Genomic DNA, 72,089 nt, shown 5'->3' on the forward strand with positions numbered 1-72,089 from the left:
AGCAAGATGCTTTTAAAGAAAGCAGAGCAGGCTAGTCTGTCTTGGGTTCCCTGCCCACTCCCCCCCAGTCAGGTGACAGCTCGTGTGCTTTGAACAAAAGAAGTGATTTCACACTTTGACTTCTGAGTGAAGATGGCGACAAATAAGACTGCTTGCCCTTGAGTGCTGTGGTCTGTTGTAGTTTAATTTGTTTTTCTCTTGAACAGTTTTAAATGTTTAAAGTCAGTTGGATCAGCAATTAATGCTAATTGTTTCATGTAGGCAAGGCGCATACAGTGGTACCTTGGGTTACAAACACCTTGGGTTACAAACACTTCGGGTTACAGACTCTGCTAACCCGGAAGTAGTACCTCGGGTTAAGAACTTTACCTCAGGATGAGAACAGAAATTGTGTGGCGGCAGGAGGCCCCTTTAGCTAAAGTGGTACCTCAGGTTAAGAATGGTTTCAGGTTAAGAATGGACCTCTGGAACGAATTAAGTTCATAACCAGAGGTACCACCGTATCTGTTTTATCTGTTTTAGTTCTATGTGGGCTTAAAAGCCATATATTTTCACTGGAGGACAGGAGCTGGAAGAGAAGCTCTTTTGGCTCAGCGTTTTTAACTGATAAGGAACACTTAGAAGACCATATCGACCAAAGGATACTCAGCACATTTAACAGTTCTTAACATGGTTATTACAAGAGCACAGACCTGCAGTACTTCAGAACTCCATTGCCAAATTTAGTCCAAAAATCTATGCTGGACTATTGTGACTCGGCAAGGGAGGCAGAGGTAAAAGCAATGACAAACCTAGACAGCATCTTAAAAAGCAGAGACATCACCTTGCCAACAAAGGTCCATATAGTTAAAGCTATGGTTTTCCCAGTAGTGATGTATGGAAGTGAGAGCTGGACCATAAAGAAGGCTGATCGCCGAAGAATTGATGCTTTTGAATTATGGTGCTGGAGGAGACTCTTGAGAGTCCCATGGATTGCAAGAAGATCAAACCTATCCATTCTTAAGGAAATCAGCCCTGAGTGCTCACTGGAAGGACAGATCGTGAAGCTGAGGCTCCAATACTTTGGCCACCTCATGAGAAGAGAAGACTCCCTGGAAAAGACCCTGATGTTGGAGGGCACAAGGAGAAGGGGACGACAGAGGACGAGATGGTTGGATAGTGTTCTCAAAGCTACCAGCATGAGTTTGCCCAAACTGCGGGAGGCAGTGGAAGACAGGATTGCCTGGCGTGCTCTGGTCCATGGGGTCACAAAGAGTCGGACACGGCTAAATGACTAAACAACAACATGGACAAGCCTGGTCCTTTACATTGTGAGAGTGCAAGTAATGGGGCTGGAAAAGCCTTAACCCAAGTGAGAGGTTTTGCTACATATTCCTCTAATGAAAGCTTAGCTAACTGGCCAATTCATCTGGACATGTTAGGCACTGATAGATATGCTCCAAGGCAATCTCACCTTCTTCCATATAATGAAACCTCAGCTAGGTGTAATAGCAATCTTGGTGTGATAGACTCAGCCACAACACAGACTGAAACTTACTCACTATGGGAACTTTTACGCGACCAATGTCTCCTGTCTAGACAAACAGCAAAGGGAATCTTTAGCAGAATTAACACACTGGAAAAGGAAGTTTTGGATTTGAATGCCATAACTGGTACACTGGTCAGGATAGTGGAGACAGAAATTCTGACTGTAGCCCCACAGATAAGACCTATCAGCAAAGAAACTGAGGTTAGTGATGGTTTGAAGGTACATCAATACAGGGATGGTTCTGAGTACACTAAGCCCCTATCCAGCTATCAGACAATTAAATGGCATATATCAAGATTGGAAGTTGAACTCAGAAACCTGCTTTTACACCAATATGAATGCTCAAGCGATGGAGGAGTCATTTTCCATTCTCAACTTAACCTTTTCTGATCCAAGCCTGCTGATAGTGGATGAGTATGCTGATAACCCACTTGCTATGTTCTAATTCCACTGTTGCGGGCAGTATACTTCTGAATACAACTTGCTGGAAACTGCAGCAGGAGAGAGTACCTCAGATCCTCAGATCCTGCTTGTGGGCTTCTGATTGGCATCTGGTTGGCCACTGTGAAAACAGAATGCTGGACTGGACGGACCACTGGGTTGGTCCAACAAGTTATTCTTATATTCTTAAAAAGGTAAAGGTAAAGGACCCCTGAGAGTTAAGTCCAGTTGCAGATGACTCTGGGGTTTGCGCGCTCATCTTGCTTTACTGGCCGAGAGAGCCGGCGTTTGTCCGCAGACAGTTTTTCTGGGTCATGTGGCCAGCATGACTAAGCCGCTTCTGGCGCAACAGAACACTGAAACCAGAGCAGTGCACGGAAATGTCGTTTACCTTCCTGCTGGAGCGGTACCTATTTTTCTACTTGCACTTTTTGGTGTGCTTTCAAACTGCTAGGTTGGCAGATTTCAGGCACCGTTACCACTTCTAAAAAATAAGAGAACCCAAAACATTATACTGCTTTTACTCTCTGCTGCTGGAATTTTTATGTTGTTATATATATATTTTTTGCTTTTTTATGTCTTACAGTTGTATTTTAAATATTTTTATTAGTACCCCAAACCTGCTATATTAATATAGCAAACAATGAAACAACTGCTCAAAGCATACACACAAACATAAAAGCAAGCCCATCACACAACACACACATACATTATAACTTTCCTTCAAAAACCATTCTCTCTTAATACTTGCTACACTACAGTAATATGTGAATCCATATTATTCTAATTTTGAGTTCAAGTGCTCCTGCTTCACCACCAGCCCATAGGAACTTTCCCAGGCTCCATGGGAAATTATTTTCTGCTATGACCATTTCTGTAGCCAAACAATTATTGGACAGACCCCCAGTCTGCTATTCAGAGGGAGCAAAACAGGAATAAGCTGCCTATCCATTTTTAATAAAACCACTTAATCTGCATATGAATATGGCATTAACCTAATTGTTCTTTCTGTCCTTTGATGATTAGGAATAATGAAGAAAGGTTATTCTTATTCCTAATCAGCCAGCATTTCTGTACTAACTGTAATGATGTGAAATACTTGTGGGCTAAAGTGCCATTAAACTTCAGCAGTGAGCAAACTTCTGAACCCAGTTCCTTCACTATATACCATGAACATCAAATGTTTTTATGAGTTGTTCTAGCACTTTCTATCATGCTTAAGATAGAATCCTTCTCTAGAAGATTCCTCTATAAACTGAATTATTTTTAATTCATCTTACAAATGTGTGGTTCTGAGGAACAAATCTCTTCTAATCTGATTTGCTTTTATGTCAGCATCTGCTATCACAGAACATAATACTCACAGGAGGCCATTATTGGCTCCAAACAACTTTTAGACAAGTTGAAAGGGGATGCTGAAGATGTGCGGTAGAAATGTCGAGCCAGCAAACTATTCTAATCATAAATTACTCAGTCAAGTTTCCCATATTTGGGGAACTTGCAGGGGTCACTGCACCCAGAGTGCAACGGATGAGCCTCACCCTGGGAAAACTCCACTGTAATAAGTAGTGTGAAGTTTTAGGGGTGCTGCTAACCCAGGTTTGGTTTTCTTTTGGAAGTCACCGGAGATAAAATATTTACATTTACAGTGTTTACAAATGTACAAGTTGAGCAGAGTTGGAGAGATGCAGCTTAAACATTCAGAACAGATAGGCTTGAAGTCCACTGGTCCTACACAAGATCTCTATGGAGACTGCCAGAAACCTGTGATCCATACAGATATTAAACTCAGCTCTCTGTCCCTTCACTTCTTTCCAACTCAAACTGCCGTCTGTCCTGTATAGACAGGAACCTGGATTACTGTGCCCTTTGCTGGGAAGGAGTGCCCTGCCTTGATTCGTCAAGGGCCTGGCATTGTTTCTCTGGAGATGCTGGAAGTGGCTGGTGCAGTGCTAGAGTCAGGAGCCTCCATAGGCTCTTCAGATGTTGTGTCAGGGGGTCTTCATTGGAGGAGAAGTTGTCGTGGCTCAGACCTGAGTCAGGCATGACAAAGAGGAAGACCTGCCCCCTTCTCTTCTCAGTTTTTCCTACTCAGAACATTCCTAAAATGATCCTACTTCAAGAAGTAGCTGGCGAAACATTTCATTTCCATGGCAACATATTGATTGTAGTTAATCTAACAAAAGGATGTGCCCTGCTAGATCTGGCCCATGAACCATGTCCTGTACCACTCCAGAGACTCACAACAATGTATGATGACTTCATACAGAAAGCTATGGCTTGGTATGCCTTCTCTATCTCACCGTAGAACTGGAGCACATGGATTGGCACAATGGATGAAGAAGGGGATGTAAGTAATTTTTGGCACAGTGCTTCTGTGTGGCTATGGAAGGATCTCTTTTTTTGTCACCTAACATGGCAGAGAGTCTTCTGAATGATTTCTTGAGCTGGTGTGAATCAGCATCGCTCAGCTGATTTCAGTGAAGTGACACAAATAGATACCATCTTGGGATATGGCCCTCTTTGTTTTGAACAGCAGATATCTGTAAGTGACTCCTTTGACATTTTGGTTGCTGCAAGGCATACATAAAGCAGAACAAGAGCAAGTTTATAGGTTGTCACATGACTCTCCTGCTGTTTTAAGAAATATGTAGGACACACATACTCCAAGGAGGTGTTATCCTCAATTTAAAGTTGGCAAGTTACTGGTCTTCCCTTTGTGATACTTTCATTCTTAGACAGTTCTTCACTGAGTTCTATACTTGGTTTATTCATGATCTCTCATCATTGATAGACCTGAAAACATTCCACCTCTCTTTCAGTCCTGAAGCTGAAAACATCAGGTGGAATTGAAAGAAGAGACAAGAACAAAAGAGATGGAAACTGCAGCCGCTGAAGCAACTGAACACTTGACAGGTGTGGTAGCTGCAGGTGAATGGTTGTGACTACCTGTCTATGCAATTGACCTATATGTGTTCAGTTAGGTTAAGGCGATTAATAAGACAAATTTGAAGGTTGGATCAGGGGAGAAGGCTAAATAAATCCAGTGTGAGAAGGACACAAAGCAACAAACTTAACTTAACTTAACTTTTCTAGTCTTAAACTCATTCCCCACATTTCCACATTTGACGGCAATTGTTTTCTTTTAATAAGCGTTACGAATTTATTCTAATGTACACATTTTTGCATGCAGTTTTGCCCTACACAATATAGTTTGGAATGTTATGTTCACTAATATATGCATTTCTGTGCACACGTTACCATATAATATGCCTTTTTTTGTATGGATTACTTGACAGGGGAGCGGCATTGAAAAATTCAGAGAACTATGAATTTTGAAGGACTGCTGTGTTTTGGTTTGTGCACTGTTTCCAAAGTGTGAATTGCATAGGCTCAAAGGCAAACTAAACTGAATTCTACCTCCATCACTATCCACATCCCACAAGAGACTGTTTACTCACCTCACTCAGTTCCTGTTTGCACTGGCTCAGTCTCTCCTTCAGACCCGTGTTTCATTGGATAACCACTCTCCCACTGATTCTGAACAGAGGAGAGGTGCAAAGAGGTAGCATGGCAGTGGCTGAAGCAGGTCTTTCCCCCATTGGTGGTGTGGCCAATGTGGTGTGTGCGTGTAATTTCCTTTTCAGCTGTTTTGGATGTGACAGCCATTTTGTGCTATGCCATGCCCCCATTGTTTTTTACAGGCTGTCAACAATGCAAACCCCCACACTGCACTTCCACTCAAAGCAGGAGGTCAGCAGCAGCAGAGTGATGGTGGCATCCCTCTGCAGGCAGTGGTTGGCAGAAGCCTGCTGGGGGCTGGCAGGGCTGTGTGGAGGGCAGAATGGCTGTGGCAAAGGGGATTTGGGCTCCTTGGCTGATTAAGCACCTTGTCCATATTCAAAATTGACACATCCAGCTCAGGCTCTTTCATATATACAAGCTGATGCCCAGTTAGAGAGAAAGTACTTAGAACTGATGTATGGTTGCAACATATTGGCATTTGGCTGGGCAGTGGAGCCTGTGCTAGGGGCTGGATCTGTCTGTCTTAATAATGTGTGGCATTTAAAGAGGCACACTGCCATAGACAGGGATCTCATCTCAGTGCGGAAGGCATGCTCTTCCCATGCAGATGCAAACCTAAGTGCGACCTGGGTAAATGCAACATGAAGGAATGAGAAAGCATCATGCTCATCAGGATTTTGTAGGCAGTCGCTAACTTTGTTATTATTAGCTTTTTGAAAGGAGGACAGGCCACCAGACTTGAGGGGAGAGGACTAACAGCTAATCTCTTCACTCAACTTCCTCTCCCATATGCTGTGAGTGCTGTTTTTGTATTATTTCAGTCTTTATAGTCTTTGATCTGCATACATAGTTCACCATACCAGTTACATAAATCTGAATTTCCTTTTTCTCTGCCAATTCCCAGGGGCAATGGTTACAAGAAGAAGACAAGAGTGAAGTCAACTGGGAGGATTTGATGTGTTTTCTCTCTCTCGAGCTCCAGGAAGTTTTCTTCTTCCTGTGGAAGACACTTAAGTGGGAGTAAGGATTCTTTACCACAACACAATTAATATGGGAGATCCTCTGACCCATGATCAGATCTCCCAACATTTTTGTGTGAGGATGGGCAATTTAAACTGGGCCTGCGGTGCTTGGATATAAATTTTAACACTCTGCCTCCAGTGTCTTGTCCCCAGTTTAAATCACACTCAAAGCTGCTATTAACCATGGTGGCGGAGAAAGACAGGGACTTGTATGATAGCTGTCTCTTGGAGAGAGGAATGATCTAAATAATAAAAAACAGTATGGAGAAAGACCAGGCAGGGTTACCTCTTCTTCCCCCAATACCATGGTACCAAACCAAATTCTCCCTACTGTACCTGCTTTTAACCAAAGACATTAGGATATGCAATTACATCAACATCTCAGCTTGTCTCCTAGGCTTAGGAATGGCCACAGCCTGCATCTCACACTCTCCTCTGCATACAATACTGGGACAGGGTCACATCACATCTGCACAAAGAGAGGATATATTTAGATCATGAGTGTAAAAATTTGAAACAATGCAGTTTTCAGAAAGCAGAATGGGAACAAGAGGACTAAAACAGACAGCATCATTATTTTCAGATATACCACTGTGTCAAATCAATCCAATGGTTGGTGATATATGACTAATAGGATTTCCAGAAGAAGAAACATAAAATAGGGGATGTCTGTCTTTGATAACAACTCAGGCATAGGAAGGAAATGAGTGGCCTCAAAACATTAAACACTGAACAAATGATTGTGGAAAGCAGCACAGGAGGTCTAATGCAAGATCTGGGGAAGGAAGAATAGTCTGGATTGTGTATGACCTCCTAATATGGCTTTAATTCCCAGAGAAAATGGTTAAATAAAAATGTTTGTGTCATTGTTCCAAATTCATTACTGAAGTTTGATCTGTTTCCCCTTTTCTTCCTTCCTTAATTGGTTAATGCATGCATGACTCTTGGAAATTAAGTTCTACAATTAAGGCCACATTTTTGGTTGACAATCTAGGTGTAACTCTTTCCTGCCTAGGCAAAATAAATATTTATGACCTTCCCCATTACATTTTCCTCAGTCTGATGGCTTCTTTGAAAGTGATAAGTTTCTGATAATGCGATGAGAGGGAATGTTTCTGGCACTTCTTAGTAATGACATCAATCATCATACCCTCTGAGGTTGTTGAAAAGACTATGGGAAAATGAATGGTACGGGGTACAAAGGTTTGAAATTTGGATCAGTGATTGTTTGGCCCAACTGACCGATGGCTTTATCTGTGCTGGGAGAAAACTCGGTTTCTGCACTGAGGGCCAGCATGAGGGAAGATCACATGCACCTGTATTTCACATGCTACAACGCTTCCAGAAGTGAGCTGGCAGTATGGCACAATAAAAATGGGTTGAATTATGGTCTGGATATGTGGTGAAGAGAACCGTGAGCCCCTGTTGAAACTGAAAAACCATCTGCTCACCAAGGCAGGTATGTCAACTGAATGCCTAAGATGTACCAACAGATCTTTGCCTACCCCCTAGTATGATCTAGCTTCAGCTACCCTGAGGATACAACTCTGGGGTGGGGGCAGGCAGGAAGCTTGAATGGGGAAGGGAAAATTGTCAAATCTTGTGTGGAATCCCACCAGATTCTGAGTGATCCTCTGTTTCAGCATCCCCAGTGCCCCACCCTATATTGTTTACATCCCACCCCCCAACCCATTGTATAAGTTCAGGATAGCCTCCCTAGAGGCTAGAAATTTTGTGGAGGTGAGGAGGTAATGAAAGGCAGGACCAGTCCAATATACTTTGCAGCCTGAGGTGGAGCAGCAAATGTGACTCCCTTGTTCCACCCACTCCAGCCAAAATGCACAGTGCCTAAGGCTGGTCCAATTACTTTAGAACCTGACGCAGAGCAGCAGCCCTGGGAGATGCCATCCTTGGTGATGGGCCCCAGCACATATCATCTTCAGCCATGGATGTGATACGAGGCCTGACGATTTATCCTCACATACTACCCCCTCCCATTGTGGCAGGACCATAGGATTACCTTTCCTGTTAGTTGTGATGCTTTCAATTGGTTTGTTAATGGGTTAAAATCTCTATACTGTCTTGTTACAGATGATAAGTTTAATTTTGCCAAATAATACAGGCAAATCAATTACAATTTGGAAAATCATCTTCAACGTGTAGCCTGAAACAAACTCTCCACATTGTTTACAACATCAGCTGCATGGAACACGTTTATGAAGCAGCACTGATTAAGATTCAATTAAAATTCACATTCAAAATCTGCAAATAATAATGTGATCCACTGAATTAATTGACTGTTTGCAGCCCTGAAGGTTATAAAAAGCTAGGGCAGACTGTCAACTAGATCAATTGATTCATTAACGACAAAGATTTAGCCAACAAATTAACCCACTTTGGCCTGCTTAGGATTTACTGCTCTTTAATGTATGCTCCCTTGGCCAATAAAGCGCGATGAGCGCTGCAACCCCAGAGTCGTCCGTGGCTGGACCTAACAGTCAGGGGTCCCTTTACCCTTTACCTTTAATATATGGATATACAGTGGTACCTCGGGTTACATATGCTTCAGGTTACAAATGCTTCAAGTTACAGACTCCACTAACCCAGAAATAGTGCTTCAGGTTAAGAACTTTGCTTCAGGATGAGAACAGAAATCGTGCTGTGGCGGCGCGGCAGCAGCAGGAGGCCCCCATTAGCTAAAGTGGTGCTTCAGGTTAAGAACAGTTTCAGGTTAAGTACGGACCTCTGGAACGAATTAAGTACTTAACCCGAGGTACCTCTGTAGACTTGATTTTGATCGTTGTTTTCATTCTTTTTGAGTCATCTGGGCAATAAAGTTTTTGGCTTTCTTTTTTTGTTTTGTTACTTGTGCCTAATTAGAGTTTATGTTTCTCTCTGCAGAGCCAAATCTTTTAAAACCACTTCTTATGGTTTCTGTCCATATTTTAAGAAAACTTGTTGATTCCATGAGACTCAGTTTTTTAAATGTATGAGACAGGACACATTTATTTCTATCATCGGTTTCCCTGGCTATCCCCAAAACCTATAATACCCTAATATGTAAAGCCTGCTATGACCAGATAGTTGTTCATAGTGAAATCTTATATATGACTGAAACCTCTCAGTTTTCAAGGGATGTTCCAGAACATCACTTCCATAGAACATAATTGATCTCTCCAATTTCTAGTTTGAATCTTAGCACATCAACATAAATGTAAACTGAATCCATCCTCAGTCACTACTATGCCATGTAACTTAGGAGTTGCACTGGCATAGGGGATTTAGTGACAATCACAATTCTGTCTTGTTCAATTAGTGTAAACTGAGGACAGAATTGCATTATTTCTTGGCTGCAATTCTGCTTCTTATTATCACTAAAAATGTCTTAAACACCCCCCAGTACATTCTTTTTAATCAGTTGCTCTCTAGAGCTTTCTCATCATGCTTCTGCAAACCAAGACTGGATGATACACATCTCTATTATGATGCTCATTGATCTAATAAATTAAAGGTTGCAAAGATTTTTGAATAATGGATAAAATTGTTCTAAGAGACAAAGCCTGTATTCTCCTTGCCTTTCACTAAGAAGAGAATAATTTTATTTCAAAGCCACAGTCTATTCTCATGTGCCATCTGAATGTCCTTGATAATGACATGAAAGATGTTGAAGGCACACTGAATCATCTGCTGTTAGGCATGCCTGTCTAACGATGATAGCAGGTTGGTGCTTTATACAAGAAACTGAAGCATACAACTGCTCTTGCAAAGCAGCAGCAGCAAAAGAGGAAACTTGATGTGCAATCCTGCAGCTGCTGTTTCAGATTTCATGAGTTCCTGGTAGCCCATCTCTGGAATCGATGCCCAATAGGAAAGTCTATGAGAAGAACAAGCAAAATTCCCCCTTTCCCTTTCCCTTTCCTTTCCTTTTATACGCCATTCTTACATATGAGTACCACTCATAACATACTTTCCTTAACTATACATACAATAATGCATTTCCAAAAGTGTTTAAAGCAAGCTTCACTGGAGAATTATCCTGCCCCTGTGAGAGATTCCCCACAGTCTGTTTAAAATTAGACCCTTACTTTGTGGCTGTAGCTTTCTCCAGAACTGAGTAGATTCACACCCACTACACAGAAAAAAAAGTGAAAATAATGACACAATTTATCTACTGAATTTGTTGCCCATCTTACCTGTCATTTACAAAAGAATTCTGTCACCTTTTCATCTGGGCATAAAAGAATGATTCCTGAACAATGTCCTTTTTGAATGTGCACTGATATTGTGGTCCAAGCAGCACTGTAATAATATTTCAAAAGATTTGTGTGACCATTGCTTCAAGTTCAGCATAATGTATTTCAGCTTTATGTGAGGTGTTCCACATTTGTACGAACCTTTCAACTAGTGCAAAGCTGCAGATTAGAGATTCCCTTTGCTTTGCAAACATGATCTTGTATCTTATGATAAAATAATGACATGTAACAGGAGCTCTGCAGACTTACTGCATATCCTTTGTGGCTATTGTAATAGTCCTATAATATGATCTCCATTATGTGGAAATACGAATTAACATTGTTTGCCCAGCATAATCCCATACTGTAATCATACTTTTAGAATATTAAAATGGATCTCCTTGTACTCCGAGTTGTAACTTTCTATATATCTAAAGAGATGAATGGGATTTAGCTAGGCTGCTCCCATCAATGTCAATGGAGTCATCTAGCTAAATAACACTGTGTAATTTGAGAGGGGGGGGGGGAGAAGCTGATATTGTTCAGTCAACAAATCTCATTGTTCAGGGGTAAAGTATTATGGTTACTGTTATAGCCTTAGGATGATCTCCCTCTTAGACTAGATAAAAGGTTGGAAACATCTAGTTTTTAAAATTGTCTATATTATTGAGCATACAGAAAAGCTATTTTTCATAGTGCTTTGGAATTATTTATTTTGTAATTTATGCCTCCAGCAACAATACACTGACAGTTATATTTTGCTCATTCTGCTTTGCTACACAATGTATATAGTTGCTTTTGTGTGCTTAACACCACCGGCGCAGGGAGAGGGGCCGGGGCCGGAAGGGGGTCAGCGATCGACGGCAATCTACCAAAACCTTGCAGGGATCGACCAGTAGATCATGATCGACATGTTGAGCATCCCTGCTATACATCCACACGAGTGTATGTCTGACTTTGCTCAATTGGACTTACTTCCAAGTAAGTGTTTATAGGACTGTAGTTTAAAGAGTTTCCATTTGACTAGCCCAGAAAATGACTACTCCTGCATAGAGAGAAACAGAAACAAGACTGAAAAAACGCAATAATGCAATATTCATATTCAGTATAAGAAACTAGGACACGCAAATTAAGGAAGAGATTAAGCCTCTTATTCAGTGACTAAGTGCATGAAGCTGTGTCTTTGCATTAGCCAGGAAACCACTGTGTGAGCACATATTGCCTTCCATCTTAATGGGGGGGGGGCGAGAAGAATGGGGCCTTCTACCTTCCGGTCTGACTTGACTGGGACCTGATTTCTACTGTTGTCAAGATGGACGGGTCATCTTTCCAAGGGATGATTATCAACTGAGGGCATGTCCACCTGGGAGTTTCTTTATATGTGGCACAAGAGGAGGTGGGGTGGGGGGACAAGCAACCCCCAGGCAACTAATTGCCTGCCCCCTGTAGGACTTTTTGTGAATTATTTTACATTGTAACCCCAACACTTTCCATCAGAGATCCTACTGTGAACCTGGAGTCCATTGTGGTTTTCTGATCATCTGACCCATGCAGTGATAGATCAGACAAGTTCAAAATAGTTGGAAGTTTCATTAATCTAGAGCTACAACAGACCAAAGAATCAGAAATACAGTACAAAGGAAACATAAAAATACACAACAATTATGAACGCATATAAAGGCCATTTTTGCCAGCTTACTCATCCCATCTTGCTGAGTTTTGTCCTTCTCATCTATCCTTTCTCCTGTGCCTGCTTAGGTTCTCTCTCATTAGTCCCTTCATCCCAGGTCTTCTCCCCTCCCCACCCCTGCACTTATGCAATTCCTTCTTCCTCTAGTACCTCCTGTCTATCTCCACCCAACCATAGTCTTTTATTTCCTTTTTCTGCCACCATTCAAATTGGGGTGTCTCCTTCTGACTAGCACCCTAAAAATTTTAGTCTTCCCCTTGGTAATAAGCTTGTTCCATTCTTTGCCTTGCTGTTCCAGACAGCTAAGCAAATTTGGTTCCCTAAAATTATTACCTGTCTTGACCCTGGGTTCTTCATTGTTAGACATTTGTTCATGTTCATCAACTTTCTATTTAAAAATCTTGCCCAAGCATTCTCTGTGTGCTAAGCGATTGCTTATTCTGCTGCTTGTAGCAATGAATCGTGTGATAAAGCTTCATGATTCCACATTCCCATAATTTTGAGTCCCCTTGATTTTTTCTATACTCAGAAAGCAATTTGTTGGCTATATAAATATGTATAAATATCCACATGCTGTTCTGGTCTTACACCCTCACCAGCCTCCACTAGATTCTTTCCCTTTTAATTTAAAAGTCTAATACATGGGACAAAACTTGCACTTACAGAAATGAACTTTGCCCCCTCCCTTGTTACCCACTGAGCTTCCTGTGGCCACCCCTGGCACCTTTGTATGCAGGGAAAAAAAATGTGTGAAGCACATTGAGAGAAAAAAAGGTACGAGGTGTAGAATGACTGCTTGGGGAAATAATTCACCACACAGAAAATGGGAAAAATGAATTATACTGTATAACATTAGCTAGTGAAGAAAAAGGTAAAGGTAAAGGAGCCCTGGACGGTTAAGTCCAGTCGAATCTGACTACAGTGGTACCTCGGGTTAAGAACTTAATTTGTTCCGGAGGTCCATTCTTAACCGGAAGCTGTTCTTAACCTGAGGCGTGCTTTCGCTAATGGGGCCTCTCACTGCCGCTGCGCCACTGGCACGCGATTTCCGTTCTTATCCCGGGGCAAAGTTCTTAACCTGGAGCAAGCACTTCCTGGTTAGCGGAGTTTGTAACCTGAAGCGTCTGTAACCCGAGGTACCACTGTATGGGGTTGCAGCGCTCATCTCAGTTTCAGGCTGAGGAAGCGGGCGTTTGTCTCCCAGACAGCTTTCCGGATTATGTGGCCAGCATGACTAAACCGCTTCTGGCGCAATGTGACACTGTTCAGAAACCAGATCGCACGGAAACACCGTTTACCTTCCCGCCGCAGCAGTACCTATTTATCTACTTGCACTGGTGTGCTTTTGAACTGCTAGGTTGGCAGAAGCTTGGACAACACCAAAGTCACTTAGTTCTAAGGGCTGGTTCCTATGGTGTAGTAGTTTAGTAGTAACAGCAGCAGCAGCAGCAGTAGTAGCAATTTATTTGTGTAAGAGTACACTGGTACAACTGAAATGACTAAATGTGCATTTTAAATGATAACATGTATGTGTATTGCATCAGGTAGGCATGACCAGCTGCACCTTACTGCTCCATGTATGCATGAGGCAGAATATAAGAAGCTGCAGTATACCAATGCAGACTATTAGTCCACTTGCTCAGTGCAGTCTACCCTGACTGTCTTCAACTCTCCAGGGTTTCAGAAAGTAATCTGCCAGAGATTGAACCTTGGACCTTTTGCACGCAAAGCATGCAGTCTATCACTGAGCTATTGCCCTTCCCTCACATGTTCTTAGCCAAATATTATTATTATTTATTGAATTTATATACTGCCCTATACCTGGAGGTCTCAGGGCAGTTCTCAGAACAAAAATATGATAGTGTACACAACTGAATTAATGCATACACTTTGATTCTATATATTAAATAGCACAGACAGCTCGACTGCACAGCTAATGTTCAGCAGCAAGTGGTTAAAACCTTAATTTTAATTTTTGTACTGGCCATTTACATAGGGAGTGCCAACATTTACATCCCTACGAACAGAGGAAAGGAATGAATGTATCCAGTTAATAACTTTCCTTCATTAGTGATTTTAAAGTAGAGATTTATGACCATCGATCCTGCAGATTTCTTACTTTGAGAGGGGTGGCCAACATGGTCTCTGAGGTCTCAGATTTAACCGTGATTGTATTATTCAAACCCAATTTCAGTGGCTGATACGTCTTTGAAGATTTGGAATTCCAGTAAGGTCTAGTGACTAAGTTTAGCAGCTATAGGATAAGAGGAGAGATCCATTTATGTTTCTGTAACTGGTTATGGAACAGGAACGAGAGGAGGAAAGAGCAGACATTCTTCCAATGGAGGGATGCTGAAAGTGGTATTGGGGGATTGGTACTGGAGGCTGTGCTTTTTAATTAGTTTATAAATGCTCTAGATTTTTTAAATAAAAAAACTTTTATTTCAGTTTTGAAATATGAATAAAAAAACCTAGAACAACAATACAGAGCAGTCATAAATGATTTACTGTTAGGGGTGAGTGGCGAGATAGCCAGATTTGGTGATGATAGCAAATTGTTCAGAACAAAAAGTGCAAGGAGATCCAGCTAAATTGGCTGAATGGGAATTAAAATGGCAAATGTAATTTGATGTATGCGAGTGTAAAGTGATGCACGCTCGGTCAAAATATCTTAATTTCACATATATGCTAGTAAGTCTCATTCTCAGGAATAAGATTGTGGGGCCATAGTGGATAGCTCAAAGAAGATGCTGACCCATGTGTTGTTGTTGATGATGACATCCCAAGAGACAATGACATCTGCCTCAGGGCGTGAACTCAAACTGCTGTGTTTGCAGCCCTCAAGTGAACTTCCTGGGGCAGTGTGTGTGGAGGTCCTTGGCTGCCCAGATAACAAGACTTCTCTCTCGGCCTCACTGATGTGGTCCAAAGGAAAGCAGAATGATACATTTGGCACCAGCTTGGCTGAAGGAGTTGCTGGAGGGAAATGTACAAGGCACCACCCAACCATCTTAGGGACTCCACTCCAGATTTGTGTAGGGTTTACTCCTTAGCTTTTTCTTCTCTCAAAGATGTCCCGCAAGGCAGAGGAGGTTTAGGATCAGAGTTTTCCTTCTCCTAAGCTGTGAAAAAAGCAGATTCTATGTTAGCAGGGATCATTAAGAAAGGGAATTAAAATAGAACTGTCAACATCATACAAATCTATGGTGTGACCACACTCTGAATACTGTGTACAGTTCTGGTTGCCGTATCTCAAAATGGGTATTGTAGCTCTGGAAAAGTTTCAGAAAAGGACGACCAAAATGATCCAGGGACTGGAGCAACTCCTCTATGAGGAAAGGTTACATTTCTGGAGGTCATATGATAGAGGTGTACAAGGTTATGCATCGTGTGGAAAAGGAGAAATCTTTCTCCCGCTCTCATACTAGAACCTGGGACCATCAAATGAAGCCGAATGTTGGAAGATTCAGGCTAGGCAAAAGGAAGTACTTCACACAACATCTGGTTAAACCATGGCACTCACTCCCACTAGTCACTTTGGTTACCTTCTATTTCCACTGTTGGAAGCACTATGCCTCTGAATCCCAGTTGCTAGAAATGTCAAGTGTGGAGAATGCTATTGCAGTAAGCTCCTGCTTGTGTGCTTCCAACAGGTATCTGGCTGGTCGCTGTGAGAACAGTATGCTGGACTATGTGGGCCTTTGGTCTGAACTAGAGGGTCTCTTCTTATGTAAATGAATAAATGTATCTGGGATAGCAGCATGCAGACAGGACCAGCCCCACTGCACAAACAACACCAGACATTGCTTTTTGGGGGGACAATGACAAAGGGAATGGATAAGCATTTGCCAGGTGAAGGCAAGCAGTACAAGGAGAACCAGGTCACCTCTGCACCACATGGCTTCGCCCAAAGTGTAGTTTGTCAAGGGTGCTGGGAATTATAGCTCTGCAGGGGGTGGAATGCCACCCCCAGATCTGTTTGGGGGAAGCCATGTACTTTAAATGCATGGTGTGGATGTGAGCCCAGAGTGCTTTGAGCAAGGGGTCCAGAAAGCGCGGCTCCTTGTGGCCCTGGAAGTGAGCCCCTCGCATCACTGCAGAAGACGCGCCCTGCACCGGGAGGAGCCGCATCTCTCACCAAGCTTGCACAGTGGCCGGCGGGATCCTGAGCAGCACAGGGTTCCCCGCTGCAACAACAACCCCGGGGCAGCAAACTGGCAGGCGTCAACAACACAGCCAAACGCACGCCCGAGCCCCTGCTCCTCACGTTACGAGAAAGCCATTATTCCCTATGTTCCAGCACTAAACCTTGACGTTATTTCAGAGCCCAGGCGTGTGTGCGCGCGTGTGTTTTTTTGGGGAAATGCTCCTGAGGAGGCCGATGCGCGGGAACCTGCCTCTTGAAAGTAAGCCTCGTAGCGCTGACGGGGAGTTACTCCAAGGTTAAGCGCGCGATGCAGCGGCTTTGCAGCCGCGGGGAGGGCGAGGCGCTCTTGCAAACTTCCCCCCGCGCGTAACGTGTTGCTCGCTGGCAGCGTCCAGCAGCCGAGTGCGCGCTGTCTCTCTCTCTCGCTGTTGTTGTTGCTGCTGCTGCAGCAGCAGCTCTGGGCTCTCACAGGTGGGGGAAGCGGGGAGACCCCTCCCTCGTTCCAGAAGCGTCCGCTCCCCTCGCTCTCCTTCTCGGCGCTCTGGCGGGAGGGCGACGGCGTGGGCGGCGACGGCGCGGAGCGAGTGACTGAGGAGGGCGAGAGGCGGCGTCCGGGCTGGGGGCGGATATTTTGAGCCGCGTCGGGCGGGCACCTCAGAGCGACGGCGGCGGCGGCGGCGGGTGCAGCCAGGAGGGTCACTCTGGCGCTCTGCCTGAGGTGTCGCTTGGTCGGCCGGGGAGGCAGCCTCCCCTCGGCTCTGCCGCCACCTCCATGGACGAGCACCTGAGCCTGCTGCGCTCGCCGGCCGCCCTGTCCTCCGGCAGGCACCCGAGGGGCGGCAGCAGCGGCGGCGGCGGCGCTGGCGTCGTCGTCGCGGGCGTCGTCGCCGTGGGCAGCAGCCACCACAACTTGGGCTACAGTGAGCAGTTCTTCCCCGAAGGCGCGCTCTCGGGGACCGGGGAAGGGCAGGAAGACGACGAGGAGGGCGTCGAGGAGGACGTGGGCGACGGGGAGCTGGAGGGGGGCATGACCGTGGTGGGGGGAGAGGACCCTCTGCTCGAGGAGACCCAGCACCCCCATGCCCTGCTGGGAGGAGAGCGCTACGACCACCCCTCGATGGCCCACACCCTGCCTCCCCCTGGCCATCACCAGGTGGGCAGTGGGGGGGACGCTGGGGAGCACGAGTGTTGCGAGCGGGTGGTGATCAACATCTCTGGTCTGCGCTTCGAGACCCAGCTCAAGACGCTCGCCCAGTTCCCCGAGACCCTGCTGGGGGACCCCCGCAAGAGGATGCGCTACTTTGACCCCCTCCGCAATGAGTATTTCTTTGACCGCAACCGACCCAGCTTCGATGCCATCCTATACTACTACCAGTCCGGAGGCCGCATCCGGCGCCCTGTCAACGTCCCCATTGACATCTTCTCGGAAGAAATCCGCTTCTACCAGTTGGGAGAGGAGGCCATGGAGAAATTCCGAGAAGATGAAGGTTTCATCCGTGAAGAGCAGAGACCTCTGCCCGAGAAGGAGTTCCAGCGCCAGGTGTGGCTCCTCTTTGAGTACCCGGAGAGCTCTGGACCAGCTCGGGGCATTGCGATTGTCTCAGTCTTAGTTATCCTCATCTCCATTGTCATTTTCTGCCTGGAAACCTTGCCTGAGTTCAGAGATGACCGTGACTATGACAGCACCACAGGGACATTTGGGACCAGTGGTGGACCTTTCGTGGCAGATATCTTCCCAAATTCCTCTTCTCCAGCAACCTCCATGGTGTCCTCTTTCACTGATCCTTTTTTTGTGGTGGAGACTCTGTGCATTATCTGGTTCTCCTTTGAGCTGCTTGTCCGTTTCTTTGCTTGTCCCAGCAAACCCACCTTCTCCAAGAACATTATGAACATAATTGACATTGTGGCTATTATTCCTTATTTCATCACCTTGGGCACTGAGCTGGCCGAGAGGCAGGGCAATGGTCAACAAGCGATGTCTCTGGCCATTCTCAGGGTCATCCGGTTAGTCAGAGTCTTCCGTATATTCAAGCTCTCTCGGCACTCCAAGGGGTTGCAGATCTTGGGGCAGACCCTCAAGGCCAGCATGAGGGAGCTGGGCTTGCTCATTTTCTTCCTCTTCATTGGAGTTATCCTCTTTTCCAGTGCCGTCTACTTTGCAGAGGCTGATGATCCCACGTCCAGCTTCAGCAGTATCCCTGATGCCTTTTGGTGGGCTGTAGTGACCATGACTACAGTGGGTTATGGTGACATGCACCCAGTCACTATTGGGGGCAAAATAGTAGGGTCTCTCTGTGCCATAGCTGGGGTGCTGACCATTGCCTTGCCTGTGCCCGTGATAGTCTCCAACTTTAACTACTTTTATCACCGAGAAACGGAAGGTGAAGAACAAGCCCAGTATATGCATGTAGGAAGCTGCCAGCATCTTTCCTCCACTGAGGAGCTGAGGAAAGCTCGGAGCAATTCGACTCTCAGCAAGTCAGAGTACATGGTGATAGAAGAGGGAGGCATCAGCAACAGTGCATTCAAACAGGCTGCCTTCAAAACAGGCAACTGTACAGCCACAAACAATCCAAACTGTGTGAATATTAAAAAGATCTTTACGGATGTTTAAAAGACACCTTTCAAGGATATATAAAAATATTACAGAAGGTCTCCGTAATCAGTATTGTGAGGAACATGCACCATCGTCATTCTTTGTGCTCTTGTTTAATACATGTACTTTTCTGATCCTTCTTTCTGAAGATGGGCATTTTTAGAAGGTAAAAAAACCAAACAACAAAGCAGATGTTAAGAAAGCAGATAGATAAGAGGATACAAAGAAGTCTGGGCTGCTTCTTCTAGAAACAGGTTTTTGTTCTGCGCTGTTTGTTGCTGGGCTTTGGGGTTTTGCTGGGAAATTTAGCAAAGAGCAGCTCATTTGTTGATTTTCCTTTCTTTGAATGTGTGCACTTGTTGGAATGAAAGTTACGAAGTGAAAGAAACCCGGATGCAAGTGTGTTGCAGTGAGTAGAAAATATAGGCACTGAAATTTCACAAAGCATCTCTGCCATCACACTGCAAAATGATGCTCACATCATCTAATGTGTGTCATACGAGGGTACAGTTTTGCTTTTGTTAATGCCAGGTTAAAGCCCTGTGTGCAGTCTGAATCTGCCCTAGGCATACGTATAATTGTTTCGATATAGCGAGGGGAAAGTCTTCATTGTAAGTCTGGATTTCTTTGATCCACAGAACTACAGAATTGCTTTCTTGAATTCAAAATTCTACCTGCACAGTATAGTGGAAAATACTTCTTCCTACATCACAAGGTTGAACAATTGTCTTACTGGATCATATCCTGAGTGTTTGGCTTTCTGCATGTCATGAAGTTTTAGGCTTCTGGTAAGTCACTGATGGGCTTTTCACAGTGACTGTAGCCTCAGTTGAAACCCATCCAAACCTTAGAAACAAAGGGGGCATTTCCATCCATTCCAATGCATTTAAGATAAGCGGTTGCATCTATCACAAGAAGATTAAAGTGGCAAACACGCCTTGCAGCGGAAGTTACTAATTTGGACCTGAGTGATGCAGTTTCCATAGCAACTTTGGTTTCCTGGGAAACTCCCAAAGGTTGTCATGGCATCCATTCCCTCCCTCCCCCAGTCCTTTGCTGTTTCCATAGTAACCCTTCCAGATGGTTCGAACTTCTGTGGTTCCGCAGAAAAGCCGCTGCTCTGATCACACACACACACACACCATTAATCCCAGAGAGATTTAGGTGTGGAAACTAGGCATTATTCTATATGCACCATTTTTAGATGTGCAGAATTCTAAAAGTTCTGGAACCTATAGAAGAAGGGAAAAAAGGATGATATGGAATAGTTTTTGTTGTTCTGCACATCCTAAAAGAATCATAACATCTGTTCCATATATAAGCAAGCTTCAAACCCTCCCTTACAATTTGGTGCCTGATAATTGAAAATGGAAATTAAGTCTATATATGCTACCTACAAAGCTGCATAGAAGATTTATAAAGATGACACCATCTCTGCATCTTTTGATGAAATGATACATTAAATCATGGCGCATGACCTAGTTTTATGCAAAACACCCCTCATGACACAAATGGCAGCTCCACTTTCAAAGCACATATGGGACTGAAGAACAAGACCAAAAGCATTTATTACAGAAGGATGAAAATCTGGGGAAATAGATGCAGATGAACCCAAAAGTGTTGGGCTGAGAAATATTCAAATCATCTGGGGAATGTATACTCGTATACACACAACTGGGGCTGTGGAATATCAGACAGACACAGGTGAGCTGTTTGCTGCTGCAAGAAGTGTTATTCTTGCTTATGGTGTCTAAAATATACCATCTTTGAATAATCAGACATTTCTAACCCCTTAGTTTTAAGATCAAGTCTCATTTTACTTCCTATTATTTTATTTTTAAAATGCTTAATTTCTGAAAGAGTTTTGTTTCCTGCATTTTTAGAATTGCAGTAAAGCTACCTGCTCCAAAGCATTTCTATTGATTTCAATCCAAGTGACTTCCAGAGTAAATATCAGGATATATCTATATAGCTATTGGAATTCAGTATGTGTTGCAATATTAGCCACTAGTGCATTGCTTTCTGTAACTTGATTCCACTTCTCAAAATGAATCTATAGCGCTGCAAGTTAGTTAACCATGCCAGCTGTGAGGTCCTGATTCAGTGACTTTCAAGCCACCTTAAACCTTGGTAAAGCAAAATGTGTGGTAGATAATGCCTAAAGACACCAGATATTCAGCCAATTTAATTTTCTTTAAATTGTTTTCAGCAAATATAGTAGCAATTGAATGGGGATACTTCTATTTGTGGTATGTGTGTACATTTTATGAGATTCAGAGCTCTACTAGCATACAATTTTATGCTTATTGTATGAAACTATGATCTGTGTGTGGCGATCTTACTTGATCCCATTCAACATTCCCGTCTACTTTTATTTTCAGCCACTAAATTCAGCACACTATGATAAATTTATTGGCCAAGCCCACAGTTATTTGTGGCACTATATGGAGCTGCAATTGAGCCTTGTAATTTTCACCAGCTGAGAACTGGGCTAATTAGCGTCGGGTGTAGAGCTGTGCCAGCGAAATCGGTCATAATAGTGTTGTCTGTGTGAATTTCAGCTTACAAGTTTGTCTGGAGAGAAAGGATAAGAGGGAAGGGGGAGCACTATAGGAATATTGCTTTCTTCTTTTGCTTATTGGTTGAAATGGTTAAATCCTAATTTTGATGTGTGTGGAATATTATCACAATGCAAGAACTCTTTGGCCAGGATCCAGAGAGTCACTTTGGGTGCATCCTAGGGCTTAGGCATGCCTAATGAGACTGTGAGATTTTCTCTGAGCAGCATTCTCTCTCTCTCTCCCTGCCCCATATCGTTCCCTCTATTTCAGATGTTTAGGCGTGAGTGCCATTGCTTTATGTAGCCAAAATGGCACCATCCATGAAAACACAGGAGCTATTACGGCACTTAGGGGAACCCAAAGGTTTACAAAAGTAAAGTGGGTGATATCCAGTCCAATCATTCCATTAGTGCAAGGATTTGTGCTTGTGCAACAGAACTTCCCACCCCTCCCAGATCTCTGGGGCAGGGCTGAAGGAACCTCTGGAACACATCTGGGGATGGAGATGGGGGAATGTTCTGTTGCACGAGCAGAATCCTATGTTGGATACAACCCAAATTTTGTTTTTGAGAAAAAGCTGTAAAGGTGGTGGTGATGGTGGGGAGAATATCCAAAACAGTCCAAGGACTAAAAGTGTGCAGTGTCCATAGATTGTTGACTGTCAGCAGGCAGGCATAGGCAAACTCGGCCCTCCAGATGTTTTGGGACTACAACTCCCATTATCCCTAGCTAACAGGACCAGTGGTCAGGGATGATGGGAATTGTAGTCCCAAATCATCTAGAGGGCCGAGTTTGCCTATACCTGGTCAGTAGGGATGAGGTGAGGGAGAAATGGAAAATCATGGAGGAAGGTAGGGCTGGAACAGTGAACAGGCGCTCTCCATGGTGCAACATTCCATTGCAAGTCCCATGCGCCCCAAACTACTTTGGAAATTTCTCCTTGGTTCCAAAAGAGGCCACGCAGCATGGGGAGATATGATTGGCAGAACTAATTGCATTGTTCTTTGGATCTAGGCCATTAAGATGAATAGGAACTCCCAGCTCTAGGAATAAATGATGTGCATTATTCTCATTTTATGTTCAGGGTTTTTACTTCACCTACAAGGTGAGAATGAGGACTTTGAGAAGATGACATTGCTTCAGTTTTTTTTACTTGCACCCAGAACATATGAATCCATGTACAGTGGTACCTTGGGTTAAGTACTTAATTCGTTCTGGAGGTCCGTACTTAACCAGAAACTGTTCTTAACCTGAAGCACCACTTTAGCTAATGGGGCCTCCTGCTGCTGCGCCGCCGGAGCACGATTTCTCTTCTCATCCTGAAGCAAAGTTCTTAACCTGAAGCACTATTTCTGGGTTAGCGGAGTCTGTAACCTGAAGCGTATGTAACCTGAAGCGTATGTAACCCGAGGTACCACTGTATTCCATAGGAAAGATCTATTACACAGAAGCCATACATATTGTAAGCATAGAGAAGGCGCTTACTTCAAAAGGAGATCCGTTGCATGTTTGCATTTTGTTTTGTTTTTTAAAAAAACTGTTCGTGATTATTCAGGGTGAGAAATTCCAAGCTATTGTTTCTGGTGGACATCAAAAAGTCAGCCCAATGGTGACAGAGTATCACTGTCAATGATGGCCCTATTCCCAAATGAAAGGAGGGATCTTTTTAAAATAGTGCCACCTAAGTGGCTGTTTCTTCCTCTTTAGTAGCATACCTGCAAAGTACTGTATTACAAAGACCAATACTTTCAAGCCAGTTGGTCTGTTATTTTCCTGTTTGTTTAATGTTTATTTTACTATTAAATATATACCCTGGATTCTCAGCACAGAGGGTAACACAGTAGTGGCAAAGGCAAAAAGATACTGAAACTGGGGCCCCATTTTTATAGCCAAAAACTCCTTTCCTAGGTTACTGTTTCCCTGGGAAGAGGGCCAGGGGGCAATTTTGATTAGGAAAATTTTGATTAGGAAAATATTCCATCCTTCCCTGTGCTCCTGCAAAGAAATTTGCAGCTCCCCACTCCACATGGCTGCATTTCAGTAAGAACAAAAATCAGATCGAATCATGGTCCTCCCACATAATGCACAGTTTGGCCTTTTGCCCCAGCCACTGAACACAGATCTCATGTATGAAAACTATAGCATGGATCTCCATCACTGTCTAGCAAACTAGGGACCAACAGGTGGGGACATATCACTGTGTTTTAATAGTTTTTGTTGTAAGTCAATCCAGGGGCTCCTTTGGGGGCCAAAAAGCAGTAAATAAATGATCTAATGAATGGCACGAAATGAGCACTGTTCACAAACAACGCACACCCCAAAGTCAAGGATAACAAAGAAGATAGGAAGGACTGATGAGCAACACTTGTCTTCTCAGAATTCCTCTGCCTTGGGACTCCAGATGCAAACTTCAACTCTAAGCCTGCAACCAGAGCTGCAAGGAAAAAGCACCCCACAAGAGGTAGGCAAGGTCAGGGGATTGTTGGGGGTCACCAGGGAGGGGGTCATTATGTCTCATCATATGATGCCTACACTTCTCCAACCCTCCCAATAAAAGTGATGGCCACCCATGGCCTCAAGAGTGTCTCCCATCAATCCCTGCAGTACTGGGAAACTTCTAACTTTACAAGCTTCCCCTCACAGCAGACAGCTGTGGGACACAGGATAAATATGCACAGTGTAGAAAGGGGACTTCTGTTTATTCCAAATGTTGGTGAGCTTCCACAAAGCACCAATGAATGCAATGGATAACAGCCACCTTTGCTAGTGAATGCTAGGCACTTATCTCTGTCTATTGCTACAGCTGGCAAAACATTCATGATGCATTTTTTCCACTCCAGTACAGCCAGAGCATACGGAACAAAAGAAGCTGCAAACTGCAGACAAACATTCCAGTCCCTACAATGGACAGGTGAGTGTTCTTGCAATGACTGCATGGTCTTCCCCTACAGGAGAAGCTTCCAAACATAGAGTGGGAGATTGGCCTGCCAGTGGGAGAGTAGGAAACTGAGGTGAGGCATGCAGGGTGAAATAGCACCTAGTGATAGCATCCTTTGTTGCTTCTGCTCACTCACCTACCCATAATGGCACTTAGTCACTGGACCTATCAGTTGCTGCTGATCCCCGTTATTCATTACCATCCCATACTTGTCTCCCTGTAGGCAACAAGGCAGCCATTCCATATTCTGAGAGGCAAGGATGATTCCCATCCCTAGTATCATGCAGACCACAAATGGCACCTGCAGCAAGCAGCAGCAATAACTAGTTGAAGGCAGATATGCCTTTGTTGGGCTACAGCTTTTCCATCAGGTGTGATAGCCCATAATGTAAACAGGGGTAGCCAGCATGAATAGTGATAAGGAAACCTGCATCTATTACTCTTTTTTCTCTTGCAGTTTTCAAGCATACAGAAATCCTGCAAGAACGCAAAGACAACAGCCTTGATTCTTCTGTGTTGCTGTCAGAACTTATACCTGCCACTGATATGGTTTAATAAAAGCTGGGATGTTGTGAAGCTGTGTTTCAGCTTTGTCTGTTTTCTCATGACGGTTGGCAGGTAGGGAACCATCACCCTCCAATTTTTGCTCTGCTCAGTTGTCTCCCAAGAGAGGCACACAAACTAGGCAAGAGAACAGTGAGTTCCTTGCAACAACAACACAGTAGGACTGTGGATCAGCATCTTGCTTATAGCTTTGAAATAGAAGTACTAGTGATGGCGAATGGGTTGCCTCCTCTACCTGACTTTCTCTGTGATGAAAAACCTACCAACTGGGTTGCATGGAGAGAGCGAATGCAGGGGTGGCAGTGGGTCAAACTGATCACAAGGTCGCATGGGACACTAACTGACACATGCAGCAGTTGTCAAAATGAATATATTTCTGAATGGGATGAAGTAGGCCTGGCAAAATTAGAAGTGTTCTGGAGTATGAATGAAACTGAGAGAAAAATGATTGGTCTGTGCAAATGACATTAACTGGATATCTCATTGCTCTGTCTTGGTTTGTCTATGGTTCTTCCCAACCATTTCTCCTGGGATTCTGTAGCTAGTAGTGACTCTGAAGGCTTTGGCATGCTGCATCTGTGCTTTTCCATTGGGTTATGGATGCACATAGTGCTCCTTCGGTCCACATGACTAGGAGCCTTCCTGTACATTGGGGTGCTTGAGAGGAGTAAGTGGCATGTCATAGGAGACTTCAAAGGACCCTTCATAAGTTATTCTGTGCACACCTTTGCATGGTGGTCAAAGTGTAGCTATGGGTTCTGGTCTTGTTGTTTTCCCCTGTCTGCTGGCTAGACACATAAAATGTAGGCTGTGCCTGGTAAAGATCATATTCACATCTCTCTGGATTTTGGTTTGAGATCTCATTTTGTTTCCCCCTCTGTTTTGCTCCTTCCCAATGAGCTGCTAAGCAGCTCACAATACTTTCTGCCATGGGTCTACTATTGTAGCATTCATTTTCCTTTGTGCATGTGCCTCTCCCCACTTTCCCCTGAAAAATGCTGTCTCTCCTCACATTCACAGCAATGCAAACACACTTTGTCTTGAATGGAGGCATTTATCCTCTCCATTGAGACTGAAACCTTCCTCCTGAGATCTCCTCTGGCTTCTTCATGCAGGTCTCCTATGCAGAGTGCCATGACAGCTTACGCAGGAGGAGTCACTGTGGTCTGCTTTTTATGTCTGATACTGAGCAGTGCAAAAGCTGTGTGCATACTGGTTTAGGTGACATAATGAGGTCATTTGCTCATTTATTCATTTATTGAAGATACGTGCTGCCCTTCAGTTTACGAAACCTGGCCTAATTTCAGGAGGCACTTAAAGGACTCTGAAGATGATAATGACAGTTAGGCTTCTCTCTCTTTGTTCCCTACAAATGTTGTACCTCCACAACTCTTGTGACCCCTGACTATTAGGCATGCTGGCTGGGACTGATGGAAGTTGTTAGGTATCAAGGATATGTGGAAGGTACCATGTTGGGGAAGGCTACACAGTTGTCCTTGTTGATGCTTTCTATCAATGCAAGGAACTATGCAACTTTCCATTAGCTCAGATTAAGGGTTCTGACAGAACTTTCAAAAGATGCTCATGTGTTATAGTCCCCAGATGGATGGAGTCTCTAGATTTGGTGTATGTGTCTGATGTAGTGCATATATGGTGCTACCAAGAGGCAATTGATATTGGAAACTGGTGAAGAAAAGGAATGGGTGGTGGTTCTTAGGGTGTGTTTGGGCTAGCCTGTTTAGAATTTTTTTATAGAAAACTTGCAATTTGAGTGGTACCTGAAAAACAATAGAAAGCCATTGTAGGTGCTGAGACATTGACACAACCCAATGTTGCATTTTATGCTAGTATATCCTGCTCTAGCTGAATTTTTCATAGTCATAAGGGGCAGCCCATCATAGATAACGTTACAGAGCCTTTGTTTGAGGTTACAGAAGCATGGCTAATTGTTGATGAGTGCCAAGTCAACATCTCATAGAAAGGTTCACAACCTTCTTGCCAGGTGAAATTGCTGGAAAGCTTGATGCATTTGATTGATGCAATGCTGTCTTAACAACCTTACAAACAAATCAGAATGAATGTTTAGGGTCATCTGGAAGCAACCCAAGTCTTCACATGATGGTGCCAAGTGGCTTTACATATGTGTATGAGCAGGAAGGGTCAAGATCAGTCTTGTGTCCCCAGAGGGAAGTGATAAGGGAAATCCCCATAATCACCTGCTGGCACCTTGTTGAGAAGAACAAGTAGAACCAGTCAAGGATGGTCTCACTATATCAGGTGTGGGAAGTCTGTGTTCCTTCACATATTGTTAGACTACTACAACCATCATTCCTGATATTGGCTATGCTGGCTGGTGCTGATGGGAGTTGGAGTCCAACAACATCAGGAGGGCCACAGATTCCCTACCCCTGCACCAGATATTGTAGTTGCCCAGTATCCTGTGTTGAATAATATGAATATAGCAGAAAAATATCACAGGATGAATAGAGTGCTACTGTTACCTGTATCAAACAGTAGATAAAGATTGCTTGCTGAGCAAGGCTGCAAATGCCCTAGTCCAAGCTAAACAATCCAGAAATCTGCTAGTATCCAGAAAAAGATGAAGTTGAAAACTAATTGTTCACTTGACATTATTCTGCAAAAGGGGAAGGTTAAAAATGAGGCAGTAACTGGCTGGGGAAATTTGCATTTTGGTTTCGTTTATTGAGTAGGAGCCAGACAACTACAGGCCACCTGGCGTCCTTCCCTCCCTGAAAGGTGTATTAATATCCCCAGGCAGTTTCTGCTAGGCAGGATGGGCATAGACCCAGGTCACAGGTGGTAACCTACATACTTTTAAATTCCCTGCACATCTCTGGGTGAAGCCAACTGATACCAATCCAAATCCAATTTGGATACATAATATGTAAATTCCATTCAGAATTACCTACCCTGAATATGCTTATCTATACCATTAAGGCTATCAAGTTGGTCACTCCCCACCCTCGCCAGTGTTCAGACTCTGTAGTTAAATCTACATATATTCATAGTAAAGGCTTCATAGATTGGAAGCCAATGCACTCAGACGTGACTAGGTTATTACATATGAAAAGAGATAATGAAGTGTAGCATAACTCGTTTCTCTCTGTGTCTAGTTGTAAGATTTCTGCTAATGACTCCTTTGGGGATCAGTATGAGGCCCTCTTTAGACGTCTGCAGATTCTTCCTCTTGCTCTTTTGACCTTTGGTATTTTTCTCTCTGCAGATATTTAATAAAAAATGGTAGATCTGCAAGGTCTGTATGACTAGATAATCAAATAAATTGTGACCTGCTTGTTTTCATTGGGATCATATGAGGACAACGTCAGTGCAGATTCATCCCTTGAGTCATCTTGCTCACCTTTCGCCATACATCCTGCTGGCAGCTTCACACATCTCCAGCTTGTTGCCAGTGCTATTAAATTGAAATTGCAAAAAAGAGGTTAAAACAGGTACCTTAAGCATGGCTCCTGTTTGGCAGGCTGCACACGGTGGTGAAAATACGTTTAGATTTCAGAATTGGATGAGAAGTGAATGCAAATCAGTCCCTCTTCCAAAGCGTTGTGCTGCCAGCAACCCTAAAATATTTCCATCTGGTGCTCCACCTTTTCTTTCATGGTGCAATGAAGTGGCGGTCTTGAGAGATGAATATGCATCCTGATTTTGCCTCAGGCAAAAGTTAAAACATTTCCATTTCAAGTATAAACCCCCAGCTGGCTAATACTGTTGCTTTTCTCTGTCTGTAATCCTGTGCACATGTATTTGGGAGTTGGCCCCTGCGACTTCAGTGGGTCTTACTTCTGAGTAAATGTGCACAGACTTGGTCTGCACAAAGTGTTATACTGATAGCAAAAGGGGAAACAGTGCAATGGATTGTGGCTCTTTAAAAAAACACCCCTTATGTGACTATTTGGTTAGACTTCTGTGAGCTTAATGCTGCTTTGCCACTAATTTTACCAGTCCTACTGTGATGGACATTTATGCACAATCCTTGGATTTTGGGTTCCAGTAAGCCCCGTAGTAACACAGTGCCAAACATTCATGCATGAAAATACCCCTCTAGTCTTTGTCATTTCATCTTTGTTTTATGAATCGAGATACATGCTCAAGTAAATGTAACTTGTCTTGTAACAGACTGAACTGTGGAAAGCTTTTGTGTTCAGCTTGCCAGTCGATATAACTATGCTTCTTACCCATAAGAGCAAAATGCATAAAGTCCTACAAGATCTGCCCCCTTCTTTGCTGACCTGTTTCTACCTGCCCTGGGTGGGATCCTGACTGAACCCTGCTGTAAAAGGAGGTCAAGAGATAGGAGATCTGGATCCTTGTGGGACACTGAAGGGGCCAGAGACTAACTTAACCATGAGTCCCACAAGGCTCCAGATCTCCTATCTCTTGACCTCCTTTTTCAATTTGTATTTATTAAGGACCACATTGCTTACAGGGCAGTGGAGGATGCAGCAAAACACAATGTTAGAACCAGTGTGAACTGGCTTGGAGACCTAAATTTGCACTATACATTTGCTTATGCGAATTTCATACAGATACATACATTTACATGTCCTGACTCTTAACTATCTAGCAAAACTCATGTCTAAACTATCTTGAAATTAAAACATACCCAGTATTGACATAGCTCTCTGAGGGTTCCTCCATATTTCCTATTTATTGAGCATTCATCCTGATTTACTTTCACAAAGCTTGTGTGAAGGTTAGATTATCTGGTCATTCTGTTTGTTTGCATGGTAGTTACATGACAAAGAGCATTCATCCTGATTTGTTTAAGGGGTGTTTATATGTCTTCCCGTTGGCCATTCATTCCACATTTTTCAATGTATTTCCAGTCAGTTTCCTAAGTCTGAAAAGTTTGTTTCTTTGTTAAAGTGGACTTTCTGTGCTAGGTGCATCTGTAAACTTGTGATTACTTGTGGGTGCATTCGGGAACATGTCTGTCCCATGTAGCTAGGGAGGACCATTTCCAGACTATCAACGTTTTTGGGTGGGATTCAGTCATATCCCAGCCTGCACAATTAAAGTAGATTTGGAGCTCTTGTGAAACAAACCTGCTTCCACAAAAGATAGGATTTTTTTGCAGTAAGGAAAGTGATGGGAAAATGCACAGAAAGTGTAGAACAATGCCTGCTTGATGCAACTTCATGTAATATCCCCACAAACAAATCAGAACAAATGCTTATTAGACAAGTTGTTTGGAAGTGACCTGATGTGATAATAGTGCATTAGTGGTGCATTTATACTGTAGTGTCTGGACATCATTCCACTTTAATAGTTGTTCTGTGATACTTCCCCAATGCTGCTGCATTATTGCTGTCTGGAGGGGCACTCGTGCAAGAAAAGTGAAACACCCGTCCATTTGTGGTATAAACAGTTACAGGATTTCAACAGGAAGTTATGAGACATGCACTGATTGGAAATGAAGCAATATGTCACACCCCAAAACTTCTGCAGGTGTCAATTGTATTGAAAATGAAATCACACATAACTGCCCACCAAGTTAAACTGGGAGATGGTGGCTAGCCCAGGTTCCCTTAATGATCTTTATTTATGCTGTGTGGATTTGGACTTGAGCTATCCTGCTTCAGAGTGGGATAGGAAAAGTGTGTACCCTAAAATGTGTTGCTGTAAGTATCTTTTTCACCTTCTATTATATATTTATCGGGAAGCTGATGCTTGTGGTGGTTTCTTATTGTGAGGTCATTGTACACCACACTGACTTGCTTTACTGACATGAAGACTAATCTAATAGAAAATGTATTTTCTGAAGATGCTATCAGGAAACAGTAGATTGGGGTGGAGAACCTGTGACTCTCCAGTTGTTGGATTACAGCTCCTTTCATTCATTGGCTATGCTGGCTGGGGCTGATGAGAGAGTTGGAGTCCAACGTTTGTAGAGCCATAGTAGAGGATCAGGTACAGAGAACTGCATTGATTCCCCTCTCCCAAATGATCGCACATGGCTGATTTCGCAGTTAAATTGCGTTTCTCAAGATATAATAAGTATAATGCTGCGCTTTCTCATCACTATGCTGAGCCAATGTATGGTTGACATTGCAAAATCAGAAAGTACTTCCTACTTTCTGTTCAACTTCTGATTATCATGCTAATGATCTGTTGAAGTGCAGAACTGAAGATTTTGGATTTTTATTTCTATTATTAATGCTGCTTTCTGAACATGTTCCTGAAGGTAAGAACGGATGCAATGAAGGCAGTGAAGTAGGATCTCTTCGCTCTCTCCACAGTCATGTGGTAGGCCTGATTATGAGTCTGAACATGTGCTTGGTTGGCTACGGAAAGAGATTAACGCCACTTACGCTCCAGCCTTCACCAGGCCTATCTCTATACCATTGACCACAGCTACTCAGAAACTTCACCAGGAAGTGGCCTGACCATAACAATGGGGTGATATCCATGTTATCTATTTCCAGACCACCCTGCTCTCCACATGGCTCAAATACAAAATCAAGGATATGCCCTGCTCTCTGTGTTGCATTGATGTTCATCTGAGACAGGCCCATAGTTACCATGGAGGCCATGAACACCAAAAACTGGACTTGAGGTTTCCTCAGCTTGGATGTTGAAGTCACCCAAAATCACCATTCTGGGTTCCACACCCAAGACAAGTTCATTCTTGGTTCTACACTGCACCCAAGACAAGTTCAGTCAGGGAGGCTGCTGAGCAGCAGGATGGGTGGTACACCAACAGTATCCCAAACCTGCAGATCCTTCCATCCCCCTCCCCTCAGGGGAAGTGAACTCCTGTGTACAGCAACACCTCCCTGCTGCTCCCAGTCTGGGCTGATGTCAAACTGAGTACCTGGGTAGGTAGAGCTGCATCAGTTCTGACCCACCCACCTCCCTCACCGTGGTCTCAGTGATATACCCCAGGGTGGCCCATTCATCCATGAATCAGCATGGTTTTATTAAAGACCAACTTGACATTCAACACCAAAACTACCAGAATGTTGGGGACAGTGGCAGTGAGTTCTGTTACAGGTTGCTCTGTACTGTATTCCTGCTGTTACTTTGGATAGGATTTCTTGCCTGATCTGAGATTTGGTTTGTTGCTAGCCTGGTTGGATCTCATAATCTTTTTTGAGGAAGGATTTTGTTAAAGAGACTTTGTTGAAATAAGCAAGTTTCACAATCTTAAAGTAGTGGTGGAATAGGTTCTCTTTCAGTCTGATTGATGAAATTAATAGGAATCGCAAAACCAGCTTCTCCATCCAGCTTTGCTTTCCAAAAAACTAATGTAAGGTTCTGAGGAAGTTCAAAAATGGAGAGTCAAAAATAGTAGTGTTCCATTACTGGGCTGAAAGCTCAAATTTGAATTTGCTCTACATGAATTAATAAAACCTGTTGATTTCATTGTTAATAGCAAATACTTGATTCAGATAACTGGAGAGCCTGAAGGTGCTTTCAGCTCTTTTTTATTTTTTAAAAATAATAATACATGGTTGACTGTTTTGGAATTGTGGACAGATGGGTAATTGATCTTTATTAGCCCTCTGCTGTCATCTCTAAATAAAAATGGAAACATCTGGCTTTACAATTAACCCCTCTAAAATATGCTTATGAATATGTAATGACACCATTTTTACATGCTACTTAGCTCAGAACCATAATCTCCCAGTGTATAGTATGATAATAGCTTTTGGGGGAGAACGCTTAGAAATTTGAAGGGAAGCAGACTTCAGCTGTGGCACTTGTGGAACATGCTGTCATCTTGACTTTACAGCTTAGAACCTATGTACTTCTTAAAATAAAATTGAAGAGCCTTGAGAGTTTATTAAGGCCAGCTGTATTTCACTTGGACAGGTTCTTGGCTCCTACAGACATCTGTAGTTCCAGGAACACTGGTGTGTAGTAGCAGAGAAATGGACAGCCACACATTTGATCCTTCCCCTGCTTTGCTGTGTCCTTTCCCCTCTTCTACTTAGATTCTACTTACTTACAGCTCTTCCCTTGAGAGCTTCTCCATCCCACATTTCAAAAAGAATCTCTCTGCATTGTATCAAGTATTTATTTAAAGCATTTATAAACCACTTAATATTTTAAAATGACAGTTGGGTACGCACTGCTGTTTACTCTGCATTCCGTTTGCTCCCAGTGCTGGTTTGGGAAACAGTCTACGCATAACCTCAGCCACAATCCATATTTATCCAGTATCTGTCCTGTTGTCTCTTATGAAATACTGTGTTTAGCTGTGCTTCCCTCCAAACCAGCTTCAATCCAAATTGAGGAAAAGAACAACCTAGCTGTGTTTTTAGCTGGTAATGTGTACACAGCCTAAGTCACTGCATGAGTGGAAAAAACTTTCTCTTGTGCAATGGAACCTCCCCTCCCTTTTCAGGCACTTTGCACCCCCACATCTGCTCTAGAGATTCTCCTTACCCTCCAGAGCAAGATCTTAGGGTGGAGCAGTGTGGTTTTGTGTGTGCAGGGTGTGTGTGTGTGTTGGTGTTGGAGAGGGAGGGGAAATTCTGCTGTGCAAGTGGAAGTAATTCACTTTACGCAATGATTTTGTTGGCTACAAGTCTCTGCTCCACCCCCCCCCCGATCAGTTCCACTTTCTGTCATCATCTCTGTGCACCTGAAGTCTAACTTTGGAGTTCTCATCATATGTTAAAATCCCAGAATATCGGACTAGGGTTGAAGGAGACATCATCACATCCTTCTGACTTGTTTATCTTGTACTCACATGTGCATTTCCTCACCTCCTAGAACTGTCAGTCTGGCACTTCTTTAAAAAAGTAAAAAAAAAGTTAAGGGTTTTTTTGTTTTAAATAGCCTACATTGATAGATGAAGAGGAGCTGGCAAGTGCAGTGTTCTAGGGAAGAAAATAGTATTTAGTTCTTAGACATATGTGGCATAGAAGGCTGCTTTGTATCCAGTCAGACCAGTGGTGCATCTAGTTCAGTATTGTCTACATGTGCACATGGTGTTATTCATACTTTTTTAAAAAAATGTAAATAATAATAATAATAATAATAATAATAATAATAATAATTTTATTGTTCATATCCTGCCCATCTGGCTGGGTTTCCTAGCCACTCTGGGTGGCTTCCAGCAAAATAAAAAAAATAAAAAATGTCAGACATTAAAAACTGAACAGGGCTGCCTTCAGATGTTTTCTAAAACTTGTGTAATTCTTTATCTCACTGACATCTGATGGGAGGGCGTTCCACAGGGAAGGGCACCACTGCCAAGAAGACCCTGTGCCTGGTTCCCTGTAACTTTACTTCTCGCAGTGACGGAACCGCCAGAAGGCCCTCGGAAGTGGACCTCAGTGTCCATACTGAATAATAGGGGTGGAGATGCTTCTTCAGGTATACTGGGCCGAGGCCATTTAGGGCTTTAAAGGTCAGAACCAACACTTTGAATTGTGCTCAGAAATGTACAGTGGTACCTTGGTTCTCAAACTTAATCCGTTCCGGAAGTCTGTTCCAAAACTAAAGCGTTCCAAAACCAATGTGCACTTTCCCATAGAAAGTAATGCAAAATAGATTAATTCGTTCCAGACTTTTAAAAACAACCTCTAAAACAGAAATTTAACATGAATTTTACTATCTAACAAGAAAGCAATGAACAATTATACTGCAGTCACACATTAAATCAATCAGTAGCTGAACTGGGTTCCAAACACTCACAAAAACAAAACAAAAAGAGCCACAAAAACAAAAACGCAAAATAAATAGCAAAAACAGACAGACCTCAGCGTAACACTCAACATGGAAGTGTGGCACTCAAAACGGAGCACGTTCTGCTTCCCAAAAAGTTTGCAAACCAGAACACTTACTTCCAGGTTTGCAGTGTTTGGGTTCCAAGTTCTTTGAGTACCAAGGCGTTTGAGAACCAAGGTCCCACTGTATTGGGAAACAGTGAAGATCCTTTAGGACCAGTGTTATATTGTCTTGGTGGCCACTCCCAGTCACCAGTCTAGCTGCCGCATTTTGTACTAGTTGTAGTTTCTGAGTCACCTTCAAAGATAGCCCCACGTAAAGTGCATTGCAGTAATCCAAGCGGGAGATAACCAGAGCATGTACCACTCTGGTGAGACGGTCTGTGGGCAGGTAGGGTCTCAGCCGGTGTACAAGATGTGCTTAAAGTACTTAACCTGACCATGTTTATTTTGGAGAAAAGCAGCTGCAGGGCCCCAGTCTGAAACTTGCTCCTGATTCAGATCAGAAACATATTTTGGATCAGGGCCTGTAGTTGTTTATATTTGTTTATATTTATTGCATTTACTTCTACTTCACCTTTCCTCCAAGTAGCTCAAGGTGGTGTACATGGTTCTATTCCTCCCCATTTTATCCTCACAACAACCTTGTGAGGTAGGTTAGGCAGAGAGATTGTGACTGGCCCAAGGTTACCTTGGGTTGAGCAGATATTGGAACCCTACTCTATATGATTGTAGCCCAACAATCTAACCATGTGCATTAAAAGAAGAAGAGGAAGAAGAAGGAACAAGAATAATAATGTGTCATTTAGCTAGTGAGTGGTGCTGACAGCAAGTCCAAAGGGATTGGCTGCAGGAGGGAATTGCTAATTGGGAACTTTCTCCTGCAGCCAATCCCTGTTTTTAGCAGGGATCTTCCTTTGCAGTTTGGCTTGAACTCAAGCTGGGCAGCTGCAAAGGAAGAAAGGAAAGAACTAGAAGTGCATTTAGAGTTCCCTACCATTATAACTTGTACATTTTTTAAAATAAAAAAAGATAGTGGCTGGTGTGATGGTGCAACTGCCCTCCCCAAATCGCTGCAGCTGGGGCAAGGCAGGGGTGGTAGTCCAGTTGGAACTTTGCAGACATCCTGGAGGAGCTAATCCGGCATTCCTGCCAGTGTGTCCACACAGCCCCAGCCTTGTTGCCGTCCTGTCCTAGCCACACCCATATAAACTGTAGCGATGCCAGTGGTGGCAGGACTGTTCTGTGGCTCTGCCCCACCCAACTGCATAACTTGTTCAAAAAGAACAGTTGCAACAGAAAGGGGGGGTGTCGTGTTATATGAAAAGGTAAAGGTAAAGGGACCCCTGACCATTAGGTCCAGGCGTGGCCGACTCTGTGGATGTGGCGCTCATCTCGCTTTACTGGCCAAAGAAGCCGGCGTACAGCTTCCGGGTCATGTGGCCAGCATGACTAAGCCGCTTCTGGTGAACCAGAGCAGTGCACGGAAATGCCGTTTACCTTCCTGCCAGAGCGGTACCTATTTATCTACTTGCAGCTTGACGTGCTTTCGAACTGCTAGGTTGGCAGGAGCAGGGACCCAGCAACAGGAGCTCACCCCGTTGCGGGGATTCGAACCGCCGACCTTCTGATCGGCAAGTCCTAGGCTCTGTGGTTTAACCCACAGCGCCAACAGCGTCCCTAGGTTATATGAAAGGAGAGTCTATTAGTACCTGAAATGGAGATTTGATCCTAAGTGGCTAAATCAGCCTTTCTCAACCTGTGGGTCCCCAGATGTTGTTGAACTACAACACCCATCACCCCTAGCTAGCAAGGCCAGAGCTCAGGGATGATGGGAGTTGTAGTCCAACAACATTTGGGGACCCACAGGTTGAGAACCGCTGCACTAAATGAATTGTTTTAGCAGTTCTGAAAGTGTGAGATGGGCCTCCCTAGAGTAGGATGGATAGTAGCCAGGAGAGGACCAAGCTTTCTTCTTACAGTGACGGTCCAAATGCAGTGAATGGCAACCACCCAAGTGTTGAAGGTTGTTTGAAAGAAGAATCACTACTTGTGTGTTCACTAACCTAGGGATGGGGTGAAAATCTGATTCAGTTTGCATTTCAAGATGAACCTCCCTAATCCACAGTTTCTGAAACAAGACGCAAATTAAACACAGCTATCCATTGCTTTGCACTTTCCTGATTTTTGCAGTGTCGTTTTCCAGACAGGTAATGTGCATGAAAATGCATACAGTGCAGTAAAATGTGCATAAAATGAATGTATCAGTGAAAATAACATATAAATGTGTATTAGGGAAAGTTGCTCTGATAAAAAATGTGTGTACAGTATTAAGAAAATTTGCATAGAAATGTGTCTGGTGAAATTCCCACTGTGAAACATGAATTTTCACAGAGAATTTAAAAAATGGGAAACTGATGTGGAAATATGTAGGATTGAATTTAAGATTGGAGAAAATGAGAAACTGAAATTGACTGAGTTTCCCATCTCATACTAATCTAAGTTCAGCCAGTTTTTGTACTATTCTAGAATCTTGGAAAACCATCTCACCTGAGACAACAGTGAGGCAAAAGTAAATAATATGTACTCCATAGGCAACCATGCTCTGTCATATAACACATTGTTTTGTCTCAACGAGTGACTAGGCAGCACCATCCCTTACTGAACATGAAAGCTGAAGTATCCATACAGCAACAATCAGTTTCCATCAGCAGTTGGGTTCCCAAGGGTCCCTCCCATGGGAGCTATAAAGCTTGCTGCTTTCTCATGCAGCTCTGTTTTGCTCCTCTCCTCTCCATCCTCTTTCCTCCTGGCCTAAAGACAGAGTGAGCATCACCAAATGACCTGCCTATCTTCCTTCAAGCGTTGTCTTGGGTCTTGTCCAGAAAACCCCCTCACCCAGGTGGTTTCATATTACAGCACTAGAAACTTGGAGAAGCGTACTGCAAAACTCACATGCCTCCTATCTGCGTGGGAGACCCTGCTCTCCACTGTTAGGGATGGGGAAAGTGTTAGAGCAACACAGTTGGGCATGACGCATATAGCAAAAGGTGTGGGAGGAGGAGGCATGGGAAACACAGTTGTCCATTTCAGGGCGTGTGTCCCCCTTCCATAGCTTACCTGTGTGGAGTGCTTTCTTGTAATGGAGTTGGGTGTTCATGTCTGGGGTCCCAAGATGAGGTTCCTGTTGGGGTTCTAAACAGACAAGTACTTTCAGTATGTTCAAGTTTGACTTTGTGCATTCTGCTTTGTGCAAAGTGCACCTGTTTCTCTGAAAAGAGCCAGAGAAAACGGTCAGAGGGAAATTCTTTGTTGCTCTAGGGCTGGTATACAGCTGTGCTGTCAGTGCGGGGCGTAGCTGTGGATTGCCTACAACCGTACCCCATTTTGGCTGTTACACTGGCATATTTTCACCAGCGGACAGCTCAGCCAGCTGCTAGCGTTCTGCTTGAAAATCTGGCGTGTTCTGACACTGTACCTTTCAAGGTGGCAGTGTAGCTCAAGTTCTGCTGGCATAGGAGGTCTTTGGACAAATTCCTCCCCTTCTCCCCCAAATAACAAACCAAAGGTACACTCAGAATTTGCCAGGTGTCATGTGGAGTGCTGAATTTAGATATCCTGCTTCTTACTTTTATTTTTAGGGCATGAAATTGCAAATTTTCTGGAATGCAAACACTGTACAAGAAGGATTTGATTTTGCCTTTAAAAATGTGACACCATTCCGTGCTTTTGAATGTACACTGAATGCTTTCATTTATTCTGCTCAACAGATAACAGAAGATGTCTCAATAAGTGCAACAGAATGCCACCAACCTCTTAAATACTTACTAAAAAGAACCACAGACACCAGGAAGAAGTCACTAATTATACTATAGCATCGTGCACCGAACAGAAGGATGGTCTGCCCTCTTGTGTCTCAGTATTTTAACTTGTAGTTGTATAACAAGTTCTATCTCTCTGTGTTTTCTGACAAGTGCATTATGTAGAAATGAACATCTTTCATGTTGTAAGATAAAACCAAACGCAATATTAAAAGAAAGATCAAAGCTGGGGGAAAGGGGCACAATTATGTGGATGTTATTTCTGCCTTTATAAAATCTCATGCAAGCTTCAGTGACTAAGAACAAAACTTCAAGTGAGCTGCTAATAAACATTCCAAATGTGTTGATTGTAAAATATTCATCTGTTTTGTACAGTTTTATTTTGGGCTGTGATGAGAAATGAATCATCATTCTGTGTTTTTTTAAAATGAGCCCCCCCCTTTCAGTGTTATTTATAAAGTGGTACCTTTGTTACAAAAAGCTTTCCTACTTATTTTAGCCTTTGTGTACGAGGAGAAGTGATGCTGATTTAAACGAATCCTCAAAGAATTTTCTGAACTGTTAAGTTTAAATTTTGTGCCTTGTTTTGAAGCATTTATTTAAAGAAGGATACTGAAAGGCATATGTGTTTGTTAGCAAAGAAATACATATCTCCTCTTAAATTGTAAGTGCAATTCTTTGCATGTTTACTCAGAAGTTAGTCCCATTGAATTCACTGGGATTTCCAGTAAATGTGTATTGGACTGCAGCCTGTATTTCATTAATATTCATGTATAAAGGTATAATAAAAGAGATATGGACAGATTGCTTAACAACCACAGGCTTATCACCAAGTTGGGAAGGATTAAGAGCATCTGGTTAAAGCATAGCACAAGTCTCTAGAGCCGATTTGAGGGTCATAGAGAGTCTTACTGGTTGTGGTCATGATAGTGAGCTCCATGGGCAATTACCAAGTGTTGTCAATGAGCACATATCATTATGGTCAGCTAAGCTCTGCTCTAGTGCAAGCTCGCTTGAAAACAAGTAGGGCGTAGTGCATTACAGCTGAGGGGAGCAATAGAGAATTGTTTATATAGGGTTCCAGTCTTTTACAGCTAGTAGGGCTGGGAGATAATATCGATAGATCGTCTAAAACTGGTTTGAAGTCCATATCATGATATTGGTTTCATAATTTTGACCTGGCAATATATCATGAATCACAATGTGTGTGCATGCGCTATGCAAAAATCACAACGTGGGAAGAAGCTTGAAGCCAGCCAATGCCTCTACATAACTCCATCCTTATTTCAGACATTATATCAGTATATCGGTATATGGCTATGTTTAGCTGGTGATGTATTGATGTAGAAAACCAGATATCGCCCAGCCCTAACAGCTAGTTATTAATGTGTAGCCAGCAATGTTAAATTATGAACTGAAGCAACAGGGAGTGCAACAGGCATGCGTTTCACACCCAAGCTGCTCTGAAGGGACCAAAATGGGTACCTTAGCATGCAGCAGTAGTGAAACAAAGTGTATTTCTTTGTTCCAGTGATAACCTTCTATCGGTGGACCTTTCCAGAAGATGTTTTGTTTGCACAAGGATAATCTCGTAGGTGTTGCCCTACCTAGTTCCAGTTTGGGTTTGCTCTTGCCCTTTTGTACTGGGAGGGTTAGAGTTGCCTTGCTGCAGGAAAGGATAGCCAAAATCTGCACATATTAAGAGAGATGAGCACAGTAGTGCTTGGCAGTGGGAGGGGAAATCTTTCCAATGGGACGTCAGGTGCTCACAGCATTAACACACGACACCTAAGCCCATATGTTTTTATATTAACATTTTATTATGTTTTGACAGGAGAGTGACACAAATCGCTGAAGCATCATTAGTAGCAAATGACAGGTTCAGCATTTCTTAGGCAAACAGACCCCCCCACCCAGTGCCCCCTGACCTGAATATGGCAAATTTAAGGAAAGAGAAAGAAGAAAGGAGGAACTTTGTCAAAAAATTGTTGACAACCAGTGCCTAGTTAGAGAAAATGAAATGATTCCCAAAGGAGTGAACAGTCTCAGAATTAGCCCTCCTGCCACAACAAATTTGTTATTTAGTAGACAGATCTCAAAGATCCTCAACCCCATGCTCTCTCTTTGAAGGTTATGACTTCTAAAACTGCAGCACAATTCATTTTGCCATTAGTGATATGCTAGAAATTTAAAGCACAGCAGGTTTTGGAAGTGCCAAGATGAATATGGTGATTAAATAAACACCAGAGCTAAAAAGACATTAGTTCTATCATTTTCCCAAATAAAGACTCAATAATGGGGCACTTTTGCATGTGTTTTTAGACCTGGCAAGGGTTTCCACTCCTCCAGCACATGGTTGTGCCTGCATTGCATTTTCTCAACAGCTCAATACTGCCATCTGAATGCAGGGAAAAGTTATTTTCTAGGAAAATGTGTTCACTGAAAATAATAATCTAGATTCCTCCAGTTGATGGGCAGCCCAATTGTGTATTCTTCGTGCAAAATATCTGGAAGGGTCCCCTAGGAACAAGAGGATGAAATGCTACACGGGCTCAGGTAAACAATGTTCCTTTTGGAATATGCTAAAGCTAGTTCCAAGGTTAGATATTCAGAATTAAAATGCGTAGCTTTGAATTTCTTTGCCAAAGTTCAATGCCAGCTGAAGGATTTGAAATTGGTATTTGACTTTTGAAATTGGTATTTGTTCTCCTAAACCACCAATATTTGAATTGCAGCATAAGAAGTGGTAGTTAAATGACAGACGGCATCTTTGTAGTCAGTGCAAAACTTCCATTGAGCTTGATGGATTCTGTACTAAGCTTTTTAACCATGTGCTAAATATAAGAGAATCAACACTGTTAATAAACATCAATGCATCAAGAAATGTGAAATGTGTACTCTGTAGATTGTCTGATGTGTTTCACTGTGCAGATAAAAATCAGAAAATTGTTAATCGGATAAGTTCTTGCAGAAAACATTTCCAGTGCTTGTTGAAATACCAGCTACTATGAAATTCTACTTTTGGTCATGGGGATGACTTGAGGGTGTTCATTTTCTATGCCTTTTCCCATTTCTTGCATTGACCTGAACATTTGCTCTGCCCTTTTTATTAAAGGCCTTATGCAAAGTCAATATGCAATGAAGAAAACTGCCGAGCTGTGTTTTCTCAAGTTTGTAGTTGGTTATTCCAGGTGCATAGTTGATCTGTGTGGATATTAAAGCCATTTAAAATAAAAATGAATAGAAGGAGGACAAGTTCACAGCTCATGGCTCTGCCATCTTCCCTGTGCACGTTCAGCAAAATATCTATGCACATGCAAATAGCATGAGTGATCAGGAGCAAATCCATTGATCATGCTTACAGAGCCTAGATGTGTATTCTCCTCCTCCTCCTCCTCCTCCTCCTCCTCCTCCTCCTTTCTTCTTTCACTCATAGCCGAGGAAGATTGTCTTCCATGAACACGGTCTTAACATTGAGTCCATAAGTGACTATGGAGGCCAATTCTGGATCCACACGTCCTTCCACAGTGGGGAAGTGTACTATGCACAGATTATTTATGCATTCCTTTTTATCATGTCCTTCCTCCAAGAACTACATGCTCCCCCTCCCTCACCTCCATTTGATCATCATAATAGGAGGTAGGAGACACTAGTCCAAGGTCACCCAGTGAGCTTCATAGCTGAGTAGGTATCTGACCCAGGTCTGCCTAGTCCTAGTCGAGTGCCCTAACCATGACACAACACTGGTTCTTATGTTGAGCAGATACATGAAGGGAGAGTCATCATGTGGAATCTTATTTCTCCCACTTCATGCTTTACATGATCACAACATGTGTTAAGTCTTTCTTCTCTTACACCATGTTGCAATGGAACTCAATGGGATCTAATTTTGAGTAAACATGCATAGGATCGTGCTGTATAATCCAACCTTTTTTGTGTTAACCAAGATACTATTGCACTCCCCAAGGTGCCCTTGAAATGCTGTTAGGAAGCATCTTGTCTTCTCTGGCATTGGATACAGATGGGATCTGATTCTGAGTCTCCTGAAGTTGCGCATTGCATTACTTTAAAAGCTTTACATCAGTTTTTACTCCTGCCATATCAGCTCTTTTTGCAGAGGTTCAGTGTAGATTGCATTTGCCAACCACTTCTAGAAGCAAAAGTTATACCTGAGCAGTGTCTATAGCAGCACAGCAAGCAGAAAACTTTTCTTTTGTAGAGACAACACACTGTTTTTGTGGAGGGCAGGTTAGGGGCTATTCTGATTTCAATAAAGAACTATTTTGTCCCTATTTTGACATATTGTACGTCAGGAGAACAGGAAATAATCAGCTTTTCTGCTTAGAGCTAAGGCTTCACAGACTGTACATCCATCTTTATCAGGTAATTTCAAAGCACAGCATAGCGGGCTGCAAAGAACACAGTATATTTTAAGAAAAATAAGGGCAATATCTTAATGAGGCCAACTAAAATGTCACACGACAGTGTGCAGGTTTTTAAGTTCTGTAGAACTCTTCATCAACCTAGATGGTAAACAAAGCAGGGAATGGGGGCTGATGTTAAGAGTATCACGAAAGGCAATTCAGAAATTCAACTACAGGCTAATCCCATTGAGTTAATGGCAGTAAATCTGCTTAAATCAAAGTGTTCTGTCTTGGTGGATTTGCGAGCAGTGGCCTAAAGACACAGTCCATTGGGACGTTGTACTGTATTTTGCAGCCTCAATGAAAAGAACAGAAACTATGGAGGAACACTCAGCCATGCAGCTCACTGGGTGACCTTGTGCCTGTTACTGTCTCTCAGCCTAAGCTGCCTCAAGATGCTGTGAGGATAAAATGGGGAGGGAGAGAGCCATATACATCGCCTTTAGTTCATTGGTGGGGTGTAAATGTAATTAATGAACATGAAGGTGATAATAACATCTGGACTTCTCCAACTTTGTGTCCTCCAGAAGATGTTTAACTGCAGCTACTATCACTCCTGACCATTAGCCATGCTAACTGGGACTGATGGGAGTTGTATTCCAATAAATTCTGGAGGATCACACCCCTGCTTTACATACATGGATTTATTTTTTTAATCTTCTGGGTTGTAATTGCAAGGGGTTGCTATTATTTAAGCATGCTGAAGCACCTTTGTGTCCTTGATCCCACTGTCAAAAATCTTATAAAAACATGCAGATATATAACTGCGGGGTCCGATAACAATTGAACAACTTGCTTAACAGCCAGTCTTTTCAGACTTCTTAATATATTCATCCAAATGGCCTCTCAGGTCTCACTCTCTTCCTCCTCCTACCTGAATTGCTAAGTTTTCCCTGGCAAAATAAGTGTCCTGTTCTCTACAGACCAATGCCACCTGTGTAGTTCGGAGAACGCTGGCATTTGGAGACAGGGACTGCCCAAGAGAACATAACCAACCGGGGGGGCTTTTTAAAGAGAATGAGCCTAAAAGCTGAAAATAGGCAGGGCCTCGTGACAATGTCGGTGGGTGGACTTGTTTGGGTGGGACTGGCACGTTCGAGAAGCTGAGAAAATCTGTGGGTGTGAGCTGTGTGCTGGGTCAGAGGCCTGTTTCTGAAAGCTGAGAATAAGTGGTGTGATAGTGAAGTACATGCTTGTATACAAGGCAGGAATACATTGCAACCAATACGTTGCAGTTTACACGTATGCCCATAGAAAGAAGACACTGCAGCCAACTACTAAAGCAACCACAACATAGGGCATGCCTAGTAGCCAAACCCCATGATTTTCTGGTATAACTGCAGGCTCCTTATGTTCAAGGCCACTTCTGAGGGCCCCCCAGCTTTCGGGAACAGCTTTTCAGCAAGCTGTAGTAAGAAGGGGGTGCTGGGCTTGGAAGGTACACATATAGAAGTTTCCATGCTGCCCTTTGGACCAAGGAACATAGGAAGCTGCCTTAACCTACATCAGACCTTTGGTCCATCTAGGTCATGATGGCTTATGCTGATCACTGCTTTCCAGCGGTCTTTTTCAACCCCACCTTGAAATGCTGGGGACTGAATATGAGATTATCAATCTATCTATTTGTTTGGCTGCATAAAGAGTTATTAGCAAGGATGCCTCTTTGTGTTTCTTTTAGTATTCCATCCTAAAATGATGATGCTTCTGAAAAGGATGTTGTCATATATTGTGGATAGGATTTGCAGGAGGGCAGGTGCCCAATCCCAGTGAAATTCAGTGAGAGATGGAGACCTTCATGGAAGAGGCCAGCAATTTAAGGCTCTGTTCCCCCACAAGCAGCAGATGAAATGGCAAACCTTTGTCTAAACTGTATCAATATAGACTGTGTGTGTGCTTGTTTGTGTGTCAGACAACTGGAAACTCTTCCATCCAAAACTATTCCCTGCGCACAAGAAATTAGATGCCAAGCAAAAGTATTCTGATCTCATCTTCTCCCAAGTTTTCTATCTGCGTTTTGAGGAACTAGAATCTGGAAGCAGATTTACCAATTCTTTTGCTGTTTATGATGACCAGGTCTAAAAATCTGTAAGCAATCTATTACTTTTCAGCTTTCTGCAGCATCATTTATCAGGCATCACTCTGCATCAAGGAATGGGGAGCCTGTGGCTCTCCAGATGTTGTTGGCCTCCAACTCCCATCAGACCCAGCCAACAGGGCTAATGTGTAAGGTAAGATGTCTCTTAGGTCACTGATTAATAATTGGCTTGCAAACCCCAGGATAGTTTTTGCAGTCATTATTAGAACTGTGGGTATTAGTTCCAGCTTGCAATGACCTTGACAAAACCAGAATAAAAGTCATCTTTGACTCACCTGTCTCTACATTTGAAGATTTTGGATCCACTAAGCCAGATGCATTTAAAAGAGATGCATTTCCTTCTTACCAGACTCTGAGCCCCCACTTAGCAATGGGTCTATGGTGCTATAAAAGGTACAAGACTTGATCCCAGCTCCCTTCAGGTCAAATATATAATGCTACAGCCATTTAGCCAAACTATCATAGACTGAGAGCATGAGGAAGGCTGGGTTTTTCCATTTTAGAGAGAACTGAGTCTGGAAATAGATGTTGCTGCCAGAGAAAACAGCAGCCCTGTGTCTCTTCCTCTCTCTGCTTTAGATTCATAGTATGGTGCATTTGTGATGAGGGAAGAAATTCATTTGGTTTGTATTTTCATTAGAACCTACTGAATTCAGACTTCCTGAATCAATATGCAAACCGGAATGCAAGGCATCTCTGAAATCCACACATCTCCAAATTTTGCAATGCGGTGCTCCAGCCAACCAAAGCATATGCACACAAATCCATATGTTAATGAAAATAATGTACCAAAATGCATTTTTGGGTTTTCGCTATCTCCTAGTTTACTTTTCTCTTGGTATGCACATTTTGCAGGACTGCATACCAACATTCAGAGAAGTGCAAATTTCAAAGGACAGCTGTGTTTTGTTTCGAATAGTGTTTCAGGAACTGCAGATTAGGTAGGTTCATGCTAAACTTTGAAGTGAACCCAGCAGCAGCCATGCATAATGAGTAGTTAGGCACTATGGGCTTTCAGGGTTTAAGTGCAGGTCTTCTAAACGCCAGCTAACTAGCCATTTGTAATTTGGGTCATTTTACTTCCTCGTTATGTCACCTACATTAAAAAGGAATGCACCCTGGAAAGGAGAAGTCTTGGAGCCTTTTCTAGAGCAAGTCATCACTGAGAACATAAACCAAATGGAAAATTACCAGTTGCTTTCCACATTGTAAGGTATTTTATAATAGTTCTTCTACCTCTTGAGTTATATCTCATATGCAGAAGGTTTTACTGTGTTTCTTTATTATTATGGAAATGATTGTAAGATATTTTTAAACACTGCAAAGTGTCATTCGTCATCTAATATTAATGGCACATTTTTTTTTTGGAAATGATCTACTCTTGAACAATAGCCTTCTGAAGATGTGCAGCTAATGAAGAAGGCTCACAAAGCAGTCACTGATTGGATAATTGGTCATGGGAAAACACTAGCAGAATCTTCTTGAAACATCAGAATTGTGAATCACAATGTAAAATCAAACCATTTCCTGGTGTGCATTATTGCATCAACCTTCATTTTTGGCACTGTGGATTAAATAGTATTTGACATCGCTGTAACATGAAAACAAACTGGTGTACTACTGTACAAATTGTACATACAGTTTTACAGTAGATTCCATAGTTATATGGTTATTGTTTTCAGTTTCAGTCAATGTTGGGTTGTGTGATAGTTTTTTAAACAAACAAACAAACAAACACAAACAAACAAACAAACAAACATTGAAATTCTTTTTTTCTGAATGTTTTGCAGTAGAATTTCAAATTGTCAAATAATTTCATACACAAAGCTCAGTGAAAAATATTTCATATTTTGCATGTTATTGCCAAATTTTCTGTGTTAGGAACAGTGTAGAAGAAAAGCCACAATGGTGAAAAATCAGGCTTTGTGTGACAACCTTACCAGGTAGAATTGGCATGTACTGACAACAGAGATACTGGATGAATAATTGAATGTTCCAGATTCACAAGGCTATAGGGAACCAGGGAATATTCCCAGGACACTCGGTGGGCCTGTATGGTCATGTTGTAAGGAACCTGTTGACCAGGGAAGCTGCTTAGGGTTGCAGCACTATCAAGGCTAATCACAGCACAAACACCTACATAGCTGAGCTGAACCGGGGCAAACAATGCATTGCCAATAGACTTGTAAGCACCTGTTGTGATGCTTGCAAACCCTGGCCTCTTTCCTCAGCAGATGCAGAACTCATAATTCAAGGTGTGCAATTTTGACCTTCCCAGGAGCTATTAGACACAGGTGTGTTTGTAATGGGTGCTGTAGCAAGGTGCAAAGACTGCTTGTGGATTCTGCATTAGGTCTGAAAAGCATGTTGGATGAAGCATGGAAAAACAGTGGAGTAAAGGTGATGCATTAAATGGACTGACCCAAGACAGGATGGAGGGGCTGCTGTGATGAGAATGATGGTGTTGGTGTATAAATGTGTATGCAGAGTGAGGGCCTCACAGTCAGGCACCCATTCCTTGTGTAAATACAGAAATTGATATGTATATATGCCTCAGTTGTTCTCTGTGATGTTCTAAGGCAGGTGTAGCCAATATGACCCCTACCAAATGAGAATCAGGAAGAAAAGGCGAGGGTTTAGCAAAGCTGAGGAAGTTTGGCTTCTACAGGTATCCACTGGTTTGGAGCAGGCTAAGGCAAGGGGTGTGTGGAGCAGTCCAGTGAGTGAGATACTTGAGGACTGAACAACATGGGGACTGAGGACATACTTAGCTATAGGAAAGAGAATTTATTGGTGTTCACTGTACACAAAGGGTGATGTCATTAAGGGAAGGGCTGGAGGGAAGGGGCATTAAATGACAAAGAACACAGGCAGTAAACTACTGATAGGTATTATAATATGATTTCCCCACCAGAGAGTGGCAGAGAGGTCACAAAGGTCTCTGGCCAATCAGGTCTCAAAGTGAGGTATGGGAAAAAGGAGATACATTTCCCAGAAAATTCAAATTTAGACTTAATTCTTAACACGATTGTTGGTGGATGCTTGTTTGTTACTTTCCTTTAGTTAGTTAATAATTGAATAAAGGCATCTACTTGCATTAGATATGGCAAAGGTTCCAGATACTTAATTTGGTTTTTGCTCTTACATGATCCAGAGATTCATTATGCACCTCTGTTGTTGCTGGGAAATTCCCTGTATAGCAGTTACCACGGAGAGGATATTTGACTGGAACCACTAGAGCAGCTTCTCCTGATGGGAGGATGCTTGGTTAAACTCCTGCAGCTTTCTCTGATTCCTTTGCAGCTGCCTCACATCCATATCTCGGAGTAAAGGAAAAATAAATACTTAGTTCTGGAGGATGTGCAGAGTTCCAGCTGAACTTCGTAGCAAGGTACGCTCAGAGTGCCTGATGTTGATGATAGAAATAACTTTGTATGGCACTTTTAAAATAAAAAACCAGCACATGCATATTTACATTTAAGCATGTTCGTCCTCACCTTACAAATAAAACAAATTAATACAAAAAAGTTGCAAAACTGTTTTGGAAATGGGAGGAATGGGAAGTGACATCATAAAGGCAAAGGGTAAAGGGACCCCTGACCATTAGGTCCAGTCGTGGCTGACTGGGGGAACTGACTGGGGTCGCGGCGCTCATCTCGCTTTATTGGCCGAGGGAGCCTCTGTACAGCTTCCGGGTCATGTGGCCAGCATGACTAAGCCGCTTCTGGCAAACCAGAGTAGCGCACGGAAACGCCATTTACCTTCCCGCTAGAGCGACACCTATTTATCTACTTGCACTTTGACTTGTTTTCGAACTGCTAGGTTGGCAGGAGCAGGGACCGAGCAACGGGAGCTCACCCTGTCACGGGGATTCGAACTGCCGACCTTCTGATTGGCAAGCCCTAGACTCTGTGGTTTAACTCACAGCGCCACCTGTGTCCCATGGTCCCAAGGAACTCTCTATTGATGAAGCTGCTGCACATAAATTCAAAAGAGCTCTCCTTAGAACAGAAGAAGTGTGCTTCTTTACTGAGCAGAAAAATTACCCCTGCCACTGCCACAATGTTATGCCTGCACACAGCCTCAGCTTCAGCCTCAGTTGTGTGCATTGGTTTTTGTCTTAATTGTTCGTATACCTTGTGTCTCCAGATGCCATGGCACCATCAAGGATTATAGTAGGTGCATGATAGAATGAATCCACAATTTTGTAGTCATAATCAGCACAATCATCACTCCCTAAGCGTGCTGATTGTGACTACCACACACATTCTCTTGCACACATTCTCTTAGAAGGGCAATGGTGCCCATCTGGGATGTGCCGAAACTGAGTTCTGCCAAGTCCTGGCCGCAAAAAAGCCCTGCCCACAGGGAAATGTCAACATTGTAGCAATTCAACCACAAATAGCATTGAGATGATCCATATCACTGAGCTCAATGGGCTACCTGGTCAATAAGCCCATTCTTCAATGTATGAAAAGCCAATGTATGTCTAAATCGCTCTCCAGATCCATCAAACAAAAACTAAAGACCCATCAGGTCAACTGTTCCTGGTGAGAAGGACAGAATTTGGGAAGAGTCATGTGATCAACTACATAGGAAAGCCTGTGATGCTCTACTTTCTAATGGAAGTGGCTGGCTAAGAGTAAGAAAAGGCAGTTTCCTTGCTAGTCAGGTCTTATTATCATTGCAGAGCAGGGTTAGGGGGAAACTACATGGCTATATATAGAGAGACCACAAAGAAATGTATGAAAACATCTGGGCGGGGGGAGAGAAGAGAGAGGTTACCATGACAACTGGAACATCTCCTACAGAAAGCAAAAAAAAAGGGGGGGGGGGAAGGGATGAGATGAAACTGTAAACAAACAAAACAAGAAAATGTAATGGGAAATCATACTGAAAGTACAGTTGACATTGTGTGCCTCAAAGGGTCTTCTAGAGAACACTTAGCAACCCCTGGAATAATGGATTCTAAGCCATCTATGGAATATAAGAAAATAACAGAAGTGCAGGCCAGGAGAGGATTTGAACATGCACATAGCCCAAACAGGACTCCTGATAAATTAGCTATGGCATCCATGTTAGAAAAAGCAGTAGAAAAGGTGAGCTTTGCCAGAGGTGACAGCAGGCAAGCAAGGATTTCCCTGAAGGTGGGGCAGAATGCTTAGGCCAGAGACCAGTTACGTGGTGCCATACCATAACAGAGAAGGAGAGTCTCATTCCCAGGAGCCCTAGACTGGGAGAAAATCCTTTCAGGCCCCATCACCATTATGGATGAGCAAACCTGACAATGTTGGCTTCTCTCTGTTTCTCATTTGCCTGCTCTTCAGTCCACTTCTCTGCATTTCCACCCCGGTTTGTGAATTTATTTTTAAATTCCTTGTTGAAAATTCACCAGCATTTTAGTGCAAAATTCTCCTAATACACACATTAATTCTGTATTTTTGCCTCTTCCACACACTTTCACAAAGCAATTTTGCCCATTGTAACAGACTTTTGCGTGTTTTCCCCAATAATAAATGCATTTTAATGGACCTTTTACCCCAGTATATGCTTTTTGTTTGTTTGTACATATGACTTGGCTGGAGAACAGCATTGCAAAATTCAGAGAAATGCAGATTTTGAAGGATGGCTGTGTTTCACTTTTTTCAGAAAGTGTGATTTAGCCTTTGAATGCAAACTGAATCTAATTTCTCCCCCATTTTTAATTACAATTAGTGGTAGACTCTGAACATCAAAGAAAAGTTTATGTGCCAGACTTCCTGAAAAACTCTAGCAAACCCAGCTGTCTCAAAGGCATTACTTTTATGTTGTTTCCTCAAGATCTGAAAGGAAGGAATTGGGTGGACTGTTGGAGCAAGGGAATTCCAGGCTCAGTGGTCAAAAAGCCAACCTTAGGTAGTTGTGCAGACTACAGTCAGACAGTGATGAACAAATGGACATGGAAGTCCAAAGCTGCAACCCCCCATCTCATGTTTTACAGACCAGCTCCATTGTTTTTGCCCCCAGGAAAGCAGCCGCCTCACTGCTATGACTGCCACAACGTTTAAAATATTGTTAATATAATTAGTTACTTAATTATAAATTTATATACCAATTAATGCCAAAATAGCCTTCTATGCAGTTTACAAAGTACAGTGGTACCTCGGGTTACAGACGCTTCGAGTTATGTGTTTTCAGGTCACGTACTGCAGGAAACCCGGAAGTACCGGAAAGGGTTACTTCTGGTTTTCACCACATGCGCAGAAGTGCCAAATTGCATCATGCGCATGTGCATGTGCAGTGCTGCAGGTTACTAACGCTGCAGGTTGTGGACGTGCCTCCATCACGGATTATGTCCGCAACCCGAGGTTCCACTTATAAAAATAAGTTGCAGAAACCAATAAAAAAATAAATATCCCTAATTAAAAAAAACCACACACACACTCTCCCTTTTTGCAAAAATGACATGGGTGCTAGCACAAAATGGCAGCACTCTGCACCAGTGAGTACAATGGCAATGCCTCCTTGCTGAGCAGGCACACTAAAACTGTGCCATTAAAACAATACTGCAATTGAAAACAGGAGACTCAGATAGAGAAATTGAAGGAATGCCTGGGTAAACAGGCAGATCTGCAAAAGCTGGCAGAACATTGATCTGGATGGGGCCTCTCATATTTCAGCAGGGAATGCACTCCATACCATTCCACCAGGGGCGTAGCAAGGGGGGGGTGCAGTAGGTGCAGTCCACCCCAAGTGTCCCCACTGAGGGGGGGTGACAAAATGGCAGACGGCACTCACCATGGGGCCTGCAGCGTGCCAGAGCCACATGCCTCAGGAGGCTGCAGGCTCCATGCTGTATGCCCGCTGCCTCCCCCCAGCTGTAGGGAGGCCGAGGCCCCATGCTGCCCCCTGTCCCTATGGGTACTGCACACCCTGTCCCATCCCTATGGGTGCTGCTTGCCCCGCCCCACCCCACCCCACCCCTATGGTGCATGCCACCCCAGGTGCCCAAGAGGCTTCCTCCGCTGCTACATACCACTGGGGCTACTTTTCAATCTGATGGAACCCTGCTGTTTCTTCACACTGGGCCCAATCCACAAAGTTCTCTGGTCTCTCTCTCTCTCTCTCTCTCTCTCTCTGCATCCATAGATAGAGGCAAGCAGGGTGGCTGCTGCCTCATCACCAAAAAAACTCAAAAGAGGATAAGGTCTGCATTAATATATACAGTGGTACCTCGGGTTACAGACGCTTCAGGTTACATACGCTTCAGGTTAAAGACACCGCTAACCCAGAAATAGTACCTCAGGTTAAGAACTTTGCTGCAGGATGAGAACAGAAATCGCATGGTGGCGACGCAGTGGCAGTGGGAGGCCCCATTAGCTAAAGTGGTACCTCAAGTTAGGAGCAGTTTCAGGTTAAGAATGGAGCTCCGGAACAAATTAAGTTCTTAACCCGAGGTACCACTGTAGATGCAAATTTAAAAATAAATCACTCTAATTTACATAGAAATACAACACATCTCACCATCGTGGGAGGGCCCTGCAGCTTTTGGGCCTGCTCAGTCTGCTGTCTAGGTGTTGACTGTTGATGGGTGGACTCAGTGTCACAACTGAATAGTCTAATAAAACACTGCACTTGCGTTGGAAGGAGAATTTGATTTAATTCTCGCTTAGGTTCCTGGCTTAGTTCTGTTTGGTATTCATATTGATAACAGAAGACTTCGCTGTCTCTGACTAAAAATAGATGGGTTTTGCTATTCTTATCATTTGTTTATGTGGCTGATGGAAAGAAATTGGAAGAGACACTTTGCTGAAGACCATCTGCAGCACACTCAAATAGACAGGAGCCGCACACATTTTATATATAAAAACTATAAGGGATGTGTGAAAAACAGAAGCATTTAGCAAGGCAGGCTCTCACATCTTAATCATCTGAATCCTGGAGTTATATTTTTAAAAAGAAACCCTCATACCACACCAGGGAAGAGTCATAGCTCAGTGGTGAACACACAAGGTCCCAGATCGAACCCCTGGTTTCTCTAATTTAAAGGTCCAGGAAGCAGGTGTTATGGGAGACTTCTGAATGGACAAACCGTCTGATTTGACTGGATATAAGGCAACAGATATAAGGCATATACCATTTTCCAGCTGTGCAAAAGTGGTTAGCTAAAATTGCTTCTGTTGAATTGCCATCTCCCCTGTGAATGAAAATATCACACTTTCTGCACTGTGGGAAGATGAATCCCTTTCCTCCCAGGAAATAGATTGTGGCAAGGAGAGGATCAGGCTGAGTCCATCCATCGGCCACAGAAGAAGAAGCTGTGTTTTCCTCTCTGCCAGAAAGAGCTCTACTTTAGTGCTTGTTTTCCTCTTTCCTCTGCGTTTCTGAGCACAATTCAAAGTGTTGGTGCTGACCTTTAAAGCCCTAAATGGCCTTGGCCCAGTATACCTGAAGGAGCATCTCCACCCCCATCGTTCTGCCCAGACACTGAGGTCCAGCGTCAAGGGCCTTCTGGTGGTTCCCTCACTGCGAGAAGTGAGGTTACAGGGAACCAGGCAGAGGGCCTTCTCGGTAGTGGTGAACGCCCTGTGGAATGCCCTCCCATCAAATGTCAAAGAAATAAGCAGCTATATGACATTTAGAAGACATCTGAAGGCAGCCCTGTTTAGGGAAGTTTTTAATGACTGATGTTTTAATGTACCGTATTTTAAATCTTTTGTTGGAAGCTGTGCAGAGTGGCTGGGGAAACCCAGCCAGATGGGTGGGGTAGAAATAATAAATTGTTATGATGATTATTATTCTTTTCCCCCTTCTGTATCATGTCTATTTGATTACAAGCAAGACTTTTCACTTTAAGAAAATAGCATTGAGAAAGTTTCAGGTGCATTATAAGTTGCTGTTGTTCTTGTTATTGTGGTAGAGCTATGAATCAGCGAGACCCCCAGTTCAGATCTTGCTTCTTCCCTAATATTAGATAATCTTCTCTCTCTCTCCTTCAAATCCATGATGAAATGGATAATAGTAATTCCCTACATGGTTGTTGCAAGCATTACAAGGAAAACATATGCAAAGTACTTTGAACACTTGAAAGTACTAAATAAGTGTCAAGTGGGACTATTCGGAGAAGACTGTATTGAGCCACATTGCCCATAGTTCATCAATGCACGGGGTGAACAGGCCTACCCTGGTTTGTTACGAAAATAACAAAAGATCTATCCACTCCGGAGATTTCATTTTGGAGTCATTTGGATTTCAGTACAGTGGAGTCAGGTCTTCTCAATTCAGACAATTTGTGTATTTCCACATAAAGATACAGTAATAATAATAATAATAATAATAATAATAATAATAATAATAATAATTTCTATACCACCTATCATCATAAGATCTCAGGGGGATTCAGAGGGATGATTGTTATATTTGCAAGCGTAAAATGTAATAGCACTTAACATTTATACAGAGCTTTCATGAGTTCAAAGTGCTTCACATTAGATTCTGCTGAGTATTCCTTCCATCTGTACTTACTCAGGGCTAGCCAAGAATATATTTTAGGATTGGCCATTTAAAACACTAAACCATCACAATCTAAACTCATGAGAAGATAATTTCTGACAAATAACCTTTTCACTTAAAACAATCATTGAGTGCTTATGCTTCATGGTAAATCATAAAGAAACAGAACAAACTGGGGTTTTTGTTTGTTTGTTTGGGGGCGAAGAATAAGATTTGTTGATTTCCCATGGGAAAAAACTGGGAGAAAACCTGTAGCTCTGGTCTGGTGATGTCTGATGACCTGTATATTTCAGTTTTGCCCTTTAGCCTGCTGCTATGCAGCATCATGTGCCTCTAAGTAGCTCTTAGTTTCACCTTCTGCTTTATCAGCAAGTAAGTCAAATCTCCAGGTAGGGTTACCATCTGGTCAGTTTAAAACAATATTTAAAAAAAAATAAAAATTCCAGTGCGAGAGAATAGGAAACAACACGTACACATACAATTTGGGAAGCTGAACCGCCATCTCTCCCCCTTGCCCTGATAGAGGCTATTCCTTTAATAAAAACATGACAGGCAGACATGAGACAGTCTGGGCAGGTGTCTCCCTCATTATTAACATCCAGGAGGAATTTAAAAACAACTGAAATGTTTTTTTGATGTTCTTTGTGTTTTTAAATGTTTCTATTCATTTTATTTTTAATTGTATTGTTTTGCTTTGGGAGGACGAGCAGGATATAAATTTAAATAAAGAAATAAACAGCAAAGGCACGTGTGCAAAACAAAACACTGTTGACTTGCTAGTTTTGTTAATGGTCATGAAAAAATCAAATAAAAACTTAAATAAAACGTAAAACAACAACAGTATAAGCCTGCCATAGAATAGCACAACCAAAAATCTGCAAACTATGTTGAGCCATAAATGGCTGTTTTAAAAAATGCAATTGTCTCAGTTGGTGGTGTTTTGGGTTTAAGATGCTGGACTAGGGCTTGGGACTCTCTTGACACAGGCCCTAGTGGAATGTTAACTTATGCAGATGCTCTCACTTATTATCTCCTCAGCCACAAAGGAAATTTAGTGGAACACTTTGTCTCCTCTAAGCACCTTGGGGTGTGAATACAAGACTGTATATATTGCTTTGTTCAGATATTTTGGTGCCAAGAGCTCATAAGTGCTTTTAGAATGCAGAATAAATGCTGAGGTGGCCAAACTTGTAGCCTCCTCGTGATATCTTTATCGTATGGTCTCCTGCTTGCCTGACATCCTCAGAATTGTTTTATCCAGGCTACTGCTCAAGACCTCTACTACACTGTTTGTTTCCATGCCTATGCATTTGGACTTATGAGGGCAAGCACGTGGAGTACATTGCATGAGAAATGGCCAGCCACTTGAAGCAAGCCCATGAGCAGGAATCAGATTTAACAGCTGCCAACTATTTTCTGTGCAGGTGCTCCTGTGCATTTAAACCACTGCTGAAAAAATGGAAACATTAGCAGGCAAAGCTTTCCCCCAGCATGCCGATACAGTACCAGTGGGGTTTCTGCTGGTCACACAGTAGTTAATGGAACAAAAGCCATGTCAGAAAAAAGCTGGCAATGTGGAATCCAGTAGGAAACATCTGTATTACGGATAGTTCCCATTTTGGTGGATGAACAACAATGTATATGTATCCATGAGAATCTTTCCCCCCCAAAATCTGGTGGAGATGAAGACCTTAATAATAGCTGCTTTTGGAATAGCTTTGAGCTTCCATCCCAGAGATGAAGGTTTGGGACTCAAACCATGCAAACGGTGTATTGAAAATTGCACAATGAGATTCACTGAGGGTGAGGAGTGATTTATATGAAGAGGCCATCAGATTCCAGAAGAGGGCAGCATTGCACACAAGCCAGTACCTTGCAAAGTCTTCTAAGCCAATTATGCATACAATGTCTCCAGGCTCATTCTTGTAGCTGTTTGAGCCCATGGCAACTGCATTTTTTAAATATTTTTTTTAAGGCTAGCCCCTTTCTCTGCTACCTTCAGGATCATAAATGACACTTCTCATGTCAGTAAGCTACTCATGTGAGCTGAGAAAAAGGAAAACAAACAAACAGAAAAAAGTATAACTCCAATGTGGCTCATAAACAGACCTTTTAAACAGTTCTTGGATAAACAGTTCTTGGAAGTGGCAAATGAATGTTAACAATGCAAAAGTGTGTATTTTCAGATAACCAGTCCTGAGCACCTCCTGTTCCTCCTTACAATGCATCTGAGACCCAGGTCACACAAACAGCCGTGCAGTGGATGTTTTAAATGCAACCCTACATAGTAAAACAGCTCCTGAATGCATATGGAAAGAGTGTATCATTTATACAGTCATGTTTATTAAGTACATTAAATAAAGCAGGAGATATATGTAATTTTATCTTGCTAATTTTTTCACCGGTCCATTTCCCCCTCCCATTACTTTTTAATATTTTCTTGGGGTGAGCACCAGGCTGAGAAATATAGTGACTATGGCATGTTAATGTCATGTGTGATGCTGACTTCACAGTAATAGGTGTCAGTGAACTGGTGGCGATGGCGGTCACCATTCATAAAGCAGAAATGAGGGATACTACAAATGTGTAACGCCCAGCTTGCTTTGGATTCAACAGTACATTTCCTTCTTTATTTAGTTCACTCAGGCCTGCATGAAATTGCTTTTTAAATTGTTATTATATATTGACTCCCTTTGAAAAAGACCCTTGGGAGCTTCAAAAAATGATGCACGTTAAGGTGGCTTCTCCACAATAAGGTCACCATGAGGAAGCTGCTTGGAGCTGCTTCTGCAATGTTGGCATTCTCTGTTGCTTGTTGCTTTGTGCGCATCAGTATTCCCTATGGATTGCCCCCTCCCATACGAATCCTGGTGGTAGAGAGGAAGCCAACAGCTGAGTCCAACATGCACCGTGAGCTGGTATACATGAAACAGCCACCTTGCAAAGTTTCAGTAGAGTACAGGCAGTGATTGTACCAAAATAAGCTGCATGAAATTGGAACGGTCTCATTCAGGCAGTTTCTTGACACGTCTAATATCTGTACTTTGATCCAGAGCTCTTGTTCGACAACAGGTTGGGCACAAAAAGAATAAATAGCCACAAATCAGACTTTAGAAAGTGCAATAGTCAGAAACCAGTGGGAGAACATTTCAGCTTCCCAGGATGTCCTGTTACTGATGTTAGCGTGGCCTTTCTTGAACAAACTTCCAAGGGAGACTCCAGCATGAAGCTGCTGAATTACAACTGAATCACAAGAAGTTCCATCGTTTAACCTGGGGCCCGAATTGAGATAATAGGTTATCCCTGGATGTTTGTGTTATTATCAACACTGCTTTGTGAAAGATCACTGTACATTTTTTACATACATTTAAGCTTTACAGTAATTGTCATTGTCTGTACTTTTGGCATTTTATCCCCCTTCAACCTTACTCCCTATAATATTCCCCCCCTTTCCCTCTACAGTCTTGTGTGTGCACAGATATATCTGCCAAACTCGGGTTAATACTTCATTAGAGATGGACAAATCTGTCCCTTTTGGTTTCTCTCTCATTTTTCCCAACCTTAAATTCAGTTCTCCACATTTCCACATCGGTGTGATTTTTAAAATAAATCCTTATGAAAATTCACCAGCATTTTAATGTGGATCTTTTTGAATATTCACAAGTTTGTATGCAATTTTGCCTAATATGCACTTTTCTTCAAAGCAATTTCATTTAAAATAAAAATGCATATTGTCTGTTCTTTTCCCTAATAGATGCATTTTTATGGATGCTTTAGCCCAGTATATGCATTTTTGTGCTCATTACTCAGCAGGAGAACTGCATTACAAAATTTGGGATTTTAAAAATAGTAAATTACAATGGAATAATTTTTGAGTGACGTAAGCTAAATTTCTTTTTCTTATAAAAAGCGTCAGTTCTTCCTTGCCTCCCCCCCTTTGAACAATCTCTCTGCTTGAAAATCTCTCCTTTCATTGGATTTGGTGAGGCAGCAGAAGTGCTAAATTGATGCCTGGAGTTGTTAATTTATTGGACAAGAGCCAATAAACTGAAGTTTGTTGCAGGCAAGATGGATGTGCTTCTCAGTGGCTGGCTTGGCTATCTAGGAAGGAGGTATCCAAGCTCTTCTACATGGGTCTCCACTCTCCTTGAGGGATCAGATTTGCAACTTGACGGTTCTCATTTATCCCTTTGCCACTGAATGCAGAAGTTGTCTCCCTGGCACACAGTTTTGTTTTCATCCAGTGGCACTGCTTGGGCTGGGTGATGGGCCAAGGGTCTGGGCCCCTGCATAGGGTGTAGGGGTGGAAATGGCTGGCCTTTGTTAGTAGTAGTCATCTGTAATGTCTTTCCTTTAAAAATAACCAGAGTGAGTAGGGAACAGAGTGAAGCTCCAGTCACTCAGACCTCCATCTTTGTTTCTCAGAGTGCTATACCTCTGAGTCTGCTTGGGACTCTGGGAAATGAAGGTGGTGAGTGTGTGGTTGGTAGGCCTAGGGGATAAATTTAATTCTGTTTGCATTTAAAGTGAAACTGACAAAATTTGTCCTTTCTGAAACAATTTGTGAACTGAAATACAGTCCCACCCTTCAAGGTTCATGCTTCTCCCTAGTGACGCAATGTGTACAGAAATAAGGTAAAGGGACCCCTGACCATTAGGTCCAGTCATGGCCGACTCTAGGGTTGCGGCGCTCATCTTGCTTTATTGGCCGAGGGAGCCGGCGTACAGCTTCCGGGTCATGTGGCCAGCATGACTAAGCCGCTTCTGGCGAACAAGAGCAGTGCATGGAAACGCCATTTACCTTCCCACCGGAGCGGTACCTACTTATCTACTTGCAGAAATACATATGCATTTATTAAATGCATATATTAGTGAAAATTTCAGACAAAGCGCATTACACGAGGGAAAGATGCTTTACAAAAATGTAATTTTAGCCAAAACTGGGTGCAAAAATATATCTATTATAATAAATTCTCACCAAAATGTGGATAAATTTTCATGAGGACTGAAAAAAATATTGCAAATGGATGTTGAAATGTTGAGAACTGGGAAACCCAGCCAGATGGGTGGGGTATAAAATTATTATTATTATGCTTGGGGAAAAAGAAATGGAGAGAAGGTACAACTAGTCCACCCCTCACTCCTCCTGCCTCTGCTAAACATTTTAATCAGGGGAGAAAGGGGGGAGACTGACATGGAAGTGGGCAAATAGTAAGACAGGAATCGGTTCCTGTTGATTTCACCAAAGCTTTTTCCCCACAGAGACTTTTGGGTACCCTCCTTTCTTCCCATGTTACAGCCATGAACCTGGGGTGGGGATGAGTTTCCTCTTATTTGCTTTCTTAGAAGAAAGTAAAAGGGGCCTGTTAATCCCCCTGCTGCATTACCTGCTGCCTACCAGATGCTAGGTAGGGAATGGAGTTCTCTCTCCCACCCAGTTACCAGGCAACAAGTAGGAAGGAGCCAAGGAGAAGAGTGAAAGATGAAAATGAGTGACCTGGAGGAGAGGGAGGGAGGGGGACCTTGGATGCTATTTTCCCCAGGACCCCTTCTCTTTCTACCAGCTGAAGCTGGCATGCCAACTGCAACCCCTTCTGAACACAGAGAGACTGGCTACAGTGGTCCATGCCGTGCTAACCTCCTGGCTAGACTGCTGTAATATCTTAAACTTGGGACTATCTTTGAAGACTGTCCAGAAACTTCAGTGGAATGAAAATATAGTTGTTAGGCTGTTGACTGGGATCAGGGATTAGGAGGAAAACATCACAGCAGCTGCACTGGCTCCTAGTTTGCTTCCAGGCACAATTCATTCAGAGCGTTCATATGTCATAATGTACAAACAGTCAATCAATCAATCAATCAAATAAAAACAGAAATTTGGCAGTCCTCAGGTCTTGCTTGGATTGACTACAACTTTGGTCAGCCTGACCCATGCTGGGTGGAGAACTGGAGGAGTCCAGAAATCTACTTGGACTAAATAGTATTTTCAAGACCATCAACTGTGACACTTTTTCTATTGAGGCTGTCTGTGAGGTGGGAATCACTGGCACTCTGTTTCAGTTGTTCCTTTCCTATCTGGATGGCTGTTTCAGGAGGTATTTATTTATTTATTGCATTTATATTCCACCTTTGTCTCCAAGGAGCTTCTCAAAACAGATAACAAAATCTATAGAAGATAAATCTGGAGTAAAATATAGATCACAACAGATACAGAAGAAGAAGAACTTGGTTTAGGAAATAAAGTCCCCACATTGGTAGCCTTTTAATGTTTGATGTTTTATCATGCTTTTAGATTTGCTGGAAGCCACCCAGAGTGGCTGGGGCAACCCAGTCAGATGGGCGAGGTACAAATAATAAAATAATAATTATTATTCTAGTTAAAGTGATGGATGTGGAAAGAGGCAGTGTTTTCATCCCAATCATACCCTGGCTCCATTTCCCGGCAACCAATTCAGCTGACCTGGCTTGGCTCCAGATGTTCTTGGGACAGGCCTGAATCTTCAAGAGTGCATAAACAACATCAGATCTAAAAGATGAAAACAGTCCTTCGTTGAAAGCTAAGAATATATAAATACACACACACACACACTGTTACAATTAAGCAACAGAGTGTAATATATCATACAATCATGGAATTGTAGAGTGGGAAGGCACCCCCAAAGGCAATCTAGTCCAACCCCCTGCAATGCAGGAATCTCAGCATACCTTACTATCCAACCTCTCCTTAAAAACCTCCAAGGTAGGTGAATCCACCACTTCCCGAGGGAGACTGTTCCACTGCCAAGCAGGTCTTACAGAAGTCTTATCAGAAGACCGAACGCCAGATGATAGTCTGTTTCAACTAATTAGTCGTTTTCAATCTCATCCATTTAATCTAGTGTCTTTGGGAAGAGTGATAACACCACACTCCCGAGAAAATGTATCCCTTTCTGTACATTACTGGCCAACAGAATTCCTTTGCCTGTGCTGCTGCTTTTTTGTTGATAGATCATTAGCAGTAAGTGCAATTTGTGCACACACACAATAATTAGACACAATAAATGCAGCTACCCAGGTTTATGGAATATTCCACTCAAATATCATTCTCACAGGGCAAAACATAACAAATTGTGGAAATAATACAGATTGGCAAAGTTGGGGAAAGTTAAAGAAAAAAGAGCAGATGCTAAAAGATATATACATGCTACATTTCTCCCAAATCTTTAAATCTATTCTGTAAATCATTGAGGATCCCTAGGGGATTGAGGATTTAAAAAAAATTCCAGCACATGGATTTATTTTTTAAAATGGGCATCTATTTTGAACAAATGCTCTATGGACTTAATATTACTACTATCTGAACGTTCTAACATGGAAATACAGAAGGTAAATAAAAGCTGTTCAGGATTGTGAAACAGGGCTAATAACATATCACAAGATAAAGCACGAGAAGGTATGCAAAAGGAATTGAATGTATACATAAAGGACTTAAAAGCTGTCAAGATTAAGAAGTTTTAAATGCGATGAATGGGATGATAAAAATAGAGAAAGCATATCCCTGGTTGAATCAAAAGGATCCTACCGAAAAGGTAGTTACATTCCAAGAATCTCATAGTTTTTCTTCAGACCCCGGGAGCAGCAACAAATATGGAGATTCTTCGGCTATCTCAGAGAGAGAGAGAGGACTGCAATAAAGATAGGAGCAACACTTTTTTGGAGCATCGCCCAGTGTTAAGATGGTCAGGATGATGCAGAGGCTGATACAACTCCCTTGTATTCAAGGAGAAGGTGGATTTGATAGTAAATTTATCATCTCATGAACTAAATGCAGATGAGAAATCCATCTTAAGCAGGAATTGGGAAAATGTCCATAGCTGTATTTATTGTCAAGCAGAAGCTCAGCAACTCAGCAGATGACTTCCTACAAAGGGAAGACTAGGACTCCACCTGGTTCCCACTGAGCTATGGAGGGAAGCACACCCAGATAATGGAGCAGAGCTTCAACTACAGTTCAGAGATGTCTCTTAAAGAGACCACACTTGCCATATGTACAAAGATAAAATTGACTTTTGTTGCTGTGCCCAGATTTGCTTCTCGCCCCATGTGACCCCCAGAAGGGAATGTGGTCCTCTGGCTGAAAAGATTCCCTTGATGTAGGGAGACACTTGAAACATGAAACTGAGAGGTGAAGTCACCTCATATAGCTAAATATAAATGACCACAAATGTTGCAAGCCTCCCAGCAGTCAATGGAGGCAATTTAAGCATCCTTGTTCAACCTCATAAGAGGGTTGAGCTCAAGGTCACACCCACACATGGCTTCCCCCAAAGAATCATGGGAACTGTAGTTCACCCCTCACATAGCTACAATTCCCAGCACCCTTAGCAAATTACAGTTCCTAGGATTCATGCCCTTTAAATGCTCCAAGTGTGGAAATAAGTCCAGACTGCTTCCTTTATTTCAAACGGTGTATTGTTTCTGCCACTGAAACATGTATTTGGACTATTTCAGAATTTTTTTCATTTGCTGTGCACTGCTAAAATTAATAAAAGATAAGGAGAGCCTTGCGGGGTCAGGCCAAAGGCCTCTCTAGTCAAACACTGTTGACCAACCAGATGCCTCTTGAGAAGGCCTCAAACAAGACGTGAGTCCCACAGCCCTCCTGATATCAAGTTGTTAGTCTTGATATAAAACCCAGAACGTTGGCTTTCTGTCAGGCAAACAGATGTATTTTCAGGATGTGTGCCATTGTCAGGAATAAACTGGTACCTATTGCCCAAGAAAATAGGTGCCTAATAAATAGGTAGAGTTGGGAATTCTGGAGTTGGGCCTAAGGACTCATTCATGCATTCATGTTAATCACTCAATGACTGCCAGATGAAGTGATGACTTCTAATTGTATAACCATCATGCATCATTCACTACAACCAGAGCTTTCATCATATTACCTCTCAGCCACCATCTCAGATGCCATCTTTTCCAACAGGGGCAATCTACACCTTCAAAGGTAAGGCTCGGAGCGACCTCATCCATCGTCTGACAAACACACATGTGTGAGTTGTTGATTGTACTACGGACCCATTAGGGAGGTTATACAGACCTGCTGCAAAGAAACTGCAGACCAGGGAAAATTCCTGACTGAGAAACAATTATTTTTGCGCTTTTACCAAGCTCATTGGTCACTAAAACTATTACATGTGTTGTAGCGGCAGCAAATGTCCATAGTTTTTTAAAAAAATGGTAATTAGTCACTGCTTCAGAAAAGAAAAGAAAAGTCACCGAAGCTTTTCTTTTTTACTAATATGAATTGTTATCAGGGATTGTAAAGCTCACTCTCTCCATTTCTCTCTTTGTCTCCTAAGCTCTGTCTCCTTTAAATTAGCTTCCTCTGTTCGCAGGTAAGGAGGGGCGCCACAGCACAGAAAGCTTGTTATGTATTCGCTGCATGCCTAACTGCAGAACCAATTGTAAGCCGCTGCTCACCTCCCCCCACACCCCAGTTAAATAGAGGTTTACCACAAACTGTGAAAATGGATGCTTCATATTTTGAATGAAAAGGGTAAATCAAACACAGCCTTTCCCTTGGTGCGTGCACCTCACTGCCTCTGGAGATTATGCTGAACATTGCTGTAGTGTGTGGCCTGCCTCATGCCTGTCCAGTGATTGATTTCATCCATTTGCTGCACCCCTGCAGGCATTTACCTGATGTGGTTCACGCACTGCAAAGACCCCAATACATCTTCGTTAGGCAAATCTATATGCATGAGAATACACATGCACACACAAACATGTCCTTCTACGAATTGCGGATCAAAGATGCATGAAATATTGAATAGCACCTAGACTGGAGGAGGAATTTAAAATATGATAAGCACAGACAACACTATAACATTTGTATAATGAAAATTTCCATCACTATTAAGATGCCAAAATAAAAATTAACCTGCTGGAAGATTTTCTCTCTCTCTCTCTTATTTGCTGATGATTCACCTTGACTTTGTGTGATATTAGGGAGGGAGGCAGGGAGGGAGGGAGGGAGAGACAATATAAAAACCAAGGTTAGATTTTGCTTTTGTTCCATTTTGTGCACATCAGGTTGATTGTAAACGATGCCTCCCATTTGGCATTCAGAAATATTGCCTTAAAAACCCTCGGTTCCCAAGGGGGGTGGATTCTCTTAGCAATTCAAAGGAGAAGGAGGAGGCAGAGGGAGGGAGGGAGGGGGGAAGAGAATGGAGCATATGATAACCGTCTATGATTTTGCCTTGGTAAACAAGGGGTTAAGTATAGCAGTTGAAGGCTGCAAGCTTTGTCAGGGTTGTACTATTTTTCTAATGCACAAGGAGAAGGGAGGCTAGGAGACAGGAGACAAGGGGAAAATCCAGGGAATGGAGAATCTGAAGCACACCCTGAAGGGATGATGATGGTGATGGGCATCAAGAAAGATAACAGGTCAGGTGCATGCAAAAATCTCTGTCTTAAGGACTAAGACTAAAAGGTGGTATTTCATTTGCCTCCCCTCCCTTAGTTCTTGAATCCTGACTCTGAGTGGTTAAGGAAGGCGGCTGTCTACTGCTGAGGATGGGATGCCAGGGAGTCTCTCTTGGGGAGCAAAAATCCTTTGGTTGGGCTTAGCAACAAGAAGGCAAAAAACCCACAAAAAAATTGCAGTATCCTGAAAAGAGAACTGAATAGTCTCCTGTGGCTATCAGTGAGGTGGGCATCCACTTAGACCAAGCCAGAGGCTGGACAGCTGGCAATGCTGCATTGTGCTAAGGACATGGAAATCTCAGCGGGGGCTTCTGGCTGAGACCTCGAGCCCACATGGGGTCTTCTTCAGGTGCTTAGGAGGGCCAAGCCTTTCCAGGACATGTCCTGCATGCGGAATGAAGTCCAGAGCTTCTTTGATGTGGACCCGGCCGCAGCTGGATGAGCTCTGCGTGGCAGACAGCGTGTTGCACTGTTTCTCTTGCTGAGAGGAGGAAGATCAAGAGGGAGACCACACTGCAGAGGACCCTGCGCCAGCCAGGCTGCATAGACCGACACAAGTGCCGAATGGTGTGTAGACTACCACTTCTACCCTCAGCAATATACATCTCTCTCTCTCTCTCTCTCTCTCTCTCTCTCTCTCTCTCTGTGTGTGTGTGTGTGTGTGTGAAAGAGTGTGTGTTTGTGTCTCTGTGTGAGAGAAATATAGCTCTGTTTTTATGCCACCACAGTTGCTCTCCTTGTTTCATCCAAGATAGCTAGAGCTTGCAATACAGCTCTGTGAGGGAAGGGCTACATTTGGACAAAAACAAACAACCCCCTCCTGGTGTTCTTTGCAGATGATGTTTTAAAGCCCATCCAGCACTGTCTTACTGCTGGTTTTCCAGGCAACGTCACACCTCTTGAGGACACTGGGGACATCAGGGTTTGTTTGTTTTTTGCTGAGTATAGCATCTTTCCACTATCATACAGAAGGATTTCAATTCAGACAGGCACTGCCCTGAGCAAAGGGCTACAAGAACTACCAAAAATTCTTTCCAGTCAGCACCTCATTGCAAACCTCATTGCAAATTTCTTTCTTTCTTTCTTTCTTTCTTTCTTTCTTTCTTTCTTTCTTTCTGACTCACCATATTGCCTGAGGAACTTATGGGAATCTTGGAAACCTCTGTGTTTCTCTCTAAGGTCAGGGAGTCAGTGTGAGAGACACTGAGCTCTCCTCCATCAAGGTAAACGTGTGCCTTGTTTTTTGCTTGCTCTTATTCCTTAGGTAATTGTTAAGAGAGGAGCCTCAGCACAGAAATGCAGCAGGGGAAAGCTAGCAAAGAGCACTTGCACACTAGAAAACAGCGGAGAAGGAGGGGTGGGAGGAAGGAAGGAAAGGGAGGGAGACTGGACTGCAAAAGTCAAAAGAGATTAAGGTAGGGATGCAGCATGTTAAATGTGCACGATGCTGTTTGATGAAACAGAGTGCTTAATGTTTACCTCTGAGTCACCAGGGTATTCCTTGAGTTGAATGCTCAAGTCCCAGGTGCCGCATGGGCAAATCTTAACACTTCAATGCAGGAGCAAACTCTAGGCAGCCTTTGAAGTTCTTTGAATAAACTGTTGGCTGTGGGGGAGAAAGAACCCCCACTTATGTTGTGTGATATGTTTGCCAGGGAGAAAGCACCCTTCATTTATTCTTGTTTCTTTTAGCCCTTCCTTAAATGGCATAGCATGGGGTGATGGGAGTATTTTTAGACTACGCTTGAGGATGCAAATTAAAAGCAACCCATTTATGTTTTGTATACATTGTGAAGAAAGAGGGGGCTAATGCTCATGGTGCTATTTGTTTCTCTCTTTCAGCTGGACAGGCTTCCTTTGCATCCTCTCTACGTTTTCATGAGCCACTTCCAAGCCCAAGCGCAGACCCTTCTGGCAGGTGTTAGAGTCCCCCTGAACCTCATCCCACCACCAGACATTCAGAAAAGTTTAGTTTAAAGGCCTAAATATGACAGTTGCCACTGGAGATCCCACAGATGAAGCAGCAGCTTTGCCTGGTCATCCTCAGGACACCTACAACCCAGAAACTGACCATGAATGTTGCGAGAGGGTGGTCATCAACATCTCGGGACTGCGCTTTGAAACACAGCTCAAGACACTTGCTCAGTTTCCAGAGACCTTGTTAGGAGACCCTAAAAAGAGAATGAGATATTTTGATCCCCTTCGGAACGAGTATTTCTTTGACCGAAACAGACCCAGCTTTGATGCTATTTTGTACTACTACCAGTCTGGTGGCAGGTTGAGGAGGCCTGTTAATGTCCCCTTAGACATCTTCTCAGAAGAGATAAGGTTTTATGAACTTGGGGAGGAAGCTATGGAGATGTTTCGGGAGGATGAAGGTTACATCAAGGAAGAAGAGCGGCCTTTACCAGAGAATGAGTTTCAGAGACAAGTGTGGCTGCTGTTTGAGTATCCAGAAAGCTCTGGGCCAGCCAGGATTATAGCAATTGTCTCTGTCATGGTCATTTTGATCTCAATTGTAAGCTTCTGCCTGGAAACTTTGCCTGTGTTCCGGGATGAGAATGATGAGATGCATGGCAGCAGTAGCAACCCAAGCTCTTACTCCAATAGCACTATGGGGTCTCAGCAGCAAACATCTTTCACAGACCCTTTCTTTATAGTGGAGACGCTCTGCATCATTTGGTTCTCCTTTGAGTTCTTGGTGAGATTCTTCGCCTGCCCCAGCAAAGCTGGCTTTTTTACCAACATCATGAACATCATTGACATTGTAGCCATCATCCCCTACTTCATCACACTTGGAACGGAACTGGCTGAGAAACCAGAAGATGGCCAACAAGGTCAGCAGGCAATGTCTCTTGCCATCCTCCGAGTGATCCGCCTGGTGAGGGTCTTCAGGATCTTCAAGCTCTCCAGGCACTCCAAGGGATTGCAGATCCTCGGACAGACCCTGAAGGCCAGCATGAGGGAGCTGGGCCTCTTGATATTTTTCCTCTTCATTGGTGTCATTCTCTTCTCCAGTGCTGTCTACTTTGCAGAGGCCGATGAGAGCGATTCTCAGTTTCCCAGCATCCCTGATGCTTTTTGGTGGGCCGTGGTTTCCATGACAACAGTTGGCTATGGAGACATGGTCCCCACGACCATAGGTGGGAAAATAGTTGGTTCCTTGTGTGCCATTGCAGGTGTATTAACAATTGCCTTACCAGTGCCGGTTATAGTGTCCAATTTCAACTACTTCTATCACCGTGAGACAGAGGGAGAGGAGCAAGCTCAATACTTGCAAGTCACCAGCTGCCCAAAGATCCCTTCTTCCCCTGACCTAAAGAAAAGCAGAAGTGCCTCCACTATTAGTAAGTCTGATTATATGGAGATACAAGAAGGTGTGAATAATAGCAATGAGGACTTTAGAGAGGAGAACTTGAAAACAGCCAACTGCACCCTAGCTAACACAAACTATGTTAATATAACCAAAATGCTAACTGATGTCTAGCTAATAATAATAATAATAAAACAACAACCCTAATAACTTATTTAAAACTTGAGTGGAACAATTGCAGATGTTGCATAATACCTTGCATTGTAGTTAATACAAAATGTTCTACAACGTGTATTGGTTCTGCATGGGAAGCAATAGTCGTGTAAGTGACTCTTTTTAACATTTGATGCTCAATAAGCTTTCATGCAACCCCTCCTCCCCATCACAGACTTCTGGTTTTCCAATTGTATGGCACAATTAAAGCAGAATTATGTCACAATATCAAACGAAAGGCATTGGAGAAAAACAAAACAAACCACCTCCCCATGTAAACAACAGTAACAAACAAATGCCAACTAGCATAAATATAATTTAATATAGAACTCAGCCCATGCAAAAATATATCCCAAGGAAATAGTATGCAACTATACATCTAGCTTTCAAGCTTCAGGAATTATACAAAAGGTCATGCATAGTTTAATTAATGGAACATCCATCCAAATTACTTTAAGGTTCAGATTTCCAGATCAGAAATGCCAAAGGGAGAATATACCATGCAGGGTCATGCTTCTGAACCAAAAATGCTGCATTGGATTCATCCACTGCAGCACGCCAGTGTGAGGCTCGCGGGAGGCACTGTTTAGTAGGACATTTTCTGTTGCTTTGGTAGAGATACATCAAGAGCCTGGAGACATTTCTTTTTTTAAAGAACACATGTATTATTATTTTTTGCTGGTTTGGGGGTCACCGACATATTCAGGACTGAAAAGCATCTTGTTTCAAATGCTGGAGCAACTAAGCTGTGGCCTAGAATATATTTATACTGCAGTGAAATTTAACCCAGTATTACAGTAAAGCTGCATGGATATTTGTTGCATGGATCTTAATATTTAATACACGAAAATATATCTATTTTCTTAAGTAGACTATAGAGTATACCTGTTTATAGTGTTTCTAGATTCTCCAGTGGCTTGAAGGAGATTTGTGGACATAAAAGGGGGAGAAAGGGAATGTGTTGGGGACGGATGTGGGCCGACCGCAAATTTGATAACCAAGGCAAATGCCCTAGGTGTTTGCTTGCATGAGGGTGCAACCCAGGAAAGGTGATATGAAGAGTACACACCTGTCTTCCACATGTCGGGAGGAACTGGTAATTTATTCATAGTGGTATCATATGCAGAGATGTACATCTGACCAGAGATGGCCAGGCTTATTTGTGACTAAAACATTGCTGGGTGACACTGTTAGGCAAATGTAACCTCAGACCCACAACAAATATTGCTCACAGTGCTTGGAGGCGTAGATAGTTTGAGATCCACAGCTAAGATGCAACAGTATAGAGTGCCAATGACTTTGTCTGAACTTTGTTGACTTGCGTCTTCTGGTGGTGATGGGGCTTATACGATAATGCCAGCCCAAGGTCATTTGTTCAGGTGTGGGCAAAATTGGCCCATGGAAATGAGTCTTGACGGAGTTGCCCCAGCTGAGGAGATGGCTGTGGATGGATACATGCAATGCATGGCTTGGAAGTTAAGGCTTCCTTTGGGATGTTGCTGTCATGTGGTGGAGTCAATATTCCTCAGCTTTAGAGTAAATACAATCCAAGTCTACTCCCAGTGGGCTAATCTGTTGGGGAAATGCCCATGGGCAATATGGTAGCAGAATTTGGCCAACCTCACACATCAGAATCAGATCCATTCTTTTGAGTCAAGGAGGCAATAAGACTCCTGGTTGGACTGCTCTTCATAGACTGGCATTTTAGCTTGGTAGTGTCCCGTTGATGCGGCTGCTTCAGCTCTCAAGGGAAAGGATAGCCCTTCAGTAAAGGCTCATTCTGCTATCAACATCCTAGGAAAGTGGCTTTTGGAACCAGTGTTTAAAAGAGTGAGGCCAATATCCCCTTCTTCTCATCAGTAATAAAAAAGATGATGACCCTTCTAAGCCAACAGGATTTGGTTCTGAGGCCACCATGGGTGTCCTATTTCCTGAGCTGCTAAACACGGTATGATTATTTGAAATAGCACACTCAGATACATCCACAGTGTGTGTGTGTGTGTGCTTATATCATATTTAGAAGCTTAGGATTTGGAGACTATGTGAGAAGCCCCCTATATATATACCCACCCATGCCATAGGGAGCAAATGGAGCAAAACTGAAATCCCCAACCAGATCAATCATGTGGATCCTGCAAGTATTACTCAGGCAGCTTGCTTATGGGTCCCGATCTTGCATTGATATGGATGATGGATGCCTTGTGAGGACCAAAAATTCACCAGACCAAAAGAACGTGTTGAGCATGTGATCTGATTGGATCTGTACAGAATTTGGCAACAAGGTAAAGCAGATCCACTGTTGCTTATTGCACCCCACTCAACTCACTTTCAACAGCTTAGCATTGAAAATGATATAGGTTGAATGGGATACATGCTGAAGCAATCACCTAATTTATTGATCGTGTGCCAAACTCTATACAATCCACTTAACCTGCATTCTTAATAAACCACCTGGGTTGTGTGTATAGGCCCTAACCCATATGCTTGTGCCAAGAGGGGCAATATATCACAACAACACCCACCCTCCCTTTAAACAGAGTATAAGCGACATGCAGGCCTTGTTTTGATTCTACACCTGTTGCAGGACAGCTGACTCTCACTTTTTGAATATGAACCCCCCCCAAACATTAGATTCACATGATAAAATGTGGGTCAATTTCTTGATCTTCCCCCAACCCTGCACTGCCCTTGCCAAAGAAAGGCAATTTCTCTAACCTTCTTGGCAGTCACTGCTGAAAAGATGTATAAAAAAGAAAGCTGTCAGGGTTTTCTAACGGCTTATGATTTGAGGGGCTTACTAATTATTTCACACATCAGCAGTGCTGGAGTTTGCATTGCAGGATTAGGGCCACCTATGTCACAGTGCCTTGGACCATTCTTGTAGAATGCTGACAAAGGAAGAGCTTGGCATCACATCTCTAATTGCTTGCTCTCCAACTATGCTATGAATTTAAAAGGCTAATTTTGGAATATCTTCCATTGCAGTGAGCAGGGATGGAATAATCCTTCCTATTGCCTTAAGCCACTGCTAAAAATATTCTGTCCTCTCCACCACTCTGTCTGTAAAGGAATCATAAATATTCTTGGTTAAAGATCCATGCAGGATACTTCTGTACATTAGGGGTAAATCATTGCAGTCTATGCAAAAAAAATCATGAGGAAGGGGGTTACTTCAGGAACTTCCATGGGGTACCATCCTCATGTAATTATAGGGTAGGATCCATGGGGCATCAGAGAGTAAGGGAGGCAAAGTTAAGCCTACTGATTTCAATAGTAGTTGAGGTTATTCATGCTAGGAGTA

General features: G+C 42.9%; 2 protein-coding genes across 10 annotated transcripts in view; both read left to right on the forward strand.

The window, feature by feature from the left end:
* The first annotated feature begins 16,862 nt into the window (after nt 1-16,862).
* LOC310765229 (potassium voltage-gated channel subfamily A member 3-like) lies at nt 16,863-41,665 on the forward strand. 7 transcript variants are annotated; one of them, XM_083619995.1, is made up of 5 exons: nt 16,863-19,347; nt 19,820-20,885; nt 24,120-24,203; nt 24,583-24,653; nt 25,138-25,256. In XM_083619995.1, exon 1 carries the CDS (start codon nt 17,358-17,360, stop codon nt 19,197-19,199), a length of 1,842 nt encoding a protein of 613 aa, XP_083476121.1. In that variant the 5' UTR covers nt 16,863-17,357; the 3' UTR covers nt 19,200-19,347; nt 19,820-20,885; nt 24,120-24,203; nt 24,583-24,653; nt 25,138-25,256. The 7 variants fall into 7 exon arrangements, with proteins under 7 accessions (XP_083476121.1, XP_083476123.1, XP_083476124.1 ...); XM_083619997.1 differs by having other exon boundaries at nt 24,588-24,653; XM_083619998.1 differs by lacking the exon at nt 25,138-25,256 and adding an exon at nt 24,904-25,076 and having other exon boundaries at nt 24,588-24,653.
* Nucleotides 41,666-65,085: 23,420 nt separating this feature from the next.
* LOC310765327 (potassium voltage-gated channel subfamily A member 2) overlaps nt 65,086-72,089 on the forward strand; it is a 7,392-nt gene continuing 388 nt past the window's right edge. The window contains exons 1-2 of one of the 3 annotated variants that reach the window (XM_083620148.1): nt 65,086-65,829; nt 67,105-72,089. The exon at nt 67,105-72,089 is cut by the window's right edge and continues 388 nt beyond it. In XM_083620148.1, coding sequence (XP_083476274.1) covers nt 67,250-68,749 — 1,500 coding nt within the window. In that variant the 5' untranslated portion in view covers nt 65,086-65,829; nt 67,105-67,249 and the 3' untranslated portion in view covers nt 68,750-72,089. Of the gene's footprint in view, nt 65,830-66,378; nt 66,486-67,104 lie in introns of those variants that run through there. The other 2 variants (XM_083620149.1, XM_083620150.1) reach the window with 2 other exon arrangements.

Source organism: Podarcis filfolensis (assembly GCF_964270895.1).
Source record: "Podarcis filfolensis genome assembly, chromosome: 6".
NCBI lineage: Eukaryota > Metazoa > Chordata > Lepidosauria > Squamata > Lacertidae > Podarcis > Podarcis filfolensis.

What these genes read in the sequence shown, in the direction of transcription:
- LOC310765229 (XM_083619999.1), top strand. Translation starts at nt 17,358, where the DNA reads ATGGACGAGCACCTGAGCCTGCTGCGCTCGCCGGCCGCCCTGTCCTCC.